Genomic DNA, 72,089 nt, shown 5'->3' on the forward strand with positions numbered 1-72,089 from the left:
ATGTGGCCACTGTCTGTGTATGAAATTCCATTATCTGTTGCAGAAAAATGGAAAGCTTAGTTAGCTTTTACATTAGGAAGTGGCTAGGTGTTCCTAGATACTTAAGTACTGTGATAGTGTATGGGAAAGGCATACTCCAGCTCCCAGTATCTAGTCTAGTAGAGGAGTTTAAATGTACTAAAGTTAGGACAGAGCTCCTGTTAGCTGGGAGTAAATATGTGGTAGTTAGTAAGGTCGTTCCAAACCCAACCAAGGGAAGGAAATGGAAACCAAGAATGGCAGCTCAGGATGCAGAAGCAACTCTTAGACATACAGAGATTGTGGGTAACGTTCAAATAGGTCTTGGAGGCTTGGGCCTTGACCCAGGCAAACCGGTGTGGAATAGAGCAGGTCCCAAGGAGAAGAAAGAGCTAGTTGTTGAGCAGGTTCATAGACGGGAGGAAATGTTAAGGGGTACAAAGGCAGTGGCTCAGGCTAAACAGGGACAGTGGTTGAATTGGGAAAGTGTTGAGAAGAAAAAGCTTAGTTGGAAAGAGCTGTGTAGTATGGATGAAAGGAGTATTAGATTTTTAATAGGGGTAACATATGATGTATTGCCAACTCCCCAGAACCTAAAACTTAATATGGAGACCAGCTATGTTAGTCTGTCACAAGGCCGGTATACGTGGTGGCATAAACAAGTATTAAGAAGCTTAGCTGCAGGTACTGAAGATAAACAAAGGCAAGTAAATTTAGGAGGATCTAAGGGGAAGAAGGGGAGAAAGTTAATAAGACAAGAAGGAGGCAAGGCAGCTTAGAGGATGCTTGTGATTGGAAGATGCAGGTAGATTTAGGAGGAAAGCTTGTTGTTCCTCAGGAAATAGCCTCTAGAATCTAAGGCCCGATATAGTCTTGTGGTCTAGGAGTAGAATGAGAGTCTATTTCATAGAGTTGACTGTTCCTTGAGAGGAATTAGTGGGGGAAGCATATGAAAGGAAAAAGCTTAGGTATGTGGAGTTAGGGGCAGAAGCAGCGCAGCAAGGATGGAAAGTTAAGATATGTCCAGTGGAAGGAGGATGTAGAGGATTTGGGTGTTGGGTGTAAGTGGACAAAGTGTAAGGAAAGTAGTGAAGGAAATGTCAGATGAGGCAGTAAGGTCTAGTCAGTGGATTTGGATCAGAAGAAGCAATAGTAGTTGGGGGCCCAGCAGGGGGAGCACTTAGAGTAAACAGACTCTTGGAAGAAGGAAAAAATCCAGGATATATTTAAGTGGAGGGTGTGGCCCATGTGAGCCTTTTGAAACCATGCGGCCATTTTAGGTGAGATGGCCTGTATGGTCTTGTTTTTGCTGGCATTTTTAGTGATTGTAGGACTGTTTAGGTGAGTTTGTCTGCAATTGTGTCTCGTCCTGCCTCCACCTCTGGCACACTCTATACTTTTATTACCCCCTACCTAAACCAGGATTTGAATCCCATTCCTACTTATCTTTACCTCTTCTATTTCTACCCTGTACCGGAACCAGGGTTTGTATCCCCACCCCGCTATGATTAGTGTGCAGTTGGGGAGAGGCTGGGGTAGCTTGGGGTTGTGGAACATTATGGTTGTTGTGGTTTGAGGAGCAGTGATGGCTCGCATTAGGGGAGTGACTCTGGGACGCCAGTGATCACTGTCTAGCTTCCTGGAGGTGTCGTGGGCCCAACTAGACGAAACACTGATGAAAGGAGGTTCACACCTGATGACCCCAATGACATGTTGGACAGCACTCCTCACTGGTCTATACAGAGATTATAGGGAATTATTCACTGAGTTTGATCCTTTTTTCTTTAGCACAAGTTTCTTTTGTTTACATTAAAACTGCTACAGGCTCTAGACATGGTGGGGGTGTCTTGGCTGTCATGCCTCTTCAATGTCGCATGGAGGTCTGGGTCAATGTCTATGGAGTGGCAGACCAGGGTGATGGTTCCCATTTTTAAGAAAAGGGATCTGAGAGTGTGTTCCAACTACAAGGGGATCACACTACTCAGCCTCCCCAGGAAAGTTTACTTCAGGGTGTTGGAGAGGAGGCTCAATCCGTCTGTTGAAACTCTGGTTCAGGAGGAGCAGTGTGGCTTTCGCACAGTGGACCAGATCTTTATCCTTGCAGAGTTACTGAGGAGATCATGAGAGTTTGACCATCCAGTCTAAATGTGTTTTGGAGACTTGGAAAATGTGTTCCCTGAGGGATTCTGTGGGGGGTGCTGACAGAGTATGGGGGACCTGAGATGCTTTTACAAGCTATCTGGTCCCTGTATAACTAAAGCAAGAGCTGTGTCAGCATTCTTGGCACTAAGTTCAACTTGTTTAAAATGGTCTTGGACTCCATCAGGGCTGCTCCTTGTTACCGATCCTGTTTTTGATTTTCATGGACAGGATCTCAAGGTGTAGTCGTGGAGAGGTGGGTGTCTAGTTTTGGAAACTCAGGATCGCGTCTCTGCTTTTTGCGGATGATATGTTTCTGTTGGCTTCTTCAAGCCAGGACCATCAGTATGCACTGGAGTGATTCTTAGCTGAGTGTGAAGCGGCCGGGATGAAAGTCAGTTTTGAGTCAGCTCTCAAAACTGAGGCCATGGTTCTCAACTTGAAAAAGTGGAATGCTCTCTTCGGGCTGGGAACGTGTCCTTGGCTCAGGCAGAGGAGTTTAAGTACCTGGGTACCTCATTCACGAGTGATGGCAGGTTGGAGCAAGAGATGGATAGACAAATTTTTACAACCCTCACCTATTGTAACGAGATCTGGATCATGAACATAAGAACGAGAATGCGGATACAAGTGGCTGAAATGGTTTTCCTTCGGAGCGAGGCTGGGCTCAGCTTCAGAGATAGGACAAGGAGCTCAGCCAATCTCGTTTGTTACTTAAGATGTTTGTTTTTATGAAATTTTGCTGTTATCTACTTAGTTAGGTTTTCTTAGTAATGTGGGGAATTTGAGGCTTCAGCCAGCCACAAGAAGATAGGCAGATGTAGGACTAGCATGCACCATGGTGTAGGGCTGAGCAATTTTATCGATACTGCGATATATATCGATATTTTGTTTCCCGATAAAGTATAGCTTTTTTTTCCTTTTCTTTTTTTTAAGCAAACTTTATTAAAAAGTCAGACGTTACAATTAGTGAAAACACAAAACATTGATATAATACAATACAATGCCAGGGGGTCACATTATACAAAACAGTGATAAATTAGTTAATAAATAAGTTATATAAAGTGTATAGCTCAGTAGTTTTGATGGCTTTTCTGTTTATAGTGTTGGATTGTTGTAATGTATTGTTTGAGCTCCTTTTCAAAAATTAAAAAATATGGTTTGTGATTAGAGAATTTGGATTTGTGTATATGGTATTCAGTTTTATATTAATCTTTGTTTGCAGGATAGGAGAGGAACCCAAACAGTACGTTTACATATGTAAGAGAGAAACCAGATAAAATTTTCTGGGAAATGAATGTACAGGCACCTTGCCAGAAAACATATGAAAAAGAACTAGAACAAATTACAGACATACTCCTCAGATTGTGTGCAGAGTGAGCAGTCCATGTCAATATCCTTTTTGTATCTGCGTAGAAATAACTTACAGGGATAAAACCTATGAATCATTTTAAAAGACACTAATTAATCTTTTTTATAATCAGCTATTTAGAGGGATGGCAAAGTCCTTTGGGAAGGACATGGTTTACATGTTTTCAAAATATGGGCACTGCTAGTGACAACATATGTGCTGCTATTAAAGAATATTTTGATGCAGGACATGGATTTGACGTGATACTGGATATGCTGTCGACAATTCACAACATAAGCATAAGTCTGCGTACGCTGAAGACACGTTAGTGACATGTTTGTTTGTCTGGCAGTGTTGTCCTTCCGGTTCAAAGGACAGACCACCAGAACAATCAGCGACATTTCATGTCAAATCACACTCCCTTTAAAATCTTTCAGAAAATTATGTAAGTGCATTAAATCGTATCGAAGGCTGAATATCGTGTATCATATTGGATTGTGACATTAGAGTAACGCTACAGCCCTACCGTGGTGGGTGCATGTCTTTTTTCTTTAATAGCGCAAGAGAAGCAGAAGGATGCAGTTAAAGTTAAAGTTTCTTTGTTTGCTTGCAATGGATAAATAAACCAAAACCTACTACAATCGTTTGAACAATGGACTTCTTTGGCCTGCGTGCAGACTTTGTCCATGGTGCGAAGTAGCTCTTTTGGATTATAGTCATATCTTCGTTCAGCTCCACATCCAAAATTCCACCTTAAGCGTAAAAAACCATGTTACTTAGTTTTCCTATTTAGCACATATTTCAGAACTAATTTTATTATCTTCATAATGCCTATTTAAGTTAACTTATTTCAGTTGCTCTGGTTAATAGGGGAAAGAAAAAAGACAGAGCACTTTTTGTCAAAGGAACTCCAGAAACCTCTAAACCAACACCTACATCAAATGAGTATGACGTATAAACATGCAATGAGGAAAACTCATTGTAAATAACAAACAGGATCTTCAAACTCAAGTGGAAGCTCCAAGAAAATGTTGAAAATCTAGTGTTTCAAGTCCAATTGAGGGAGCTTAATTACGCTTACATCTACTGTTAAGGCGGTTGTATCTTATCAAAAATCGGCGCCGCTTGGTACAGGGCCAGCAGTGGCAGCGGTGCATGAATTTCCGAAGGAAAGAGGTACTCCTCAATCTTAAAGTAGAATTATTTGCTGAATTTTGGACCAATTTCCAAACACATTGATTTGTTAAAAACATCACGCATGTAGCTATGATACAGGGTGCTTGGACGCTTTAAATATGCTGGTTGTCTTCCAGTGGACTTGCCTCAGCATTTCCCTGAAGCTGAACCTCATTCTAATGTTGTGAGTATTTGCGTGTAATATTCTTCAAACACATGAGACCATCATGAGAGCTGGAGGGTGTAGGTTAAAAGGTGATAATGGACACTTCGGAAAAACATTCCGGTCAATTTCCCTGATGACAGATCTAAACTATCGCACTGGCTCAAACGCTACTTGGTGACCGTGGCAATGGAGACTCAACGTTATTTCACTGTTTATTTATCACAACGGCAAGACAGACAAAAACATGAGTGATATCATTTATTTTAACTTATTTGGTGAATTTGATAACTTTGTAAGTCTGGAAGTCTTCGTCGTGTCGGACGGTTTACGCCGGCCAGACTTCGTGATGGAGTGGAGAGTCTGGAGCACAAGAAGAGGAACTGCATGCTCCGGGAGCGAAGGGTGAGAAAAAATGTTCACACTCTTCTCGAGGATCTGACAAGAAAAACCTCATAAATGAAGAGCCGAAAGACAGGAATGCTACTCGGGTAAAATGGAAATACTAATTTGAATATCTTATTTGTTCTTTAAATAAAGATCTGAATACAGCTGATCTTTTCTGGGTTATTTTCATTTTTTCCATGTCTGTCTGTCTGTTTGACGTTTGACAAACAAACCTCGTGAAAGTAGCTTTACAACTGAGTGATTTATGATCATTTTTATTGTGTAAAAACACCATTCCTCCATAGATGTAATGTAGGAGCGAGTGGCACTGTACCAAGATGGCCGCCCTTGTAGGCACGCCCCTCTAGTGAGCGGCAGCAGTCAATGCGGCGTCTATGTATATATGTCCAGAGTGGTGTAAAAAGAGAGTGGCAACACTCCCATAGAGTTCTATAGTAAGAAAGGAATGGGGAATAATAATAATAATAATCAGCCTGCAAGGCACTAATTTCTGCTGTCAGCCTTGAAGGCAGCCGACTGAATAATGATATGCAATATGAAATCATCATTATCCCAATAATTAGCCTGCAATTTCTCCAGTCACTCTTGAAAGTAGCTAACACAATACTGAAAAAAATATGCATTTTGTATCAACAAACTAGCTAAGCTAACGATAGCAGTAACTTGCAAATAAAAATTTCAAGTAGCTCAACTAACCAGTTTATTTACAAAAATACTATATAGTCTTCGTGCTCGATGGGTGCCGGTGAGCTGACTGATTGTGCTATAGCTCGTGAGCTGATTGTTGGGCACTTGTGCAGCCTCCCAGGCTCAGCAGCCTTACCAAACTTCCGGGTCACATAAACCCGACCAATTAAATATTAAAATCAAATTCTGTCCTGGTGCCCGTTTTTCCATTTCATATTTTTCATCTGAGCCTAAAAGTGAAATATGAAAAAAACAGGCATTTTTTTTTTTAGCTTTTGGTGTTATAATGAAAAACAAAATAACCAGTCAATTTTTCATTATTTGATTTTTGGTTGGCAATTGAAAATGGAAAGAACGAATGATACCCTGATTCCTGGTAATAGGAGACAAATAAAGCATAGTTTATGCTTCTGTGATTTCGACGACATGGACCCCTACGCCATAGCCTGACGTGTACCTTCAAGAAATTCTAACTACACGTTGTGATTGAAGAAAATCTTCCAGTACATTTTTAAGTGTGTTTATTATCGAAATAAAATAACTAGAAAGAGATTAGTAGCAAGAATATGAAAGACATTACAAGTGTAAAATTGGAATAAACAAATAGTCATTTAAAAAGTCTCTTTGCATTCAGAAAGAATAAATATGTACAGAGATACAGCATCCCTTCTAAAACAAACACACATTGCAGACTTCATAAACATGTTCTTCATACAGAGAGGAAGAGGATGTCAACCAAATCTGAAAAATGTTTTAAAAACGTAATCATAAGGGTATGATAAGAAGGTGGGTTAATTGAAATAAATTATATAATCATATCACGTGAATTTAAGTCGACCCCACTACAGTGAAATATTAAATATCAGCTAATATACAGGTTCCTCACAAAGATAGTTAATTAAAAAGCTATAACAGTCAAGGGATAAAGCCTGTAACTTTAACAACTGCATAAAGCACAGAGTTCAACAGCATTAATTTGAGAAAGAGAAAAACCTTGTGAAGTCATATTGCCAAAGCACAATGAAATAAAACTAACTACAAGTAACATGGGAATAGGTTACATTCAAACTAACATGATGTGTACTCCGAAGTTAGTGTCCAGACTTCAGCAAGAGGAAAAAATGGCAACAAATGCTGAGAAGCTGAACAGGGAAGTGTAAACACAAAATTTAAGTGATGAAACAGAAACCAACGTTTGTCAAGATAAGCCATCAATCAACAAAATGTGAAATAAAGCAAAACAAAAAAAGAGGGTATCCTTTATTTAATATTTTTTAAGGTAAAGAAAACTTCACCACAGTCGGTGGCATTAGACACCTTCAGCCCCAAACATGGCACAGTACTGTCCCACTTATGATACATGCTTCATTCAATGAAAGTGCATATTTGAACAGATGCCAGAAGTTCTTCGTCAGAATAAACACACAGACATAGTTGTCTACAGCATGGACCATTTTAGCTCAATACACGAAGAGTATCTTAGCAAGATAATAGCTAGATATAGCAAGATTATAAACAATTGTTTTTTATACTACTCTGACAATGCTTTAGATAGGAAGCTGGACAATTCTGATACTGGAAAATATCAGTATGTCTGCCAACCATGCAGTTTTCCAGCTGCTGCAAAACACACTTTCCTTGACTCTGCAAAGTCTGTGCTGAGATCCGACACAGTCAAATAAAGGTTTGTTATACTTTACTACAAGCTTTATCTTTATTCACACAGATGCGTGTCATCTAATCTCTTGCGTGGGCAAACGAGGTGAAATCCCACACTGACGGTCTCTCATACTTTGGTATATCAGAAGAGGTGGGTGGTTGAACGACTGAATGTGTAGTATTTCCTCTCAAACATGGATGGCAAATTGGCCATGGAGGGAGAGTGATGCGACTGGAAACACAGAAAAAGAAAAGGAATACAATAAATGTGTGAGTAATAAAAAAAAAAACATGTATACATGTATGTATGTATGTATATGCGGCAGTTTTCCTTACGATCTCACACATACACACAACATATCGGGGGTAATGTAGGGTTAATTAATTATTAATAATCCCAATTTTAACTTACAACCAGGAAATGATCATCATTGGCTTGTGCAGTGTTAACATGCAAAAAGTCTGACAGGAAAACAAAATAGTCTGTGCAAGATAGCATAACTTTGAAGTCTAATCCCCCATACACAAAAGTTGGCTTCAACCTGGAAAGACAAAAGACTTCTGTTCAACCACACATTTCTGATTACAGCCCACTTTCAATACCAGCCACCTTGTGAATATTTGAAGCCATTACCACCAGCAGCAGTTAGTAGCCCAGGTAATTTCAACAAAACCCCTACTCCAAATCAACCCTTGAAATCTCAGCCGTGTTTACATATGCCAATATCTAGCAAGAACTTCATTTCTGGAGATCCCTTTTTTTTGATCTGTCATTGTGGCAGGGTCTGCGCTTCTAAGGAGCTGATTTGGGACGAGAAATGCACCAGTGAAAATTGGATATTAAAAGGCAAATGTGGTGTAGGCAGCACTTAGTGATGTTTAATTTCAAGTTAGAAATAGGATTGAAGTCAACAAAAGATGAGAAGATATAACAATCACGTTTGCTCACATGAGATTTCAGCAATGAGTTAATTGATGGTTTAGAGCAGAGTCTCTTTGAGAGGACTGGACAGGAGAACTTTGCATGGGTCCAAGGGTACTTGAGGATCCCTGCATGATTCCAAAAAGATCCTGGTTTTGACATTAACAGGCGCAGGATAAGGGTGTGTTAACTGATTTGAAATGTTGTGGACAGCTGGAATGGAGGTGGATGTGGGATGGGTTATAGAGGTGGTGTTTTGGGGAATAGGGAGGCTCAAATGAGGTTGTACTGGTTGTGAATGAGAGATGGACTTGGTTTCTTGGGTGTCAGAGTTGAGGTTGAGGCTTTGGCTGAGCTCAGTAGCAGTATAAGAGGAGGAGCTATTGGCAAGGCTTTGAGCTGAGGTAGAGGGGGTGCGAAAACAGACAGGGACCCTGATTCTGATAGGAGGATGGTCCAGGGAGTTTGAGCGCTGAACCGTGGCACCTGTTTTAGCAGAATCACTCAAACTCAATGTAGAGGCAGATCGAGACATCTAGAGTAAATAACAGAAGGAAGGCACATAGGGAGCAGGGGTTTAAATATTAGAAAATTAAGATAGAAACAGAAAACAAAAAGCATTAAGATTAAACACACAGAGAAAATTACGACATAGAATAAAGAGTTTGAATTTCAAATATTATTCTACAACATCTTTAAAATTATTTGTCAATTTATTGCAGCAATGGGCGAACCATGCTAGGAAGGCAGGTTAGGTGGTGGTATGTCATGCAGGCGCAGTGAGACTGAGTACAACATTTGGTGTGGCTTTTTTTTTCTGGGATTGATAATTCACCAAATATCTTGTTTGTTCAATCAGAACATACATGGAAAATAATTTAACCTCGGAAGTGGTGCAGTATCCTCTGCTAGTCAGTAAACTATGAAAGGCGGGATAAAGGAATTATCAGTTTATTGGGTTTTTTTGTTTTTTTCAGGCTTAAGCTAATCTGCAAGTTTGTCATATTTAATTTAGTCTGGACAGAAAATGGCCTAAAGTACACATCAGAACTTGTGGAACAAATAAAGCCAGATTGGAATTGCCTTTTCATAGTTCGGTATGTGAACCGTGCTTAGAAGTTGAGTCCATGCAAGGAAACCAACTTATTTAAATGAACTACCCATTTTGAATCATTATGAATTATCCATTAAGAAGTCTTCCAGATTTTTGTTCATAGCTACCAAATGTGTATTCTTGGGATGTAACGAACAAGAAACATTTAACTCAGCATTAGGTTCGCTGAATATCTATATCTAATAGTATGTATAATTTTACCACTGTGCTGGAATTCATTCAATGCATTCAACTACGTTTTTTATTTAGTATCATCAAACCAGAACTGTCCCGTTTTGGGTGCTTGACACAAGGAAGTACGTACTAATTAATGAGATACAATTGTTTGTTGGATCTCAGTTAAATAGAACAAAATGAACTACTTTGCTTTATGTCAAATTGTTATTCTCCCTGAAATTAGCTAATAATTTCCTCCAACAGGCAACTAAACAGACAGACTTACAGTTAATGTGGAGCTGCTGCAGACACGGTTTTCACAACTTAGCCTCTGGGTTTTCTCATCTGGAGTGTTGTTGGCCATGAACGCTCTCTGGATCACACGTTTTGGGGTCTTACTGAAGGAAAATGCTCTTGTTACCTAACACACACACATTGAAAAAATGTCAGTCCTCAATATATTACTGTTTTGTTGGCTTTGCAATGAACACATTTAATTTTCAAAATGAAAATGAGATTTTCTTTTAATTTATAAGCTGTTCCCAATAACCAAGAACAGGTTGCTGTGGTTTAAAAGAGTGGTGTGAAGCAAATGTTTCCCCTTCTTCAACAGTCACCATTTGTGTTACAGTTGTTTTGTACTGTGGTCATTCTGAGACAAGGCTGTGTCCTTTGGGTCTGCCATACAATATTCAGCTGTGCACAGTTATCGACTCATCATTCAAAGCAACATTCACAACTATTTGTACAACGTACTATATTTCTCATGCCAAACTGCTGTTACCTTTTTAGAAGTCTTTTTGATGGCTCTGGATGCTTTACTGAGTGTGCTGTCCATATCCTTTGTGCTGACCTGCAATGAGTCTGGGTCTGTGCATTGAATGAGATCCTCCTGGTAACAAGAAAAACAAAAATTCAAACTTAGTATAATAAATCTTTACTTGAACACATGTAGTCAGTACAGACAGAAACAGTATTCTTGTAAAAACAAAAAAAGCTGAGATGTGATGGGATGTGTACCTAAATTTGCATAGAGTTAACATCCCTCTGCCCTTCACCCTGCAGGGGGGGTTTAACAAGCAGAGTTACATCTTGTTATCAACATTGTAGTGCTGACCCAATGGGGAAAAAAGCGTGTGTGGTGCCAGGTAGACCAGCAGACAACATTACCCTCTACTGCTTTGAATACTACAGCCACCATGCCATTGCTCCCTGTATGTGTGACAGTGACATAAATTACAGATCACACTGTTGTTTCAACAAAGTGTTATGATGAGGATGATCAGAGTTTTTCTTTATGTTAACCAACTTGTGCAGCATTCTTCCTTTAACATTCAGCTCAAAGGGCTCCAGAGCAGTCACCAGCACAGAACTAGCCTTGACCGGTTTGTTCAGTTTCTTTAAATCACTGGATCTGATGCTACTGCCCCAACAGATGCTGCAAAGCAGATTGCACTCTCCACAACAGACTTCAACTACAACATCATGGTGCAGACTTGAAGGACCTTAGCTTCAAGAAGTACAGTCTATCATGTTCTTTTCTTGTAGACAGCCTCTTGTCAGTCACTGATACACCAAACAACTGCAAAGTCGAGTATTTCTGTTTGAGGTGTATTTCTGTTTTGAAGTTTGAGGTGTACAGAGAGAAAAGAAACTGTCAGAGTACAGTCCCATGTGGTGCTCCTGTGCTGCTGACCACCTTCTCAGATACACAACCATTCAGTCTAACAAACTGTGGTCTGTTTGTCAGGTAGTCAATAATCCAGGTGGTTGTGAGGATGTTTACCTGCATTTTGTGCAGGTTCTTACATAACAGTGCAGACTGAATTGTATTAAAAGCACTAGAGAAATCAAATAACTTAACCTTCACAGTGCTGCTTGCTTTGTCCAGATGAGAGCAGGCTTGCTGAAGGAGGTAGATGATGGCATCTTCAACACCAACCCCAGGACAATAAGCAAACTGTGGTAGGTCCTGAAAGGTTTTCATTTGCTTATTTAGGTGTGCCAATAACAGTCTCTCAAGGACTTCTATGATATGGGATGTTGGCGCAACTAGTCAGTGGCCATGGAGAGCAGATTTCTTTTAGGTAATGGAAAAAGGCAGGATATCTCTCATAGCACTGAAACTTTCTATTGACTCAGGCTAAGGTTGAAGAGGTATTGCAGAATCTCACATAGCTGTTCTGCACAGGTCTCCAGGACACTTGGGCTGACACCATCAGGACCTGCAGTCTCACCGCTAGAGACACATAGGCTGGAGGGGGAGGCAGAGGAGGTTTCAGCATGTCTTGATGTGCGTCTGCTTGTTCCAGGGCCTTGTCCCTTTATGTTTCCTCTTCATAATATGAAAGGCATGCTCAATTGGATTTAAATCGGGTACTGGTTGGCCATTTAAGAATTCCCCCTTTTTTTTCAACTTTGAGAAATTCTTGTGTTGCTTTACGATTATGTTTTGGGATTGTTATCTTGTTGCAGGATGAAGTGCTGTCCTATGAGTTTGGAGGCATTTACTGGAACTTAAGCAGATAAGAGGTTTCTATACACCTCAGAATTCACTACCATCAGCAGCTACATTATCACTGAAGATAAGTGTGCCAGTACCTGTGCCAGTGCATACATACAGCATACATTTCATTCCTGACCACACATCTCTCATATTATTTTGCTAGACCTTTTTTTCAATTTTTTCCTGCACACCTCCTTGCACTCTGTTGTTCCGTTTTCCCTCTCTTTATCAGCTTCTTCAGGTCAATGGGGATCCAGGGTTTGTTGTTGGGGAAGCACCTTACTGTCCTTGTAGGAACAATACTCTCCTCACAAAAGTTGATGTAATTTTCATACACTCAGTCATGGCAACAATATAGTCTCCATAAGAGCTCTCTTGATAGATGGTATGAACATAAACTTAAAGCTAGCAGTTCAATGTCCCAGGTAGAGATCCTCTCCTTCACTTTAGCATGTCCAAGATAACATCAATCTCAATATTAACTTGCTGCTAAAACAAGTGTGACAAGCTGGAGGTACTTGTGATGAACTAATGGCTATACAAGGAGAGCAGGAGAACTTGTTGATGTGTCTATCTGAGCACTGGCTGAACAACAACACACAGGACTCATATGTGGATACACCCTGCTACACAGCCGTGGAAGCAGATTGAAAACCAAGGACGAGCAGGAGGCAGGGTTTAATCCCATTTTTAAATCTGAGATAGGTTAACCCCCAGAATGGGACTGTTAAGAAAGAGGGTATGCCGTCCTGTCTGTCTGTGTCTTTACATAGTTTGGTATTGTTGTCTACATTCCACCAATGGTGGCACCTACAACAGCATGTGACTTCATCCGTGACAATGTTGCAAGGATACAGACCCAGCACCCTGAAGTATTCATTCCAATCACAGGGAATTTCAATCACGTCTCTCTATCCTCCTGCCTGACTGGCTTTGTACAGTATGTGGACTGTCCAACACGTGCATGTAGGACTAGATCTATTCTATGCTAACGTGAAGGAAGCTTACAGGGCTGTATCTTTTCCACCACTGGGCAGATCTGACCACAGCACTGCCTGTCTCCAGCCTACATACAGACCTTGTGCACAGAGGCTTCCTGGTACAGCCAGATCTTTCAAGAAGTGGTCACCAGAGTTAAGGGATACACTGAGAGACTGCTTTGATGACACAGACTGGGGTGCACTGCTGGAGGAGGAGGGAAATGACATAGATATGGTCAGGAGGGTCAACACCATCAGAGACTACATTAACTTCTGTAGGGACAATGTGATTCCAGAGAGGACTATACAGTGCTATCCTAATAATAAACCAGGGATCACCAGTGACACATCAAGGGCCTTTGACAAACCACATAATAAAGACCTTGGAGTGGCTCTTTGTCTGTTACATGAGACAGACTGCAGGTTGCTGAGGACGCAATTCTGTACATGCTGCACCGGGCATTTGACTATCTGGATGTGCCTGGTTTATATGCGAGGATCATGTTCTTTGACTTCTCCAGCACATTTAATACCATATGACCTCCCATACTGACAGAGGTTTTTAGGTATGGGGGTGGCTCACTCCCTGACGTTGTGGATTACAGACCATTTGACTGCTAGACTGTAGTATGTCAGAATGGGGAGTTGTGTTTGTGAGAAACTAGAATGAAGTACCGGGGCTCCATGGGAAACTGTCTTAGCTCATTTACTTTTCACGCTCTACACATAGGACATTATGTACAATCACATATAGAAATATTCTGATGATACAACTATTGTGGCATGTGTGCACAGCTGACAGAACGGGAAGTGCAGGGACCTTGTGGAAGCCTTCACTGACTGGAGTAAAAGGAACTGTCTTCTCCTGAACACCGCCAAGACCAAGAAGCTGATGGTGGACTTCAAGAGATCTTAATTACCATGCCAGCCAGTCTCCATTGATGGAGAGGAGATAAAGTACAAAGCTACAAATACCTGGGGGTAGTACTGGATGAAAAACTGAAGTGGTCTCCCAATACAGATGCAATGCATAGGAAGGGTTAGAGCCTTTGTTCTGAGACAGCACAGGCTCATGTCTGCAGTGAAATACTGTGCATGTTTTATCACACTGTCATATGCTGGGGGAGTGGCACGACAGACAAAAACTGTGGGCATTTGGACAAAGTGGTAGGGCAGGGGACTGGACCCTCTCAGAACTGGAACAGCAGATGAGGACGAAGCTGTATGTTATTATGGACAATAACAAACATCCCTCCACAACATCCAGACAGGATAGAGAAGTAGCTGCAGCGAGAGGCTCATCTCACTGTGCTACAGGACAGAGAGGTTCAGGAGATCGTTTGTCCTCAGAGCCATAAGGCTTTTTAACAGTGACTGCAGGGCAGTGTGCAATACAGTATGTCCTCCCGGGCACGCCAAGCTTGTCAATGTGTTTTCAAGCTATCTAATATTTTCCATCAAAATCGAAAGAAGATCCGTTCGCATGTCTTCTTCCACCTATTTTCCTGTCAAGCTCCTGCCCGATATTTCCACAGCATTTCCTCTTCAAAATGTTGGAGATTTGGTGTCTTATTTCGGGCTTTTTGGCATTTGGAAAGCTAAATTACCTGCGACCGTTAGTAAACAACTCTTGCGTTGGCAAGGCAACTCATCATAACAGATGTTGAAAAGTATCAAAAATAAGAGAAGAATCCACTCAAGCAACATATTTCAAGTATGGCTGCCAAGACACAGTACAAGTACTCGCTACTCAGAAGTACAAGCTGGTCCTTTTTCTTTCTCACTTTTCCACTACCATGTTTTTGAAATGTGTGGAATTTAGGATAATCTTTGTGATTAGGGATTACTTGGTTTCAAATTTCAATTAGTTCCTTTCAGTAAATTTTTTCCAAAGTGGAACCTGGCTCCCCTGCTTCAGATACTAACCAAGAGTATACATCTTGTGATAACTCTGTTATGAAGTTCTGAACATAAAATATTTTCTTGGATCACAAGGAAACATGCACACACATCTACATACTAGAGAGCATTTTTAACTTGTGCAGTGGAAAATCTTTTTCCCCCTTCACATACAAACTATTTTCTGTAAATCATCAAGATGTGCTTTCTTCAGACTAACAGACTGTAGAGTTAACTTGTTTGTGACAGCTTTAGAATGTAACCTGTTCAAAAAGATTTTTCATATCAGTGGGAAAGCTTGTTTATTTGGACCAACACAGAATGACACTAAAATTCCCATTTTCTAAATGTTTCCTCTTCTGGCACAATGAAGGATAAAGAGATCACGGCTGAATTAACAAGTTTTACTTTCTAGTCAAAAAAGTTTCTTGAACTATTAGTTATTTTTCCTGCTAGTTAAAAGGCTCATCTCATTTGTGTAATTAAAGCTCAATCAGCTTGTATTTTCTCAATCCTCCTTCCTATAACCTGGAAATTGTTCAAAGCTAAATATTTTAAGATATGATAGAGCAGTGTCACATATCATACTTAATTGGCGTTGGCTTAAAATCGTACCCCGTGGCAAAGAGGTGTCATTTTGTTACCTTAATTCCCCTGCGCACATATATGGTCAGAGGTATTAAGACATGCAGAATGGAGTCAAAGGGAGGAATCAAAAGTTAGTCCGTCTGGGAAATGGGATGATGGGTAAACGGCAGATTACTCATTTTCTTCCATTTGTGTGTGTAAGTGTATGACTTCTCACCGCATCAGCCCGGCAGATCGTGTTGGCAACATGACGGCAAAGTGTACGGAGCCAGGTGCCTTTAACCGTTTCTTCTCCAACCAGTTGGAAGCTGAACAACAAGTTCTCCTGTTCCGTTGGAGGGTGAACTACCAAGGCAAATGCATTCATACATTCTGAGGAACACAGACAAGAAAAAAAAAAGTGTGAGTGAAAGACAGACAATGATAGAGTGGAAGATGGATGAAAATTAAATAAATCATCTTTTTTCTAAAATCTAAAAAGGGTGTGATATCAGTTAGTAAAAAGGATAAGGATTAATTAGGATAATAATAAGGATTAAACAAGATAGGAAACTGAAGGGAAGTAAAGAATTTTAGGTAAAACCTTTGTTCCAGAGGACAAACCAAAACTTGCTCTGTGCCAGCGATTCTATCCAGAAGCATTAGGATAATCGCAATGCTATGCAAGGCTGTCGTGGCTCGCCTTGAGGTCATTGCAACTCCTCTGCTCACTCTGAAAAATATGCAGCAGTGCGCCCAGTGTACAGGAATAGTCTCAAAGCTTCATAAATATAATTCTAACATGACATTAAAAGTAGGGCTGCACGGTGGTGTGGCATCGTGGCATCGTTGCCTCGCAGCGAGAGGGTTCCAGGTTCAACTCCCGGCTGTGTGGAGCGTACATGTTCTCCCAGTGTATGCGTTACTCCGGCTTCCTCCCACCATCCAAAAAGGTTAATTGGTGTCTCTAAAATTGTCCTAAGGAGTGAGTGAATGTGTGTGTGTGTGTGTGTGTGTGTGTGTGTGTGTGTGTGTGTGTGTGTGTGTGTGTGTGTGTGTGTGTGTGTGTGTGTGTGTGTGTGTGTGTGTGTGTGTGTGTGTGTGTGTGTGTGGTTGTTTGTCTCTGTGATGAACTGGTGACCTGTCCAGGGTGTACCCCAGGGTGTAACCCAATGACCGCTGGGATAGGCTCCACCCCCCGCGACCCAACCGACAGATTAAGTGAGTATAGAAAATGGATGGATGGACAGTAAAAGTAACAAGGGAATAAGAGACAGGTGGGCAACTGGCTTGAATAATGACATAAAGCCTGGATTTGTTTCCAAGTAACTGGGGACGTACACCAAAAGCGTCGTGAGAAAAAAGGCCTTCAAAACATCCATTCCAATGAGTCTGCATTGTTTTCAGTGGCATTCAATACATGTGCATGCAAAACTGGGTTGAGGTTAAGGTTAGAGCTCAGACTCATTTAAATGGACCAGTGTTCTTATGTCGTGATCAAGCTCAGGAGGGGAAGGGGGTCATCATATTTTACTATTGTTGTGCCTTAATTCTGTGAATAGCATTCTTTGTTTCTACGGTTGCTTTAAACTAGCTTGATATATAAAACTGACTTGACTTGTTGAATGAAGAATGTCCAAAGCCATGCCACAACGCAAGGGGAAGAAATGACCCCTTAGAGTTCCTCAGTATTTTTTTCAGGTTGGCCAGTTACACTGTCACCAAAACTATCATGTCAAGCAGCAAACTGGACAGCTGTGAAGCTCTGTACATTTCAAAAGTGGTTTACGCTTTGCAGTTTTATTTTTATTCTGACTAACAGAATATTTTTCCCCTAGAGTCATGAAAACATGCTGACAAAGTTCATTCTGTTTTATGATGTGACAAAGGACAGAAGCAGCTGGGAGAATTCTGAAGTGTACAGTAATATACTGTCAGACGAGGCGAAATCAATCAATTTGCTTCGATTCAATAATATTTTATTTAAGGGAAATTATAATGCTGCAGTGTAAATTACTTTCAAAGATATACTATTGTTATAGATAGATGACAAAAGAAAAGAGAAAAATCAGCTTACAAAACATTTAGAACGTTAAAGTGTAGCAGAGAGGAAGGTGAGGCATAAATCTTCAGAGATCGCCATCTATGGATTGGGGTGCTGTTTTTGTATCTTGACATCAATTTAGCTGATGATGTCACTCAGAGCGTTGGCAGCTAACACGTGCTAACTCTCTCAATGGACAACATGGGTGGAAACTCATAGCCAACAGTTCAACATCTGGGGTCCAGAGATGCTCCTTCTCAGTGATATGTCCAGGATTACACCATGTGTTATGAAGCACTGTAATCTCTCCTCCTTCACTCTTACCTCTCAGTCTGCAGTCTCTGTCTGCCCATGCAGTCCTAAAACTGATTGACGTTCATGGTGTCAGTGATGTCCCTACAGTTTTAAATCTGAGTAAAGCAGTGTCAGTGATGTCCCTGCAGTCATGTTTCAGTGGAAAAAAAAAAAAAAGATGATATTGTCTTTCCGATACCAGCAGGCTGCATCCTCATCATTATTCCAAGCTCATCTATTTTATTTGCCTGTTATCTCACACCCACGATGATCAAGGGAAGAAATGGTTTAAACTTCCTCCACCTTTTTCTCTGTTTTTTTTCTGCACTGCATCCAGAACATCTCCTCAATAATTCTTCTGGAAAAACACAATATGTCCAGAGCTTTTGAAGCAAGCTGCCATTAATTCTGCACCATTCCAGAAAATCGGGATGATTAGATGGCAATTCACATTATGTTTTGGGTCATTTTCCATCTTTACTGTGAAAACAATCCAAGAATCTTTTAATACAAGTGAGTAGAAGAATCTGCAATAGCCAAGTGTATCACCTGATCTCAAACTGACAGAGCTTAACCTTTATTTAAAAAAAATAAATAAAAAAAACTAAGGCAGAAAGACTAATAAACAACTGAAGACTGCAGCAGTAAAGGAAGCATCACAAAGAAGGAAACGCATGGAAATATGTGGGTTTAAGACCTCAGAGTCCTTGCCTGCAAACAATTAACCAATCATTATGGTTCTCTTCGTGCATTTTCATTTTATTGAATATAAGCAACTTTGCATCTCTTCCTTCCTTCCAATTTGTGCTTTTCTGTCACTGCACAAATCTCTGACCACGGAGCTAAATCTTTCTGATCTGTGGTTATTAGCCCAAAAAAAAAAACAGACACTGCCCAGTGCTTGTTGTTGCAGTCTCTTTCTCTCTTGCTGTCACCACAATCTCTGTTTTAACATTTTTTATTGATTGATTTTTTTTTTACATTTCTTCAAAGCCTGAAAGTAAAGATGTTCGAAGCAATAAACTGGCAAAAAAAAAAAAAAAAAAAGAGTGGCTACGTCACCATAGTACTAGTATCCTCATCCTCATTTCGTGGTCTCTGTAAACTCTTGTAATATTCCAGGAAGGAATACGACAGGTTGCCATAACATTCTTACCAAAAGCAGGCAAAGATCCGCTCCAGTGTGCTTCCTATCATCCAATTTCTTTACTGAACATAGATTACAAAATTTTATCTAAGATTTTAGCAACAAGACGAAAGAAGGCTATCCCACAAATAATCTCACCAGACCAGACAGGTTTCATTTTAAACCGGCACTCCATTTCAAATCTCAGAAGGCTTCTCAATATCGTTGCTCGTCTCCATCTCATTCCCCTGAAATGGTTATATCACTAAACGCTGAAAAAGCGTTTGAACGAGTAATATTTATTTTTACCTTGAAAGCTTTTGTTTTTGAAGAGTCTTTTATCTCTTGAATAAAACTTCTCTACTCCCACCCTGTAGCCACAGTAATTATCAATGGGGAGCAATCTGAATATTTTACTCTCAGCAGAGGCACACGTCAGGGATGCAGCCTATCTCTCCTACTTTTCGCCATTGGACCCTTAGCTACCGCTCTTCGACAATCAAACGATTTCCTAGGAGCGAGGGGACATAATCCTATATGTGGCACACTTGCTAAGTCAGTTCCTGCCATTCTCAGCACCCTGACTCAATTTAGGAAACTCGCAGGACACAAAATGAATTAATCTCCCATTTAGAACTGTTAGGAAGGGCTTCAAATACATTGAAGTTGAGATCACACCTGGCTTCTCTTCCCGCTTCATGAAAAATGTTGGCATCTTGTTTGAAAAATGCAAAAAAAGACAAAGCTCCCTCTATCCATAGCTGGCCGAATTAATCTTATCAAAATGATCGTGCTAACAAAATTAATTTATCAATTCCAAAACATCCCAATTCTGAATTTTTAATTTAATACAGACTAGCACATCATCATTTATCTGGAAGGGTAAACCACACAGAATCAAAAGAGCTGCTCTTCAGGCCTGGCTTTACCTATTTTCATTGATTACTATTGGGCATGCAACATAAAAAAACATGTTCCACTGGATAGAAGGAGATCAGGCTGATAGAGGTGACGCTTGGGTGCATATGGAAAATGTCAGCAGCCCACTCAACCTGTGTTCTGTATTATGTGGCGCAAGGTCCCCATCTCAGAATCAATTTCATTTCATCCATGTGGTCTATCATTCAATCAGGATTTGGTCACAATCTAGAAGGCATTTCAAACTACAGACGACTTCCGCTCAGTCTCCCATCTAGAGCAATTATAACTTCCCTCCTTCTCTCTCAGATTCTTTCTATGGGGTTTGGAGCTTATTAAACTAAATTAAACTCAAATAGATCCCTAAAAAAATCTCAGGAGACTTGGACCCCCTTCCTGGAATATTACAAGAACTGTCACCTCAATCTCGACCAGCAAGTCAACCTGTAGTAGCCAGGGGTTTGTAACTGCCACCAGCTCAGCACAGCACTAATGTGCTCACAACACCTGGGTGCACCAGCAGTTTTTACTACAGATGCAGCAGCTGGAAAGATGAGAGGACAGAGCTCACTTTTTCTTTGCAGAAACACGTTTACTCGCCATAATGTGTCACAGGCTTAAAAAAACAACAACAACAACTAATGTACAAATAATTTTTTTAAAAATTATAAAACAAAAAAAAAAAGAGGCTGATGAATTCTACTATTTCTACGACAGCTCACAGCTTATTCTGGGGTGCTGTGGTTAATGTCTGTGGTCACATTGAAAATTATAAACTATTCTAGTTATGTCAGAAAATCATGATTATCAGAAGCTGTCGTCAAACACACTAAACTAGGTACAATGCAAGGCCATCCTTTCATTTAGTCGTAGTTATAGGCTTGTTCCCTGGAAGGTAAAGGTACATACCGGGCCGGTATGTTTGAATACAACATACGCTGTAACAGGGAAAGTATTTAATCAGCTTATTTAGCTGTTGTCCCTGTGTTTTAAAACACATTGAGACACAGTACTCTTGGCAGAAAACGGGCATTAGATGGATTTGTTGAGTTTCTTTATGTAGAGTGCCTTGAGGCAGTTTTTTGGAGTCTGTGAGTTAATATTATATAAATAAAATGAAAGCGAACTGAATTAAACATAAGATTTCATCAACGGTTATTTTAATTGTACGCAATTGATTTTGAAGAGCTGACATTTCTAAACCCTTTAAAATCCAGAGGACCCTTAAATCAAATCTTAGGGTCTGCACTTAAAGCCCACATTTGTAATGTATTGTAACTCAAACCCAAACTCAAACAATATATGTCCTTCCTTTGTGTGAAATTCAAGCTCTACAAAAAGATAGACATTAAAGGGGAACATTTTTAAACTAGCTTCCATTAAAGTATTTTTAATACTTTAATGGAATATAGAGTATTTTTGAGGTGCAGTGGTTGGGTAGGGAAAAACAAGGGACATTCTTCAAGAAGCACCTAAATGATCAATATGTTGCATTAAATAATTTCTCATCCCCATCTCTGTGTTCAGGGACACGACCATATGAAAGAAAGTAAATAAAAAACAGATTGTTCATGCAATCTTTTGTAAGCGGTGTTTTTAAAAAAAAAAAAAAAAAAGCTCACAAAAACTGTGCACCTGGTCAAGCTTTAACTGAGATGGAACTTCATTTTAGGAGCCTTAACTTTGAATGAACAAACTTGGAAATGGCTTTTGTTATGGTTTTTCATTGCTTCCATTCTGCTTCAGGGACACAGAAGGTGTTAAAGCAGTAGGGAGGACAATAAAGCAACCTAAAATCATATCAACTTTAAGTGTTAATGCTTTAACTTTTATGTGTGTGTGCGTGTTGTTGTTGTTACCCTCAGTGTCCTGCAGATCCAGTACTCTACGAATCTGAGACAGTGGCATTAATGATATGTGTTTCAGTGAGGATGGAGGTCTTGTCTGCCCCATTGGACTCTTAAATGTGCTGATCACCTTGTGTCGCTTCCTTGCAATCTGTAAAGAATCACACGCACATAATGAGACCGTTAATCTGGAGGGAATTGTGACAGCCTAGAATTGATGGAGAAGTTTTAATTATTTTGCATTTTACGCATCAAATTTGTGTTTTTAAAAAATTATTTCCAAATTAAATAAATAAAAAAGTGACATTTCTTAGAGATTTGTGGTCTTAGACATTTAAAATCCACTGGCGAGTACAACAGTTTGATTACGTAAAGTTATGACTTTATCATAAAAAAAATCAGTGGAAAAAATACTTTTAGTCAATTTAAAAACAATTCAACTTAAACTGTAGCATGAAAGACAAAGCTTAAATGGTGCTAAAAAGTAGGGCACCATGGATATTTTATTATTCATAGAAAAATTTGTGTTTAGGTTTGTCAAGTTATCTTTCTATTTATATTATCACACTATTAGCACTGCTTAAAATGTTCTGTTCCACTCTCAAACAAGAGAACTTGCCTATTTTACAAAAGCAGGAGTAGCTTTGAGATGTTAGTGAACTTCTGATCCTCAATTCATATGATGATCACCACCACTATTGCTTCAGAAAAAAGAATATTTACTGCAGTCGGGTTAATGTCCAATGGAACATTGAGGCAAAGCTTTCAGTTTTCTAACACATGTCCAGTGGGAGTCTTTAAACACAACTGGCCATTTGAAGCATTTCGTCACAACAAGGAAATACCATCTTTTATGGTCTAATTCATGAATTATTTGTCCAGCCATCCATCATCTGCCGCTTATCCGGGGGTCGGGTCGCGGGGGCAGCAGCTTGAGCAGAGAAACCCAGACGTCTCTGTCCCCGGCCACTTCCTCCAGCTCTTCCGGGGGGACCCCGAGGCGTTCCCAGGCCAGCCGAGAGACATAGTCTCTCCAACGTGTCCTGGGTCTCCCCCGGGGTCTCCTCCCAGTGGGACGTGCCCGGAACACCTCCCCAGAGAGGCGTCCAGGGGGCATCCTCACCAGATGCCTGAGTCACCTCATCTGACTCCTCTCGATGCGGAGGAGCAGCGCCTTTACTCCAAGCCCCTCCCAGATGACTGAGCTTCTCACCCTATCTCTAAGGGAGAGCCCAGACACCCTGCGGAGGAAACCCATTTCGGCCGCTTGCATCCGCCATCTACCCACAGCTTGTGACCATAGGTCAGGGTAGGAATGTAGATTCACTGGTAAATTGAGAGCTTCGCCTTCTGGCTCAGCTCCTTCTTCACAACGACAGACCGATGCAGAGCCAGCATTACTGCTGACGCCGCACCGATCCGCCAAACTCCCACTCCATTCATCCTTCACTCATTAACAAGACCCCGAGATACTTGAACTCCTCCACTTGGGGAAGGATCTCATTCCCAACCCGGAGAGGCCATTCCACCATTTTCCGGCTGAGGACCATGGTCTCGGATATGGAGGTGCTGATTCTCATCCCAGCCGCTTCACACTCAGCTGCGAACCGCTCCAGTGAGAGCTGAAGGTCACAGACCCACAGAACCACATCATCCGCAAAAAGCAGAGACCCGATTCTGAGGTCGCCAAACCGAACCCCCTCAACGCCCTGGCTGAACCTAGACATTCTGTCCATAAAAATTAGAAACAGAACCAATGACAAAGGGCAGCCCTGACGGAGTCCAACCCTCACCGGAAACACATCCGACTTATACTGGCAATGCGGACCAGACTCTGACACCGGTCATACAGAGACCGAACAGCCCCTATCCATACACCCGAAGCACCCACAACAGGACTCCCTGAGTTACACGGTCAAATGCCTTCTCCAAGTCCAGAAAACACATGTAGACTGTAGACTGAGCGAACTCCCATGCACCCTCTAGGACCCTGCTGACGGTGTAGAGCTGGTCCACTGCTGCACGGCAAGAGACGAAAACCACACTGCCCCTCCTGAATCCGAGATTCAACTATCCGACGGATCCTCCTCTCCAGTACCCCAAAATAGACCTAGTGTGAATTATTTGTTCATACCATTTTCAGTTTTACATGTCCAGTGTCTTTGTATTGTATTGTTCACACTAGTCGGCATGCTTCTCATGTGATTGAGTTTGGAAGACCTACTGAGTTCATGCTCCACAACTGATCTGCAGAAAGTGGTCACACACTACAAAATTTTCTTCAAAGCTCATCTTCATCAAGCAGTTATTTCACAGCTTTTCTCTTAAGAGTCAAATATGAAAAATAAGTGAAAATATTGCACGATGGGAACAACAAAGATATTGGTGCTTTATTGGTGTTTATGCAAATTCTTCTCACTTTCTTCTTCACCATACACTTCATCGTGTTTGCTGTGTGCCATTTTGTTTCCCTTTTTTTCCCCATGTGTCAGCTGGTAGAGCAGTCATTTTCCAACCAGAAAGTTGGCAGTTCTATCCCCAGTGTCTCCACGTCTCAAAGTGTTCTTGGAAAGACACTTAAACCTACATTAGTCCTGTGATGTTAATCGATGTGTGACAACAGAAGGCATTGCACACTGTGCATAGAGTGCATATATATCATAAGAAGTCCTGTACAAGTGAATGATAAACACATGTAACATGTTTTGTACAACCTAGACATGGTTAAAAACGAGCTAAATAAGTGTGGGCAATTTCTCAAATTCCAAGTTTAGCCCCCATCATCTCCACTGATCTCACTGCTTGCCCTCTCATTGGTGGTGTTCCTTATTCACCAACCCCTTCCCCATCAACTGCCCCTTACCAAATAAGCTAGAATTTCTGTGGGAGGCTTTTATGTTAGGCTCATCAATTGTGTCCTTGCTGACAACAACTGATTTGTCTCAGATCACGGCCATTTGTCTGCAACCTCTAACATAGTTTGCAAGGTGACAATCAACCTTAAAATTTTGTAGTGTGACTTTAACAGACGGATAGATGAGAGCTGCAAATGTGCCCTGAATTTCGGTAAACGTGGGTCTATGTTTATGCATTTTCACCTCAAGGCAGTCATTAAAGAGGAAGAGTGTGACGTGTTCTCCACGGTCACATGGCTGGTCACCAAGAGCAATTGTCTCCACACGGTATACCAGGCTACGATGGGAGGACAACAAGTTGGCCTAAAGAAGAAACAAAAGAAAATAATGCTTTGAACAGGCTCAGAAATATACAGAAGTTTAGCACATACCAGGATACGCTCACACAGAGACTGTGCAAATATAAAACTTACACATTACTTCCAAGCAGATAATAGGTAAAAGAAACATCATGATTGCATATGGATTCCAGTGCACAACACCATAGCAGCAGCCAGCTGCAGTAGCTCATATCAAAATATGTGTATTTTTATTTGATATAACATTGATTCCTGAGAGATTTCTGCACTGGTTTGGAAAGTGTGCTAATAACGTGAATTTCTACATGTACTTCCGACACTTTTCAACATTTGTTATCATGAGTTTCCATGAGCAGATAACTTAAGCCTGGAGGACACGCTGTAGATGTGGGCCGGAGCAAGATCGAGGAATAGGTGGAGGATGTTTAAATCAAGTCCTCCTTTGATACAGATGGGGGCAAATGGGGTGGATATTTTTTATTGTTTCAATGCAGTGTGAGAATTTTCATTATAATTCAACAACTCAGTTATCAATGCAATGCAATCATGAAGCTGTCTTTACAATAGAAATGCATTGATCTTTTTTTATTCAGGTGGGAAACTGTTACATATGTAAAATACACTTACATGCCTTACCGTTGATTTTTACTATCAGCAACTTTCAGATGGAAGATATAAAAACTTATTATTTTACAATATGTCGTCATGCAAGTTCATATGAACTAAAAAAATAACAGAACATTGACACAAACACAATAATAATAATAATAAAAGAAAAAGATAATCATCAAACCTACAGGACAGCCATCGACTTCATAAACAACATCAAAGATTTGCTTCTGGCCCTCAGTTTTCCGCTTGTCCTCGTTGATGTGACTAGTGGAGAAAGAGTTAAGAGAGAAAGAACAGAGGCAAACAATGTAAGAAATGCTGGGAAGTTGGCCAACAGAGAAATATTACCAATAAGTCTAATAGTCCAGCAACGTAACAAGTTACCATCCAACCATCAGCTGACCTACCAGCAATAAAAAGTCCACTCTCCCATACGAGGATTTTCTGCAGATGTATACTTTTACCACTGTTAACTAAATCACACAAGATTTTCAAATCATTTTCCTAACCAATCACTGAGAAACAATAAATGTATGTCCAGAGTTTCATTCATTTTGCACCAAGTTTGGTGATAGAGTGGAACAGCTCAAATATTCTCCAGCAAATCCCAACAATTCTCAGAGGGGTTCAAGTCATGACTCTTTGCTGTCCAAGCTATGCATTCCCATCTATATCCTTTGATTTGATATATTAATGTAATTTAGCTGATTTTATTATCTAGCCACGTAACATAACCTATACTATAGGTCACCTATACTGTGACATGACAAGTTTAATAATGACGACAAGATGAAGAGACAAAGATGTCCGTCCGTCCATCCGTCAGCACGCTTCCGTTGTGTTCCGCAGTCCATTTAGTGTTTTTCTTCTGTTTGTTTGACACAGTCCAATCATTTGACCTTCCTGAACAAGGCATAGGAAATGTCTTCCAACATTTTTGTTTACGTAATCAGAAGCTATAAATGTTAGCTAAAACATGAATCACTGCAGTACTTTTCCAATGAGAGGCAGTTACCACTTTGTCTTCTTAAAGCCAAGTAGTGCCTCCCTTTTTTCCAGGCAGGGTTAAAAACATCAACTGGGATTCAAATGTGATCTTATTTAGAACAGGTTATCACAGGAATTGGGCTACAAGGTATCCACTGGTGTTATAAACGTTCACCAAATGTAAACATTTCTAAATCCAGCTTAAAAACATTTCTTTTCTCATGCATCTATGCTTGAAATCTGCACGGTAACTTTTAACTTATCTGGACTGTTGCTTGTTTTTAAAATCAGTTTAATTCATTTAAATTTTTTCTTTACATTATTTGATATATTTTTAATGCTTCTTCCACTGCCCACTGTAATGCTTTTATTTTATGTAAAGCACTTTGAATTGTTTTGTACATGAAATGTGCTATGCAAATAAACTTGACACAGATTTAGTTTCACATTCTCACCAACCTCAGAGCAAGAATGACCAAATTCTTACCAAAGAGACTAAGCTTAACAGAAAAGCCAGGACAAAGGCAGCATGAGTTGTATGGTACTGAATGACCAATTATCGACCTTGGCTTCGCAGCAGTAGGCAGAAGAGTTAAGGAGATAAAAATGCTTAGTCGCTACCAATGCAGAATAACTAACAGCTGACGTGGTAAAAGTCATGTAAAATAGTGTTTTATAAGCCCCAATGAAAAAAAAACATTTTACTTAAAAGTCAGCACAGTTAACTGAAAATGAAAGTAAACTTATAGTATTAACCAGGTGTTGTCAATGACTGATGAGACAGACGGTTAATTGGTTATAACATATGATATTTAATGTTTGGGTTGCAACCCTAACATTATGCTTCAAACAAAATCTATCCTCATCTTATTGAAGCAAGACTTTTACAACAGGTCAGAATAAACTATACATACTGTATTTCAAAATATATAAGAATAAAGTATCACAAATCAATAAAGCAATGTTAAAGGTTAAGGTAATGCAAACTCACGTCATGACTTCCTTTAGAGACTCGATTGCTCTCTCCAGGTTCATCTTATCTGGGTTGTCATCCAATGTGTGTTTCTTTATGTCTGCAATGTGAAAAAAGGCAGACAAGAAAAGATGACATTCACATCGTCACTTCAGCAGGAGATAAACTAAATACTTGGTAAATGTAGAAGTAAAACTAAAAGACAGACAAACAAACAAAAACAAAAAGAGAAATGTCCAAGGAAGTTATTTCCTATCAGGGGTATCAGTTTGTGTGTGTGTGTGTGTGTGTGTTACCATTGAGAAGAAGGGCAACACTTGGCAGTCTTTGCACTGGTCTGATGAGCAGCTCCTCAAGTGTTTGCCTGCCACACTCTGGCTTGGCCTGGTTTATCTGCAGAGTCAAAGAGGTTTTATGATGTATGTATGTATGCTAAGCTACACACTGAATAAGCTCATTGACCATCACATAAATGATGGTCAATTTATTCAAATGTACTTAACACATTTTTGCATGTGTCACCATGTTCGAAAAGCACTTCCAAATTCATGGCCTCACCTCTACAACTTAGAGTTATTGTGAAAGTTTTCTTCTTGTAGAAAGAAAAAAAAAACTGAAAATCCGATTTATCCATTGATGGATTTAATCAACTGAGCTTTCATAAACACATCAATACTTGCCTGCTTTTCTATATGGACACCTGGGAGGCCAGATTGCCTAAGGAGGAGATATCTTTCCTACTGTGAAGTTGTAGTGGTAACAAATGGCCAGAACACAATAGGTTGAAGTATATTCTGCTGGAAAAGGCGTTTCTACTGAATTGAGTTCTGCTCGCTCATGTTGGATGCAGATTTTTTTTTAACCACACAACTGTCTGTAGGATGAGTGGTTCTCTCTCAGCTCTGAGGTTGGTGATGAATTTGACAAGCTGGTTCCTCACATGGAAGTTGTTTAACTTTATACATATGCCATACAAGGCTAAATAAATCAAACTCTCTCATGAGGAAGTGGTCCCATAACAATGCTGGATTACTAATTGAGGCCGTACTGGAGTGGCTAATATAGAAATAAAGTTACCAGCTGGGGAAAACACAGTAAAGACTAAGTTTTTAAAAAGTACTGATGACAAAACTAAAAAAACATACAAAAAGAAATGAAAGAACAAAACAGGTCAAGACGGAGACATTTATAAACTTAGAGAACGAATTTGGCGTGAGATTCTCTGTGTTTAACAGCCCAATGATATGTACTCCTTTCTGTTTAAAGAGAGAGGAGTGAAAGCTAGATTTCAAATGAAAGAAAATAAGTATTGTTGGTTGTTGCCACATTTTAGAAAATTTAAAGTATTAAACAAACTCAGTGCCATACACCAAATGTAATCATTGTACTAAGAAAGTTGTGTTTATTTGCATTTGGGGATTAGGAATGTGCTCCTTATATTATAAACTGTATTTTTTTTTATTGTCTCATCTTTTCACATGCACAATTTATAACAAGATACCATTTATTTAAATATCTTTGATATTTCCCCACTTGTATTGTGAAACAATGATCAATAAAGACGCATTGACAACAAGTACATATACAATGACATCGAGTTCACGTTCAAAAATCACGTCTTGAGTTCACCCAGGTCAAAAAAAAACAGAATATAGTTCAAATTAAACATTCATACCAATGTGCACTTAGAAAAGTTAGTTTTTAGCGAGATTAATCAAGAGGTTCAGACAGAATCCTGGATGATCCAGCAAATGTTCCAGTGTTGTGCTTACAACAACAGATGCTATCTAAAATAAAATAAATCCCAAGCAGTTGTGAAGCAAGTTAGGATTCTACAACATCTGTTTATTTATGACTATTTCTGAGGGGTTGTCGGTGTCTTTGAAATAGAGTTACAATCCTTTAAATGCAGATACAACCAAACTGTCTGCTGTGGGCAGAGATATGTTGATGTAGAAAGGCCAACTCTTTCAAACAGGAATGGCTCACACAGAACACGTGGCTAAGATACCATAAGTGAGGAATCCTACTGTATATATTGAGCATGGCTCTCATTGCAGTGCTTGTCTGACTTGACCTTAAAATACCAAACGAATCTGGATTCTCTTGGCAGAAACAATTAGATACCAATGCTCATTTCAGAAAATGTGAAAAATGATCATGTAATTATTTTGTCTGCAAAGAGAAACTTCCCAAAAGGTGCAGATGCAGAGTTTTTATAGTTGAGCTATAAAAAAGCTTAGCAAAAACTGAAAAAATAATCTGGTACAAACTGAATGGTCATACCTTAAGAAATGCATGGAAGCGTGGCTTTTGTTTCTCACATCGAACAATAGTCTCTTTGCTCATTTCAAAAAAGTTGACAAAAGGGGGGTAGGCTTTCACCAGCTCTTTAGACTGTGGAGGGAGAGAAGATTAAGATGATTCAGAGGACAAAAACACAACTTTACTTACAGCACTGACAGCAGAAGCTTTAGCTGTGGTCATTTCCAACAGCCTTTGCATCAAACTATTTAACTTTTTTGGTACAAGTATAATAAAGGCCAAGGAAATATATTTATCTAACCGACTGGTTAAAAAAAAAATATTTCATTGGCCACTGGTGACTATTTGAGGTGAATCAGAGTGAAAGAGAAGAAAATCAATGTGTTTTGTTTAATGTAATGTAAACGAATGTAAGTAAAAACTGACAGTAAGGTTTTACATTCATGTATCAACCTTGAACTCACATATTTGAGAATTATGTCTCCAACACTCCTACTTTCTGACCAGTCTGTGAGGAGCTCCTCAAGGTCATTCTGGTGAACAAACCAACATGTCAAACAAAACATTATAGAAGTTACATTATCACAATTATGTTGTCAATCCTGGATTGCACTGTTGAGTACACGCTACCTTTATTCTGGTGTGAACCTCGTAGATGTCTGGGATACTGCCAAAAATAGTCTTAATTTCCTCTTGGGCCAGGATGGGTCCCCCAACTTGTCCTTCTTTTTCTAATGGATACTTGAAAAGCTGAAATAAAATAAATATTAGATAAGCCAACAGGTACATCCTATTAACTAACAAGCTTCCAAAACAGCCACAAATATGAAAAAACACAAAAGCAGAATGCGTTATCGCTGCCATCTTTAAAGACAAGGCATCTGTAATGAAATGCCTTTTATTAGGAGATAAATACAGAGTTTTAAAATGTAATGTAAAGAGATGTTTGCCAAATGCTCCACTGGTGAGGAAACAGTTGTAGAGAAATAAGTCACTGTGTTACTGTTGTGTCTTATTGACTATTTCCATTAAATTGGTCCATTGGTCTACATCTCAACAAGGGTGCTTGAGATCTTCTTTTCCAAGGTCGAATTCAACAAAAAAACAGAAAAAAAAAGAAAGAAAAAAAAGGAGGAGGTTGGACTGACTATGAAATGAGAACGAATCAATAGCACTTCAGTAACTACAAAATGTTTGGATCATTAACATTGTTCAATTGCCTTTCGTTTCATTTTCTTAAAAGAAATTACAGCAGCACCCTCAAAGAAACCATAACCAAATTGCAGGTAAAGAAAGACGAGACAAACAGAAATGGTCAGGTTGGTCATATTGTCCCTGACTCATCTGCTGGGGCCTTATGATAAGACAGGCCAAGTTGAAGTGTGTATGTGTATGTGCCTGCGTGTGCACACAGACACACACAGCCCATTAACAAACCTCTGAGGAAGTGTTAAACTGTGCTTATTGCTTGATCGTGGACATTGGCGATTCTGGGGGGTGGCCTGGGCCACCCCTGAAAGCTCATTGGCCACCCCTGTGGCCACCCCAAATCTGATAGGTAATTGGTCAAGTTTGTCAACACAAGAAACAAGAGAAAAGCTGTCAATCAATGATGACAACCAATGAGCTGGTTTAGAGACAGTTTTACATTTCTAATTAACGCAGTAATGGTCGTACTGAGGCTGTGAGAGCTGATTTCTGCTCAGTGGACGTTTGGCCAATGGCCATAAACGCTGCATCTGCATGCTGCTGCTGGTCCGGTGAATCAGGAGGACGGCTACAGACAGCGTCACCTGCTGCTGGATAAAAACAGATCAAATCTGTAGATTGAGAGGTATGGTAATTAAATCTTTGGTTATGTCGTAGTTCCCTCTGAATGTGTAGGAAAATTGTATGTATCACAAAGTAGCAGCTAAAAGACAAACTACACTGTACTAGCTAGCTTAGCAGCCCTGCCCTGGTCCCGATTTGTAATTTAAAGTGAAATGCATTTTATAAACTGTGTCGGGCCGAGGTGGAGTATTCCAACCGCTACCCCAGAAAATCTCCAGTGTGTGAAATATAGTGTGACAGTCTTGATTTAAGTAGCTCTAACACAAGAACAAGCTGTGGTTTATTTCTCCATGCTCTGTGATTTAAGAGCTGCTTAAAGGCTTTTTTGTCTTGGAGATAAAGGACTTTTTGTTTGTATCAATTAGCTCATCTTTACACTTCACATATTTTTAGACGATTAAATAGGCAGTGTAAATTGCATTCAAATGCCACAAATGTTTGAGATGCAATATGTGTTAAGTGTGTTATTAAAAGTGATTTGTAGATACTATAAATAGACATAATTTAGGCTATTACTTCAAAGTGAACTGACTGACTGGTTGATCGATCAATCGAGTGATTGAATTACATTTCCCCCCAGGGATATTAAGGGAATAAGAAGAGAAGCAGAAATATTGAGAACTTCTTCCTCAAAAAAAGACGCCAGTTAGAGCCAGACCCAGCTACTACCAGCAGCAGTGAAGCCCAGACAAGCCAGCAGTCTAGGTTCAACAATATTATATTATATTATATATTACTGATGAAGAGCAGTCAGCTCCCCCTGCACAGGATGGTAGGTCACACACCTGGTAAAAAAACTAACTAAAAAAATCTTCAACAAATTATATCTAAGATAAATAATAACATAAACCAAACATGTTAAGAACAACAAATATTTATGGGGTTTTTTTCTTACAAGCATAGTTTATCTTTTGCTTACAGATAAACTAAGACTAAGTATTAAGAAGGGATGGGCACATTAACGCGTTATTTTTGCATTAACTAATGAATTCATTATCGCTGACAATTATTTGTGTCCCATTTGTGTAGTTTTTATTATTTTTTATTTTTATTGTAAACGTCTGTTGCTCACTTTATTTTGAAAAGCCCACCGTGTGCGAGCCTAGTATGTTGCTTACTGCTGCAGCGCTCACAGGAAACAGTGAGAAAAGAAAAGAAAAGAAAAGAATGGTGGATGAAGTGGGCTAAACAAACATGGAGAAGGTTACAGAACGTCTACATGGCCATTTTCATTTCAAAGTTCTGCCAGTCGGCGCAGTCGACAGAGCCCAAGTTATTTGTAAGTACTGCAGCGTTGAATTGTCCTATCACTGGAGTACTTTGATCATATATGACTGTACAGTTTCCCATTTGAATTCATTATTTGATTTTTCCTACAACAATGCGATTAATCACAGAAAATCATGCGATTAACGCAATTAAAGAATTTAATATTTCCCCAGCCCTAGTATTAAGCTTTGATTTGATTTTTTTTGGTTTGCTCTGTTGCCTGGATAGCTGTTTTTATTTAACCACAAGATGGGGCCTCAAAAGGAAACACAGGTAACAATACAGGTGTTGAGCTGATGACTGATGAATGTTATTCTACACGATGAGTTAAGAGCAGTTGAAGTTTGATACACTGATCTAACTTGTGAAGAGATGAGGACTTTGATCCACTTAAAAGGCTCTTAGAAAATGTTTACCCCATCATGAACATAATTACTGATTGAAAATAGGCCTGTTAAAATAACCAGAGATTCCTGAGAACTGTAATAGGTGGAAATGGAATTTAAAAAAAAGTTTTTTGGTTTTTTTAAATCTATTTTTTTTTTACCAGCATAAACACCTTTATTTGAAGATTACGACACAGGAAATCATGGGAGGGAGAGGGGATGTGACATGCAGCAAAGGACCTCCAGCGAGGATTGGAACCGCGGTTGGCTGTGTATATGGCATTAAAACCATCTTGGTCACCCCAGTAAAAATGTCCTGGATACGCCACTGATCGTGGAGACGCACACCTACCTGCAGTATAGTGCTTAAAATGTCAACATAGTTCCTTTCGGTCTGGTAGAGTTCCTTGGACACCTGCCACCTGGCGGATTGCTTGGAAACCACCGGTGTTGAACTCTTGGATGCCTTCGAACTCTCTGGAGGGAGAAAGAATGCAGTAAGCACAGGAGGACATTGCCTTGTGTCCTTAAACTAATATCAAATTAAATAGAACATGTATTTGCAAAATTGTTGGAGATAAATATACTCTAAATGGTGAACTAATTCATCTTTTAAACCAATGTTTTATTCACAACAGTAAAATGTGAATAAAACTATTCAAATGTTGTTTATCTTGTACATATAATGGCAGCATGTGAACCACTTTGTAAACCACTCAAATCAGATTATTTTTTTCCCCTCCCTTGTTTGTATAAATTTTACGCAGCATTCTAATGTTTTTGAATAGTGGCTCTAACTTTAACGTTAATGGTTCCAACTAAAGGAAAAGTTGTGCTGAATTTTCCAAATATCTGTATTGTGCTCCAAGTAAACCTAAAGCACAGACCTGATGTACTGGTAATTGTATCCCGAGTTTCCAATTTCGGAAGAGGATAACATGAAAAATAACATTTTCACACACACTGGATGTTGCATGCCGTATGCAGATTTGTCGATTCTTGTAAAGTGACATAAAGACATAACTTGTGTGTCACAAGGTCTTCCTTAATGACTACTTACATTCAGACAGTAGTGTTGGAGTTTTATGGAATGCTACCAATTTGCCATTTGAAAGTAACATAACTATTATGTTGACATTCTTAAAAATCAACATTTTTACAGCAGGGGTGTCCATGCATCCATTTTCTATGCCCACTTAATCCCACCCAGGGAGGGGGGCTGGAGCCTATCCCAGCTGTCATTGGGCGAGAAGTAGGGTACACCCTGGACAGGTCGCCAGTCCATCAAAGGGCCACACAGAGACAAACGACCATCCACGCTTACACACACTCCTAGGAACAATTTAGAGTCACCAATTAATCTGACATGCACGTTTTTGGGTGGTGAGAGGAAGCCGGAGAAACCGAAGAGAACCCACGGATACTTGGGGAGAACATGCGAACTCCACACAGAAAGAACTCATCTGGGATTGGGACTTGCTATGAGGTGATGGTGCTAACCACCACACCACCGTGCAGCCCCCAGCAAGGGTGTATAAAAGGTAATAGAGCTTTGGCTAAGAGGAACCATTAGTTTGGAAAGACCACAAAATAACCAAAAGTATAATTTTTATAAAAACTTGGGCAATTCTTTTAAATGTCAAAGATTCAGTTAGCTGTGCAGAAAAGTCAAAGCATAGAAATATTTAGGTACACCGAATGCTTATTCAATTAGAACAAACTTAATTACAAACAAAAACGTTAACAAAGAAGAGTTGGTTTTTTGCTAATGTCATAAATGGATGGTCTGAATTAAGCAGCTGGTCTGCTGCAGTTTATTCACTCCAGATGTCCAACCTGAGTGGAAGGGGGAAAAAAACCAAAAACATTTCTGTAGATTGGGTCGTACAATACCGCAACCTACCACTGACATGTGGGTTAATTCTGTGTCAGCAGTCTGTGGCTGCTGCCCAAGACTACAGATGCCAAGCGGCAGAAACAAGTTTGCCACCATTGACTGTTCAGTTACCAGTGCTGGCTCATCACTGGCTTCTTCTTTGTTTGAGATGAATTGGTATCGATTTTCATCTTTAGGTCTGATTTCATGTGATTTTTATATATGGAACATTTTTCTTGCTGTTGTCAATGTAGTGTATAGAACTTTGATCTACATGCCTGTTGGAAATGCATAGAGCCTTTTCTAAATAAACACAAATTTAAACAAATAAATAAGGTTGAAGGAGCTGGCTTTGGGAGGGATAAAGCTTAGTGCTGATAGTATGTAGCCTTAGCAGGGACTTCTCTTCCTTTTTGGCTCTTTTAACCGTTTCACACAGGTCAGGGTTTAGTCCAGAGGATAAAATCCCAGAGAAAAGCTCCAGTGATTAAAGAAGCTTTAGTCAAGAAACATGCTTAATAAATTCACAAATATCTTGTAAACTTCATGCACAAGACTGCACCTGGACTCACACTTACTATTGTCAACTTCCTTTGTACTATCCTTGATCAGAGGAGTTCAGATTGTAACACACAAACACAGAGTGACAGTTCATGCAGGGGTAAGGATGTCGTTATGCTTCTATATTTCTACAGCAAACGGCTGTTTTAATGTTCAAAATCTAATGGACTAAACCTTTAACCAAAACCTAACCTCCAAAAGCTTCTTGCTGTCGCTCTTCATTTGGTAGTTGACAGGTACTTTTACTCAGGTGGGACCTTTTCCTCTTCTCTTTCCTGTCTGCTCTACTTGTCCCTTCTCTGGTTTTCCTTCTTCTTGTTCTATTCCTGGTCACAGTACTGTCTCCTAATATGTCTTCTGAAATGAAGAGGGGTGTGTATATTCTCTTATGAAAGAAAAACAATCAGCCATAACACAAGCACAAAGTGGTCAAGTAAAAAGGAGGGATTTCTTTTTTACCCATAATTCTCTTCTGACTTTCACCTGCCAAGGCTTTGCATGTCTCAGGAGTGTTAGAGATGTCAAGCAGTGAACCAATGGAGAGGGAGTACTCTGCTGATGGCCGTTTACATAGTGGAGGAAAGGGGGAAATCTCTGTCTCCTTGGTGAGCTGAGCCAGCGTATCCCTCAGACGCCGACGCTTACGGTTACTGTTGGGAGTGGTGAGGGACAATAAGGAGACTGCTTTCTTCATGACTGGGCTGTCGTTCTGAAGGGAAATTTGACAAAAACACAGATTAATAAGGATAGGGCATCCATCCATCCATATATATATATATATATAATATATATATATACACTTGTAGAAGCAGTCTGCATGCCTAGGTGCTTGAATTTATACACCTGTGGCCATGGAAGTGATTTGAACACCTGAATTTAATTATTTGGATGGGTGAGTGAATACTTTTGGCAACATAGCGTAGCTAAAGTGTCATGCTCAACACAGTCAATGCAGATGTGAGATCAGTGCATTAAAAACAACTGAAAACATATGTATTTAATTCACAGCAGAGTTTCTGTCTGGGGTTATTCAAAGTTTAAAAGTATGGTGTGCTTCAGTAGTACTGGTCACCAGATTCATCATCAGGTCATCATGACAATTACAGAACAAATGAAGAGGGAGAGAAACTTCTATCTGAATAAGAACTTTTGAGAAGGGTAATTAATCAAACCTATCTTATCTTTCTGTTTTCATTCTTGACAGAGAGATGCGCTCGATAAAGAGACAGAAAAATGTAATTACATAGATAAATATTATCAATCAATCATAACTCACCTTTTCATATAGATACATGGATTCTCCAGCCCGAGCATCCATCTGAATGCTTCCCCAGAACCACTTTTACAAGAGAAACAATTGTTTTTACTACATTTAGTAACAATGTGGTGGCTAATGTTTGCTGAACAACAAGGTGATGAATATGAAATCAAAGACGAGCCTACACAATGGTCAGTTAATAATATTGCAATATTGCAATAATGGCAAATTGATGGAAACAGGGTCAACTACAGGTGGTTTGTGTCTGGTTATTGACCATGGGTGTACAATTATCTAATGTTATGGTGCATCAGTGGCAGTTTACCTCTTGTTTGACCACAAAGAGTTTCTCACTGGGTGAAATTGGAAGCTCCTTTACTGAATTTTCCTCCACCACCATATGTGTACATCTCTCATCTCCAACTTCAAGGTACCTGCCACCTTTCGCAGAGGAAAAGATTGATGAAAGATTATATATACATACACATTCTGGGCTTCTAAAGGGAACTAAAAAGTCTAAATTCCTGAGCAAGGCTGTAATTTTCTACAGAGTAGCAAGAGCAACATCCTAAGTGTAGTCATCCAAACCTGTCATGGTATGTGCATTCTAAAGAGGTTCATTCAATCTGCTTGTCTACCACACCCCAGATATAATGGTGAAGTGTGGTGTCTCTGTAGAAGCCAAAGAGAAAACAGCCACCACAGCCAGACAATGTATATGGAAGCATCACAATTGTCATTCCCTTCCCAAACAATTTTTGGAGATACACCGAATTGGGAAGTCGGGTCACAAAGAAATAAAATGAAAATGGATGAAGGATCGCAACTCTGTGCGTATTTATCAAGCTTCACTATAAAAGTATTTATTCAACACTAGTTTTTAAGTCCTTCAGTACAATTAATAATAATTGTGTTGTCATTTATCATCCTGTTACAAAGTAAAACTGTTGTTACTGTAAAACTGTAGCTGGTCCATTGGGGCACACACCATGTTTAAGAGTCCTTTCCTCCATGTTGGCCTTTTCTTCTTCAGAGAAACCCAAAAAACTGAGTATACAGTCTTGGAAAGGAGGAACTTTGAACTTGGTTCGAAACTCCTCTTTGCTTGCATGAAAATTCCTTATGAAATTAGGGAGGAAGAAAAAAAAGATTACTATGAAACATCATTTCTGAACTTCTACATCATTGACATGCCTGTATGACTGATGTCACATATACACATACACAAACATTACATATTTCTCTCTTTCTCTATAGATCTATCCATCTAGATATCTAAATCTATGTATCACCAACTTCAAGCAGTCACTGCATGTAAGGGATATGCAAAAAGGTACTGAACATGGCTGCTTTAAAGTATCATTACTTTGTCCTGTACATCATGAAATGAAGGGGGTTATGCATAAAAAGTGTTGTAAATTCTACATGAATGAAAATGACTGAATGAAAGTCTGGAACGTGAATTTTAATCAAGTCTAAATTGTTTGAATCATAATTTTACACTGAGGAGCAGAGGGGTCATTCAAAAACAAAATGTGACTTTGTCCCAAAAACTGTAAGTGTATTAGTGCTGTCAACTTACAGATCATCTCTTCTCTCCCAAGCCTTCTGAATCCATAAAGGAGTGAGGATGGGAGTCCCCATGCACACTGCCAGCTGTGAGACAAGGTTAAGAGGGAGAGGGAGAAGATCAAAAAGATCTCATGAAGGCTGTTGTATCATAAGGGAATTATTTCTTAATTCTCCCCTCATTACCCTTCGTCACACTGTTACTCAGAATCACTATGCATCACCTAAGAGGTACATTCTCCACTTCAAGCACAATACAAAAACCTGTTTCTTTTTTTTTTCTTTTGTTCTTTAAGGTTAGCATGATGTAGCAAGCCTCTCCTGCATCCCTGTGACTAACTCACCACCAGATGGTGGATCAGTCTCTTTACCCAAGTGTCAAAGACATGTGGTCAGAGATCTGATAACGCGATTACTAAATCAATCATTGATGAGCAGCTTTGGGTGTCCTTGAGCCAGGTGCACATATGGGCATCCTTATGCTAAACAAGGTGTTTGCTATGGACAAACCATGATTAGCGTTCACATCAGGTAGATTGTTCCTCCTAATCACATGGTTTCAGTTCTGTTCTAAAAGGACTTGCAGTGTTTTCAGTCTTAAATTAAATGAGATACTGCTGACCGTGCCCCTTTTCAGAAGAGTATGGTGTTAAACAACAGACTCTAAATATAGGCATTTGACAACAAAGTAAGACCTCCTTGATAACTTTATGACCAAATGATCTTTTGACATGTAGATATAGCTAAAACCACCAAACATCTGTCGTCTCCATCACAATTGAATGCTGATTTTTCTTTTTTTTTTTTATTTAAAATTTTTTAATAATTTTAATTTTAAACGTTTAAGTCATCACTAAACCTATAGACGTGTTGATCTTCACCACTTCACCACAGCCAAAGACGTTTTTCATTGAAGTTACAACAGAACTAAAAACTTAAAACATTACTTTTTAGCTGTAACGTTACAAGCTTACATTTCCTGGGAATCAATTTAAAGAAAAAGCATTTTGACTTTAAAGGAAAGGAAAAATGTTTTTAATGCTTTATAGTACTCACTAAAAACATGATAATCCCAAATATTACAAAAGGATGACTTTACTCTTCTCATTCCACTGGCAGTTTAAGACTACTCTGCAGTTTAAAATCGTGACATACTATTTCAAACATTTCTGAAAACTGAACACAAAATATAAATATCTTGGATATAGATCACAATGCCAAATATCTAAAATTATCAACAACTCCTAGTTCATTGTGTCATTCACAGATGCACCGTGTGAAAATAAAATTGTAAGATCAGATGAAACAAAAAAGAATGTACAAACCCTGTACTTCTCTCCATGAGTGGAATATGCAATGAGATGAGTAACCTTGGTGCTGAAGTCTTTTCGGATTATCCCACCCATGTGATGAACCAGATTCACCAACTTCTTCTACATGGACACCAGATAAGCACAAGCTGAACACCAAGATCATAATCAAAGAGGACAATACATAACATTCTGATTTCAATATATCATTTTCAAGATATTTCAAAATAGATTTTTTTTCTTTGCATATATTATGACCCTTAATCAGATGATATTAACAAATACACTACATGATTTCCACATGTATGCATGCAAGGGATCAATACGTGGTACAATGCTGTTACCATGTTTGTTAGGGCAGCTGTTGCCTTGCAAACAAAAACTAGAATGAGGCTAATTTGGGGCTCGTTTGGATTTTAAGCGAAGTCAGAAAAATAAATTTTAAAAAAACCTCACCATTTCTTCTTTGTTCCTGAAGCCAGTGAAACACAGTGAAAGGTTCAGCATGGTTGTGCAGTAAAGAGGACGACATGAAAACTGTAAAGGCTGCAAGGAGAAGAAGGAACTAAATCAGTGCAAGAAAAAGGTTGAATTGATAGCAGAATTATTTACAAAGACAAAACTGAGTCTATTCAAAATTGTTTTAGTCACATCATACAGTGGTCAGAACTACAAAGTAGTTCAATTCTGAGTTAGCAGAATTAAAGATCAACATCATGAACTCATAGCTTGTAGGTCAAACAACTGGATAAACTAATTAAATAGAAAGACTGAAAACTAGACTGCCAGGCTGTATCTTACGACTCAGATCTTGCAAAAAAAAAAAACAAAACAACAACTCACTTCTTCCTTTGCAGCACAGTGCAGGACCACAGGAGGCCCAACTATACGATTATCACGTTTGTAGAGATAGTTGTAGTCAGGAGTATCAAAGGCTGTCAAGACAAACACTGTCTCAAATTCCGTACTCTCTCCATCTCCAAACTCCTGGACGTTATCGGTCGACATGAATGGGGTGTTAATATCCTGAGGAGGAAGAATCATGATATGGAAACAAAGATACGTGTAAAACTGATGTGTAATGTGTAAATAAAGGTAACATTAAAAAGTACACAGTTGATGACTGTGACTGATGAAACAAACAATTTACAATTTACAAACAAACAAATTACTTGTGGACTTTAGAGCTTGTAAAACTTTACTTAATTCTTTCTTTTTTTCTCTCTTCTCTAAAGCAGAAGAGCTGCCTCCCACAAAACATAACAACGTATAAATAAATAAGATTACACTTTCACACTGTTTGAATTCAAATCTAGTTCAGATTTCTGTGTAAGTAAAGTTGTGATCTTGATGGATTGCTGTGATCTTGCAGTATTACTGTTATTCTTAATACACCAGTCCACCACCAAATAGGAAATCCAGCTCTTTTAAAAAAGTGAATATAAATCTCACATGTCCCAAGAATATTTCTGTCACTTTTCTGAGAAAACACTGAACAGATTGAGACTGTGGAGACAAAGAAGACTGGAAAAGTGTTGTATAAACGCAGTCAGTGGAGTCTCACTGTAAAGCACAAACTAAGTGCTGGGACAGTGGAAGGAGGAAAATAAAGTATTGTTTATTAATTGAACTTGTTGCAAAATAAACTCCCTCAGGAAATAAAAAAAAATGTTACACATGTTAGAGTGTCAAATAGTTGTTACAATACATAGCTTATTCAACAGTTATTTATTTAAAAATACATCCACTTGCTTTTTGGACAGATCTGCATGCGAGCCATGTGTATATCCTGGCTTTAACTAGCCTTGCACAAACGTACATGTAGAGTTATTTATAGAAGCGATGGATCTTTTTTAAAGTCTTGGCAAAGGTAGGCGTTTTCCTCTGCTTTGTAATGATGTTAATTTGTAATCAATATTCTTATTTTGATATGAAAAAAAATAATTACATAAAGAGGAAATATATAACATTAACAAAGACTTTTTTTTTTTTAATTCTTTAAAAGATTCTAAAACGTCAAAGTTTCTCAGGGAAAAACCTCTAATTTAGTCTTACTTTTTTATGTACTGGATTTCCATTGGTTAATTTGCAAATATGGCTTCTAAATTAACAAGATAAGTCGGTCATTCCAAACATCAAAGAGAAAAAGAAAGCCTTCGAAATGACTTAATATGATACCTCAGACAAAAATTTGACATTTAAGTGCAAATGTCTCTTTAAGCACTAGACCCACAAATAGGCTATTAAATTACTTTTTTTTTTTAAATATTCACCCATTCATCAGTGAGTTAATCATGCACAGTGACTGAGTTAGTGCCCGCTGTGAATTAAGGGTCATGCAGTACTTCCAAGTTCCCATCAAAGTGTCAGTCATAAAGAGTGGAAGGCACTGTACTGTACCATATTGACGATAGATTTAATCATTTTCTCATTAGCACCAGCCTCGCCTTGCTTTATCTTTACCACAGGTACCTCCATTAGTCTGATGGCCTGTAAAAACCAATCACCAAGAAGTGGACGTCATTTAAAAGAATAGAGAAAAACATATGGTTAAGAAGAGAAAACAACAAGGACAATCAGCATCCAACCATTTCTTATACCCGCTTAATCCAATTCAGGGTCGCGGGGGGAGCTACAGCCTATCCCTACAGACACTGGGTACACCAGAGGCAGTAGTGACCCAGGACTATTTATAATATAAAATAGCTGTTAATTAGGGCTGTCAATCGATTAAAATATTTCATCATGATTAATCCATAGATTGTTTATAGTTAACTTGTGATTAATGACAAAATATGTATACATTTTAATGTTCTAAATGCACCTTAAATAGATATTTTTTTAATACTCTTATCAACATAGTAGCAGACAAATATGCCTTCTCTATGCAAATGTTTTTATATTTACATTAACAACCCAATCTATCTCTCTCTCTATATATATGAATAAATAAATGTATATATATATATATATATATATCCAACCAAGACCAGACTTTTAAAATGCAACAAAGCATGCGTGTTCAATCAAATTCATTTGAAATCAAGCTAATGCGGTTGAGGTTCAGATCATACCTGCAAGCGCACATTCAACTCGACTCGAATAGACCAAGACATATCTCGGTTAAAAAGCTGTGATAGAAGATTAAGATTATGAGTCACTCTACTCTAATAGCAGCATCACCTGACAGAAATTACCATTCATAGAACAGAGAGACAATGTCTGTGCATTGAATTCATCTGCACTCACATAGAATGATCTCCTACAGAGAAAGTTGGAGGTAGCAGAATGTCATGAAGGTTTTTTTTTCTTTTTCTACACAGTCCATAGCTTTGGTAATCATTGGTTTACAAACTTGATATCACTCTCATACATGTACACTTGGAAAAGAACTGTGTTTGAGGACAAATTAAACGGCCAAGTTAAATTCAATTCAACTGTTAATGCAACCATGCATATTACCTCACCAGATGATCTTGCAGATTTTAAAAATGGAGGTAGTTTAAAAATCTCCATGAGAAATCAAGAGTAAATGCGGCTGACAAGTGCACGTCAACCTTCACTCAAAGTAGAACTGAATATAAAAAATAATGGCGGTTCAGAGTTTAATTAGACTGACTGTAACTGCATGCATAGAGATGTGCATGTGAAAACACTACATAAAATCTCAAAGGAATTATTTGACTATTTTTTGACTTTCGAAAGTTGACACTTTTTCTATATGCATGTGCTAAATGTCACTGTGAAAATAAACAATGGTATTCAGGTCAATGCTAGATACCAAGTGGTAAAGCATGCTTGCTGGATCCTGTATAAAAACCACCAAGCAAATCTCTTCATCACAGGTGTCTGTGAACCTCAGCCTTAACCCGGTTGTCTTTTACATGACTCTTGGGAACTCAACACTCCCATTTCCTCTTTCCTACTGTTGAAGCACAGAGGGCTCCAATTCAAATAACCTCAATGTTCTATTTATAGGTTGATAAAAAAAATTCGACTGAAATGGCGTGAATAGTTTTAATTTCGTTGTCCATTATAGACAATTGTGAAGATAACTTTACATAGACCATGAAACAAAGAAGGTTAAACCTAATATTACATAAAATCATTCCTAAATGATCGTTTCTCTGCTCTAAATAAACAAAGTGCAACAATAATGTTGACAAGTTCAGGTGATATTAGGCCTGCTACATTACAGGATGCCAGTTAATAACAGGATTAATATAAGAATGATATACCTGCAGTGCTTTCACGAGTGATGCATTTCGGCCTGCCTCTCCCACCAGAACAACCCGGGTCTCCACTTTTGGCAAAATATCTGAGAAAGAGGAAAAGGATGGAGCCTGAATAAACAAGAGGGAAATGGAAAGGGGATTGATTCCAAAATCCACACAAAAAGAAAATGGGATGGAGAACATTAAATGCAGCAAAAAAAAGAAAAAAAAATTAACGAGGATGAACTGAGGAGAGAAGGAAAAGTTGTGACCCATGAAACCTTACCTTCCCCATCTTCATATGCCATACCCAGAAATGTATGATCCTTAGTGACTTCAACAATCCTGGAATCATAAACGGAAGAATCCACCAGCAGACTCTGGGCTGTCCCTAAAGTCACCATGCTGCTGTCAGCCATGGCAGAATCTCAAGGATGCACCAAATTCTCCACCTATTAAGATTGTTGGGAGTGAACGGAGGCACACAGAGGGAGAGCACAATGTGGCAAAAACGAAATCAAGTTTACGTTTAGCTCAAGCAAAAGTAACATTCACACTATAGCTTCTTCCGGCATTGCTGTGAAATGCTGGTCAGTGTAGTTGGTTTGTACGTGACCAACGAACAGTGGTGGAACAAGCAATGGAAGCATACACCTAGTGGTGATAATACAACGGGAGATCACCTAAAAATAACACTATTTCTTTTGTCATTATATAACTCGGAGTAAATATTGATGAAATACTTTAAATGGCTGTAGAATTTACATCAAAGGTAGCCCAAACAATGTTATCTATTTTCACCACTAAAAGCCTTGCATAGACCTCAGCATAAGTTAGCGTTTAATGTTTTGCTTCTTACGAGGACATAACGTGCACGTATGAGCGCGCGCACACACACACCCATATTAGCAACAATATTAAACTTACCGAGTGTTACAATACTTGGGTGCCGTAAATAATATATATACAAGACAATTTTAAAAAGTAAGCCGGCGGTCGTTGAACCAGTTAACCTCGATAAGCTATCGAGCTAACTTAGCTAGCAACAGAGCTAGTAAGTCAACAACACAACTGAGAATTCCTGAAAATTCCTCTTCGATCCCAACATCTTAATTAATAAGACAAAATTATCCGATAACGCATCAATGCATGTTGTTTCTATAGCGTGAGGATAATCCAAAGTATCTCCTTTAGTTTGTTGACAGATAACTAAGTTGAAATAACGAAGGGAGTGTCAATCTTCTGTTCGAGCTCAATTCAAAAATGCCAGGAAACAACGTGGCTTCGCATTGATTGGCTAGAGGTAACGGAACCTCTCCAGCTTCCGCCCAGTCAAACTGCTGATTGGTCAGTTCAATCAACTCAAGATGCATTTCACAGACAGCCCAATCTTCTTACATTTAGGTACTCTCGAATACATTGTAATACTTATACTACAATGTACCTTTAGGCTCAATTCTAACAACATTATTCAACAGTACAGCAACTAAAACAAAAATATGAAACATAATAAAAAAAACGCGTTTACTGAAACAATTAAATGATAGGACAATTATATGGAAGTATTACTGGTGAGAAGCACCTGAGCATCTGTGTGGAATTTGAACTTGCAAAGCATATTTTCAAATATATGTAAGTATAGTTGACCTCACACAGCTCGAGGAGTCACAAACTTGCATTATTTCTCTCTCCCTAAAACACAATAACATCACTCAACAAATGTACTTAAAATTTTAAACAGCAAGCTAGAGAGATAAATGTAATCTCTGTTCGCTCCAATTGACTTTTTGATAGATCTTATGGATCCTCTCAATAATTCCACATTTGCGTCAATCAATGTAATAGTGGTTCACTTTCGAAGGGCAACACATTTTCAGAATAAGACAGTATATCCTCTGCTGTTCTGAATGTATTCACCATGTAAAGTTAAATATGTTAATTGTACAAATATATATATTTGTTATTTGTAATAAATCAATAAGCGGTCTTGGTCTAAGCTTCTTTATTTTATTTACGTAAGGCACAGAATGACACATAAGTCAGTTCTACGACATTAAGCCTCCAAGAATGAGTAGATCGCGCATCTTATGACAGGGGTGACCAAACTACGGCCCGTGGGCCAACTGCGGCCCACCATTCATTGTTAATTGGCCCGTATCAAAGTCTAAAGATCGAATGGACAATGGCCCACACATAATATTTGTGGTTACCTATGTTGTACTTATTAGTTTAAACAGTAGATGGAGCTACGTCCTTAAACAAGGCGGCATCTCCACAAAGCAAGCAATCAAAGAAAAAAATTGCTCAGGGTCACCAGAAATGGCGCAACCAAAGAGATGAAAAATTGCAAGCGAGTGCAGAAAATTTCAGACGCAGTGGAAAAATTTATATTTTTTCATAGAAACCAAGGGGAATTGTGTTTGTTTGATTTGCAATGAGAGTATTGCTTTGATGAAAGTGTACAATGTACGAAGGCATTATTAAACAAAACATCAGACCTTCACGTCCTACACTTGCGCCGAGCGGGAGGAGAAAGTCGAGCGAATGACAGCTAGCTTGCTAACGCAGCAACAGTTTTTGTTTCGTGCTAACAAAGCTCAAGAAAATGAAGCAAGAGCCATTTACGAAGTAGCTCAACTCATTGCCCTACACGGGAAATCTTGCTCAGACAGTGACTTCATCAAACAGTGCCTCACTAAAGTCGTGGGAATAATTTGCCTGGAGAAAATGCAGGACTTCAACAATGGTAGCATGTCCTGAAATACGGTTATACGGCAAATTGAACACTTAGATAAGATCAGATATATGCTTTATTCATCCCTCAACGGGGAAATTTACTTATTACAGCAGCAGAAAAGAAAAGTGTAGTATACACTACAAAATTAAAGTAAAAAAAAAATAGACATAAAAAAACTAAATGTCTACACAATAAACAAGAAAACAATCACCCTGCAAACAGACAATGTGCAAAAACAAGTACTAAGGATAAAAAAAGTGGCGTGATATAAAAAGTATTGTAATGTAATCATAATCATAATATAAGTAATATTGCAAAAGTAAGTGATCATAATATAAATAATATTGCAAGGCATAAATTAAATAAGAAATATTGCAATGTAAAGTGACCGTGATATAAATACTGTGGTAAGTGAAAATATAAGTATTAAAATATTAGAAATACAAATACAGAATAAATAAATATAAAAATAAAGCCATGGTGAGTAGTAGTGAGTAGAGACATGAACAGGAAACTACAACATTATCAGGTGGTGCAGGTGTTGCAGAGCCTGACAGCAGCCGGGATGAAGGACCTGCGGAACCTCTCCTTCTTACAGCGTGGGTGTAACAGTCTGCAGTTGAAGGAGCTGCTCAGGGACCCCACAGATTGAAAAACAGATTCAGTTCATCTGCCCAGTCCTTGTCCTCGGTGGCTTGTTTTCTGCCCGTTCCTTCTCCGTGGCCTGTGACGGTCTGAAGCCCTCTCCAGACATCCCTGGTGTTGTTCTGCTCCAGACGCTTCTCCAGTTTCCTCCTGTAGCTGTCCTTCCCCTTCCTGATGTGTTATGCATCCTTGATGTCTACATACAGCAGGTCCAAAGTTTTGTTGTATGGCATTCCATAGACTGGGTGAAGGTGGGGAGAGCAGAGAACATTCAGTCGGGTTACATGGCACTGTAAAAATCGGATTAATGGCGAAATTACAGTAAGATTGAGTTATTAAGTTCTTGTATACACCTTAGTCTGACAAAACATTGGACCGGATCGTGTTACTTGTAATCGGATTAAGACCCCGAGATAACTAGTCACACTAAACGTGCTTGTGGACGGTGAAGCACATGGTGAATTGGACTTTGCATTATGTGTCACCCGGAAGTCGCCGTTGTGCATCGAGTTTGTCCAATCAGCGTAAACAATAGTTACAAAAAGAACAATCCCAAACAACATATACATATTCACCAGTATTAGCTCAACATCGCATTACATATTCATATATAAATTTGAACATGAATAGAAACTACTAAAATAAACTAAATTTCCTATTGAATAAACTTGTAAATATACATACCTTCAGATATGACATTAATTAATGCAATTTGTGTGAAAAGGGGGTATGAATAAATAAGTTTTGCTTCTTCATATCCCTTCTCCCTCTAATTGCCTTTATAGTTGCCTTCCTGCTTGATTTCTATGCTTTTATCCAAAACTCACAAAGAAATTAATTAACACATATATACACAGACATACACACACATATATATATACACAGACATACACACACATATATATATACACAGACATACACACACATATATATATACACATACATACACACACATATATATATACACATACATACACACACATATATATATATACATACATACATATACACACATATGCATGCATACATGTACGTATACACATGTACCAAACTGTATTCAAACCTACATAACAACAACCCACAGCAGGCCCTTGTGAGACAATCACACCTAAACACACATTCACACCCTTATAGTGACACACTATATTAGCGTGATGTGATAAGAAATAAGGATTTATCCAAAAGTTCTCTCTATCTGAATAAGTCTTATTTAACTTTATTTTAATCGAAGGAAAAAGGCAGAATCTTAATAATCAGGAATGTTAAATTAATTATTAATGAATAATTAATTCCGGTCTCATATATTCACTACTCGTGAATTCTCGTTTGGTCGGATTTACAAATATGTAAAAAAAAAAAAAACGTGCACAAAACCGGTTGATTTTATATAGGTATATATATATGAACCATTTATTAAAATTATATGACCAAAGACATGAACCTTAAGACAACAGTAGAAATACTTTTAATAAGGATGATTATATAGGAAACACTTAGTGAATTGAAAATAACTAATGGGAGGGAATGGATGGATACTGGAATTATTCAAATAGTTGGGTTTGTTGCTATTTGAAATTAAAGGCTAACAGCTTGGATTAATCTATCATTAATTAAATCATTAATTAATCCATATCTATTTTAGCAGTGAATTCTTTCAAGACCCATCGCATACCGTCTGAAATGTAAAAACAGGGTGGATCTTACACCCTGGTGGTAAACGCCAGCGGGTCTCTCTCGACTTCGCGTCTCACGGCCTTCGTTGTGGATGACTTTCGTGGACTTTAAAGTTGCATGAACCCGGTCTCTCTTCTACGCCGGAGGGGGCTTTTGGCTCAGTCTGTCTGTCTGTCTTTCCATCTTCTTCGTTCTCTGTTCTGATCTCTGTTCCTGGTCATTTCAATCTCATTCCCCTCAACTTCTCCCCATTCAATCACTCTCTATTCCATTTTCAAAAACTCTCCGCCAAACTCTCTATCTCTGTCATCTTTTTGACTCTGCAAAAACTGTTTTTTTTTAGCGGGTTCCGTAACTGACGTGACGTTAAAAAAAGGGCAGCAACGTTAATCATCTGTTCAATTCAATTCAATTCAATTTTATTTATATAGAGCCAGATTACAACAATTGTCATTTCAAGGCACTTAAATAATATACTCCAATTCAAGCCAATTGGAATTCAATTAATTGTAATCATAATCCAATTCATTCATATAGAGTCAATTCAAAAAATAATATCCTAGCTAAGGAAACCAAAAGATTGCACCGAAACTTGTCTTCAGTCCAATCTCCCGTCCTGAGCCTGAGGGACTGTGGAAAGGAACGACTCCCTTTAACAGGAAGAAACCTCTGGCAGAACCAGACTCAGGAAGGGTGGCCATCCACCTCGACCAGCTGGGGTTTGAGAAGACAGAAAAGAGGGAAAAGAGGGGGGAAAAACACCATAACACTATTCAAAGGATATCTGTTGGAACAGGGAAACACCAGTTAATAACCACAATAATGTCACATAAAATCATTTGAGAAATTAAACAGGGGGAAAAAGAGAGCAAAGTGAGGAAAGGTGTGACAGATGAGGTCCCCAAGCAGTCTAAGCCTATAGCAGTTTAACTATGGGATGTTTCAGGATCACCTGAGCCATCCCTAACTATAAGCTTTATCAAAAAGGAATGTTTTAAGCTTAATCTTAAAAGTGGAAAGGGTGTCTGCTTCCCGGACATTTACTGGCAGCTTATTCCACAAGAGAGGGGCCTGATAACTGAAGGCTCTGCCTCCCATTCTACTTTTAGAGACTCTGGGAACAACAAGTAAACCTGCAGTTTGGGAGCGAAGTGCTCTGTTAGGAAAATATCTTACAATGAGATCTTTAAGATATGATGGAGCTCGGTCATTAAGAGCTTTATATGTGAGGAGAAGAATCTTAAATTCTATTCTGAATTTAACAGGGAGCCAATGAAGAGAAGCTAAAACTGGAGAAACATGATTTCTCGTTAGTTCTCATCAGAACTCTGGTTGCAGCTTTTTGGATCAGCTGAAGGCTTTTCAGAGAATATGTGGGACAGCCCAATAATAAGGAATTACAGTAGTCCACCCTCAGACTGGATGTTCCTGATTTTAGCAATGTTACGAAGGTGAAAGAAGGCAGTCCTAGAAACCAGTTTCATATGTGCGTCATATGACAAATTCTGGTAAAAAATAACTCCAAGGTTCCTCACTGTAGAACTAGAAGCCAAGGAAATACCATCTAGAGTAACTATATAACTAGACAATTTCTCCCTGAAGCTCTCAGGTCCAAAGTGAACAACTTCGGTTTGGTCTAAATTTAAAAGCAAACAGTTCTGAGTCATCCAGGTCTTTATGTCTTTAAGACAGGCTTGTAGTCTGACCAACCTGTTGGTTTCATCTGGTTTCATAGATAAGTACAGCTGAGTATCATCAGCATAACAATGGAAATGTATGCCATGCTGTCTAGTAATGTTACCTAATGAGAGCATGTACAAAGTAAAAAGAATTGGTCCAAGCACAGAACCCTGAGGAACTCCATGACTTACTCCAATGTGTGAGGATGATTCTTCATTTACAAGAACAAACTGGAATCTATCAGATAAATATGACTTAAACCAGCCTAATGCAGTTCTTTTAATCCCAATAACATGTTCAAGTCTCTGTAACAGAATGCTGTGATCGATCGTATCAAATGCAGCACTGACATCCAACAGGACAAGCACAGAAACAAGTCCGCCATCAGAGGCTAAGAGGAGATCATTGGTAACTTTCACCAGTGCTGTTTCTGTGCTATGATGCCCTCTGAATCCTGACTGAAACTCTTCAAACAGATTATTTCTATGTAAACGATCACAAAGTTGAACTGCAACTATTTTTTCAAGATCTTTAGACAAAAAAGGGAGATTGGATATAGGTCGATAATTAGCCAACACTTCTGAATCAAGAGTAGGTTTTTTAAGTAAAGGTTTAATTACAGCAACCTTAAAAGTCTGAGGTACATATCCTGTTAAGAAAGACCGATTGATCAAATCCAATATGGAAGTGTCAATTAAGGGGAAAACCTCCTTGAACAGTCTGGTTGGGATTGGGTCTAACATACAAGTTGATGGTTTAGAAGAGACTATTGCTGTTGTTAGCTCAGAAAGATCAACTGGGCAGAAGCCGTCTAAATACAAATCAGGTTCTAAAGATACTTCTAAAGCTGCTCTACTTGATGATACATCAGTGATAATAGTGGGAAGGATTCCATTAATCTTCTCTCTGATAGAAACAATTTTATTGATAAAGAATCTCATGAAATCATCACTGCTGAGAGTTAAAGGAATACATGGCTCAACAGAGCTCGGACTCTTTGTCAGCCTGGCAACAGTGCTGAAAAGAAACCTGGGATTATTCTTATTCTCTTCTATCAATGATGAATAATACGCAGTTCTAGCTTTACGAAGTGCTTTCTTATACGTTATTAAACTATCTTTCCAGACTAATTGAGACTCTTCTAAATTAGAGGAACGCCACTGTCTCTCCAGCTTTCTTGCAGTCTGCTTTAACGCACGCAGCTGTGAATTATACCAAGGAGCCAACCTCTTCTGACTGATTACCTTCCTTTTCAGAGGGGCAACATTGTCCAGTGTTGTACGCATTGAAGCTATAGTGCTGTCAACAAGAGAGTCAAGTTCTACTGGAGTAAAATTTAGGTAGCTGTCCTCTGTCATATCTGCACATGCAGTGAAGAAAAGGATGATGAAATCAACTCTTTAAATCTGGTTACAGCATTCTCTGATAGACACCTTCTATATGTAAAATTCTTCTCAGAAGCCGTATAGTCAAGTAATGTAAATTCAAAAGTTATTAAAAAATGGTCAGACAAGACAGGGTTATGAGGGAACACTGTTAACTGTTCACTCTCAATGCCATAAGTCAGCACAAGGTCAATGGTATGATTAAGGCAGTGAGTAGGTCTGTGAACACTGTGAGAAAATCCAATAGAGTCTAATATAGAATTAAAGTTAATATTTAGGCTGTCATTTTCAACATCTACATGAATATCAAAGTCACCCACTACAATGACTTTATCTGTACTCAGCACTAACTGGGATAAAAACTCTGAGAATTCAGACAGAAACTGAGAATAAGGGCCAGGTGGACGATACACCAGGTGGACGATACACCAGGTGGACGATACACAATGGTTCCGTTGTTGCCATCTACTGGCTGATGTTAAACATAGAAAAATACATTTGAGCGACAGGATAGAGGAATAGTCTCATTTCTAGTAGACTTAAAATATGTCATTAGAGACCCAGTGTAATTAAACCATATGGTTGCAGAGGTCAAACTTAACTTTTTTGTCCACTGCACTGTCCAAATAGCTAGCCTAGTGAATGTTGAAAATTTACCACCAACTCAGTAGATTACCATTGTTATTTTTGGTTGGTGAGTGCAGCATACAGTACCAGCCACTTGCATGATTTACCAGCATTTGGCTGGTAAATGGTGTTAATTCTGTGTGATTAGATGATTAGTTATTATTGCATGACTAATAATGTTAGCAATATTTTCCTGTTACTTGTAGTTAGTCTGTATTTTTTTAGCAACCCTCTCCATATTCAGAAATAAAAGATTGATTAGACTATAATTGACATTCATTTTCCATGTCGTTCATATACAGGTTTTCTGAATTCAACAAATTGAAAAACCACCCCAGTGGAAAGGGACAGAGCAGCCTTGATGCATTCTTGAGTCAGACAAAAGGTGTGCAGATATACAGCCAGAGCCATCCCAGAGAGAAGGCCATTACTGAATCCATAATACAGGATTTTGTCATTTCATGCAATCTGCCTATTGACATGTCAGTGGTAGAGGAGAGATACTGCCCAGGAAGTCGAAGCACCGTAACCAGACGTCTGAGTGAGCTTGCAGCAGACAAAGAGTCCAAGATCAAATCCAAATTAGAAAAGACAGACAATGTGTCTGTGACGGTTGATATCTGGACTGACCGAAGCATGCCTGGCTTTTTAGGGGTAACAGCCCACTTCATTGATATAGAGAAAAACAACCCAAGCATGCAACAGTTCTCTTAAGTTGTGAGCAATTCACAGGGTCACCCACTGGAGAAAGAATCAGTGAGAAATTGAGGAGATATGTGAGGTATATTGTTTCCCCTCTGCAACAACTGAAAGTGAAGATGGTGAAGACAACCTGGAAAACAGCAACTTATGGGAGGATATAAGTGAGAATTTCCAGGACGATGTGGAAACTATCCTGAGCAGCTGCCATCAACAGCGACTACAGTGCTTTGCACATTCATTACAGCTTGGTGTGCGAGATGGACTGAAGGAGACTCTGAACAGTGCACTGGCAAAAGTGACGAAATTCTGCAGTTTACTTCATTCCACTTGCGGGCTGAAAGAAGCATTTGAGGGACTGTATGGAGCCAATCAAAGCATCCCCTCTGCTGTATCAACACGATGGAATTCAACTCTCCGCCTTGTGGAGGCAATCACTGACCTGGATCCTCAAAGCCTAAATACTCTTCTGGAAGCCCAAGGACATAAAGGCCTGTACTTATCAGCAAGAGAATGGAGTCAGCTGAAAGAGCTTGTGGAAATCCTGGCCCCATTTCTTCAAGCAACAGACCTCACACAAGGGGAGAAAGTGGTGACTCTAAGTGCGGCTTTGCCTTGCGTTCTGTCACTCCATAGCCACCTCAACAGAACAGTATGCTGAGTACGACTCGGCATCTGGTCGGTTTCGCAAAGGCTCTCCAGAGGTCACTGCAACGCCGTTTCCAGGGGGATCTTTGCAAATGTCAGAATGGATGACTCAGCTCAACCTGCAGGAGATCTTCCATTTGTAGATAGTGTCTTCATGATGTCTGCACTACTAGGCCCATCATTCTGCTTCTTTAGGCTTGAGAAAGATGTCCTTGCACCAGATGAAGTCAAGAGTGAGGTGAAGGAGATGATAATAGGTAGGTGAATGCCCTCCATTTCCAAACACATTATCATCACATTATGCATCATTCAGGGCTTGAAGTTTTAAGGCACCAAGTTAATAGATAATTCAATACATTGTATACATTTCCTTCTCCTCCCAAATTTTCAAGCACTTAAATCTTTTCTCGCTTTCATAACATCAGTAAAATCTCATTTAGACTTACTTATAATTCATGAACTTAACCATCACCACTGTCAACGTTATAATGTAACTAACAATGATTTTGTGAAACTTTTTCAGACCTTGTTGTGGCTGAGGCTCAGAAAGTCACCATACTTGCTGAGAACAGTGTAGAGGATGATAAGGACGAGCCACCTGCTAAAACTCCACACCTTTTCACTGGCTACAGGAAGAAAAAAAACAAGAAGGATGACCATGTATCATCTGTCAAGGCTGAGCTCATTCATTACATCCAGGTGTGCTCTGATGAAGAAGAAGAAGCAGACTGCCTAGTTTTCTGGAAAAGGAATGCAAAGGTCTTCTCAAGGCTCTATCTTGTGGCTCTGATAGTGCTCTCTGTTCTTGCCACCGAACAGGGTGTTCAGTCATGCAGGTCTTATGCGCCCTAACAGAGCCAGACTGAGTGTGACGACACTGTCCAGCCTAATCTTCTTGCTTGTTGTAGTTGTTTGCATTTCACTATAGTGTGATGTTTTTCCTCATATTGCAATGCAATAGCTTGTTTAAAGAGATCATATAACAAACAACTAATCAGTACTGATACTGTATGCTAATAGATAAAGGAGTGATAATAATACAGTGAATGCTTTGAATTTCTTAGATATAGCTGTGCAGTATTCTTAACAGACTGAATAGCAGAAGAGACAAGAGACTTTTATTTTTTAGAGACTTGAGACTTGACTTGGATTCGTGACCAAAGACTTGAGACTTGCAAAAAAGACTTGTGAACATCTCTGGCATAATCCAACTATGCTCTAATCGAATTAATCTCATCACGTAGACCCACTGAGAGAGGCATGATTAAAGTCACCGGAGATGAGGAGGAGGGATTGGGGGTGCTGGTTTTGAAACTGAGAGAAGACAGGGTGGATTTGATCTGTAGTGATGTGTGATTCATGAGTCAATCGTTCAAAACTCATGATTCTTTTTACTGACTCACTGTCTTATATTGAATGTTAGAATATTGTTATTTTTGCACAATTGTTTAGGTTATTCAAATGTTCTATTTGTGCACAGTTTCATATATTTTTTTATAATTTTGCACTATTTCGCATGTGTACACAGTCACGGCAATAACATGTGAAAACCTGTGTCAGTGTGGCCGCCAACAGCTCCAAGTTTCTGGTGCAGAGTTGTTTCTTCTCACTGATGTTTCCCAGGTGGCATCATCTATAGTCATAGGCGTCGCCAGGGTAGAGCCCCACCAAGAATTGTATTAGCCCTACCATAAAAACAAGAGAAGTGCGGAATCCAACAGCGCCTCCACGTTGTGAGCGCGCTTTGAGTGCATGCTCGTCACAAAAACCGGCGAATTGTACTCATTTGAAAATCTCAACCTGTTGATTTTTTATTCCGTTTTTATTGTTTTTGGAAACTTTACTGACTCAGTTATTGCGTTTTGCCTGTTTCATGCTCTTCCTTGCTGCGGTCTTGTTGTCTAATTAGTAAGGATTTGCGGAAGCAACCATCCGACGCGAAGCGGAGGACGGTTCAGCCTCCGCTTTGTCCATTAATTTCTGATAATGGACACCTCGTCGGGCATTATCCCGCTGATACCACTGTCACTTACGAAAGAAATAAATATTCAATCAATCATTATTACTTTGTGTAAACGTGTTTTAGAGTTAAAATCGTGTTGTTGTTTTTTGTTTTACAAGTCACAGCTGAGCGGACTGTTTAATATCTCCCTATGCAGACGTTGCCAAGTAACGTGGCCAGAGCGACTTGACCGCAGCATGTAATTAGTGAAGGGAAGTGAGATGATGGCTTAACGTTACATTACGTGATACAAAGTATCATTTCAGGAGGCCAGTGCACTGCGTACCGATTGCGTGTGGCCAGAGGATGATGCAACATTTAGTTTCACATATTTAAAGTCCACAGATAGTTTCCTAAATAGTTTTTATAACAGGAAATATTATCAGCCATTCACTCTGATCATCAAATGGGTAAAAAGGAAAGCAAGCAAGTAGCCAAGTATGCAAGACAGAAAGACAGGTAATGGCAGTATGCAAGAAGTAACTTAACTATTAACGCACTATTTAAGATTAAATGCTACATTTCCATTAATTGTAAAATTTGAAAGCGATATTGGCATGTCCATCATCGTGGCATTTGATGAACGGAGATTTAAGTTTGGAGTTTGTGGCTCACTACGATCACTGCTTGGGACATTGGGAAATGACTAAATGTTGCTCCATTCTCGTCTTTCCTGTACTGACGGAGCCCAGTAAGCCTGCAAACTGCTCTCACAAGGATTCCCCGTCGCCTACATGATCTGGCGAGATTCCAGCTCGGCGTCAGAGAGACGACTAACAGCTGTGCTCCGGAGGCTGTGGTTGGTTTAAACCTGCGACAGACCCACCTGAAAGAAACAATAATAAACACACTTAGGCTATATTAATGAGTACAGAAGAGGGGTTCTACATTATTATTAGAATGTAGCTATTGTACAGACCTCTTCGCTGATTTTTTTCAGCATGTTCCCCAGGTACTGGATACCCATCGGCTCCCCGGAGTACCACACATCAGATGCCACGGTGATGGAACGCTTTGGGTGGAGATAAAACGATTTTGCATCTGGTGGACACTTGAAGATGTATTTTTTTAAACTTTTTACTGGATACGTAGGATCCCCGGGCCTGGTGAACATGAACCGTCTTAGGTTTTCCTTGTGTGGGCTGTTCGGATCTTTATGATTTTTTGTCTGAGGATTATGCGGCAGGCTGGCGTATTCGACTCCATCAAACAGTCGCAAAATTTCATTGAGAGCAGGGACAGTGTAGCTTTCAAAGTTGATGTCCATGTCTTTATCAGCCAGGAAGTCTCTTAGTGTTTTAGCTGCCCATGTCATGGTTTTATTTGTGTTTATCTCGTCCTTGTCATCTTCTTTATTTGTTCAATTCCTCCGGTGTCACCTCAGTGTCGCTTCTGCTTTTTCTTTTCATATTCTCTTCTCTCTTTTACTGCTGCTGCATCCCAGTCTTCAAGGTTATCATAGTCACCAAATAAGTTAAAAGAAATGATAAAATCACTCGTTTTTGTCTGTCTTGCCGTTGTGATAAATAAACTGTGAAATAACGTTGAGTCTCCGTTGCCATGGATACCAACTAGCGTTTGGGCCAGCGCAATAATTTAGAACTGTCATCAGGCAATTTTGCTTGCTTTAGCGGTATTGGAAGACATTGTAAATGGTGCAATTGGAAGAGAGCGTGTATTAAGAAACTGAGAGGATTTGATGGCACATGATGACCAACTGGCTCATCAGCCTTTGAGGGCAATCCTCCTGGAACTGTGCGCAGAGCTGCTGTCGGCGCTGGAGCGCAACACAGCGGGGAGCCATGCGCTGCTTGTGCCACAAGTGATGTGCACACTGAGGTTTAAGCAACCGGGGCAATCCAGAGGGAGCTGGCCAACCGATTGGGACTGTGCCAATCGACCCTGAGCCGAGCCATGCCAGCCGAGTGGGACGGAATTATTTGCAACAAGCCAACATTGAAGCGAGAGCCGGTTTTTCCTAATGTAATCGGAGCTATCGACTGCACACACAGTGCTATAAAACCCATCACATGATGAATTTGTATATCAACAGGAAACATTTTCATTTCATCAATGTACAGATCGTATGTGGTGCGCAAATGCTTTGTGGGGGTGGCCTGGTTCAACACACGATTCATACATTCAGTTACAGCATTGTTGGGAACAGGCTACAAGCTGGCACTGTGCACATTGGTTGGCTTCCTGGTGAGTAACTTTATTTCTGTAATTGTAGTAATATTATTCCCTGTGACATGCATTGAGCATGTGCGGCCCCAATTTCTATCCCGTCTTCACAGCATCATAGTTGGTGGTTAAACTTAGTAACTTGCTGTTTTTTGCTGGTTAAACAACAGCTTAAGATTGTTCTAACAAGCCCCTGATCGTCTCTGTGTGCAAATTTTTAGAACCTCATGCTTAAAGTGTGAAATGGCTTAATTAGCCTCACCTTTTCCCCACCGCACTTCTGCACGAGGTTACTGTATGAACACGTTTGTTGTGAGTTGCACAAATACATAGGTATTAATAAAGGTTACAGTACAATCTGGCCAAAGAATGGACCCAACACACAGCTCTGATCCGCTGGCTCGCCTACACTGGGTGGAGACCTCAGCACATCAAGAACAGTAATATAGGTCACCATCCAACATAAAAACTCAAAACATAAACATTTGCTCGTTTCACACATAAAAAATGCAAGACATCCGAAGGCGTGGGATGGGGGTAAGCCCAGAGAGTTGCTATGTCTGGCTCTCAACCAATGTTACAGTTCACAAGATGTCATTGTGATACCACAGCAGGTTGCCATGGAGAAGTCCTTGATTGGGTCCCAGTCGGAGTCAACAATCTCCAGGTGTCCAAGAAGAAGGGAGGGGGAGAAGTAGTTCAGAGCGTCTCACAGCAGTGATTTCAGGAGAGTTGTTTCAGCAGCGGCCTTGGCCGAGGCCGTTGCCAGCAGAGCAGGAATGCAGATTAGATTGTGATTGTTGGTTAGGGCGAGTAGTCGTATTTCAATGGACACAACTCACTCTGTTTGTCCATTTGGTCACAAAAACGATCCATACGCTTTTGCAAAGCCACCAGCTTCTCCAAGATGTTTTTCATATTGCGGTTAATGACCACAGTCTGAGAGCTAATAGCTCTGCCCACCGATTCAAACATGCCAGACAGCTTGGGGCCTGTGACTGCTGTCTCCGACTTCCGAATTTTGCGACACACCAGGGCAATGCCTAATCCAATCAGCAGAAAGCCCGTTATCATGGTTCCGAATATGTATAGATCCTCCACGTCTTCAACGGAAAGAATCGACAGGCACAATGCAGAGAGAGGCACTGAGACAGGACAGGACAAGATAAGAGAAGCAGGAGAGATATGGGAGAGGGAAGAATCAGGAGAGAGGAGAAATGCGACCACCTTCGTTGAGAGCCGGGAGAGTACCTGGTGATGCCTTTTGGCCTCACCAATGCTCCTGCCGTCTTCCAGGCCTTTGTTAATGATGTACTCAGGGACATGCTTAACAAGTTTGTTTTCGTCTACGTCAATGACATCCTGATCTTCTCCCGATCCAAGGATGAACACATTGACACATTGTTCCACGTTCCGTCCGTCTCCTTCCTGGGGTACGTCATAGGGAGGGGGACTGTCCAGATGGACTCTGCTAAGGTCTCCGCTGTCACCTCCTGGTCCACGCCGGACTCTCGTAAGCAGCTTCAACGTTTTCTGGGCTTTGCCAACTTTTACCGGAGGTTCATCAGAGAGTACAGCACGGTGGCAGCCCCCTCACTGCCCTCCCCTCATCCAAGGTGTCCTTCCGGTGGTCTTCGGCTGCCAATGAGGCTTTCCAGTCCCTGAAGACACGTTTTACGACGGCCCCCATCCTCATAATGCCTGACACAGAACGACAGTTCGTAATCGAAGTGGATGCCTCCGATGTGGGAATTGGGGCCGTTCTGTCTCAAAGGGCCGCCATCGACCAGAAACTACACACCTGCGCCTTCTTCTCCAGACGGTTGACCCCGGCCAAAAGAAACTATGATATTGGTAACAGAGAGTTACTAGCAGTGAAGTTGGCTGTAGAGGAGTGGCGACACTGGTTGGAGGGGACCAAACTGCCGTTCCTGGTGTGGACAGATCACAAAAATCTGGAGTACATCCAGTCAGCCAAGAGACTGAACTCCAACCAGGCCCAGTGGTCTCTCTTCCTGACCAGATTCAACTTCTCCCTCTCATATCGGCCGGGGTCCCGCAACATCAAGCCTGATGCCTTGTCTTGACAGTTCCAGGAGGAGGAGAAGGACGTTGGCAAACCCGATACCATTCTTCCAGCCTCACGTCTCATCGCCACACTTACCTGGGAGGTGGAGGAGAGAGTCAGAACCGCCCTCCAGGATCAGCCCGGACCCAGTTCCTGTCCACCAGAACGCCTGTACGTTCCACCTGACCTCTGGTCCGGGGTCCTCCAGTGGGCTCACAGCTCCAAACTCACCTGCCAGCGGACTAAGGAGGTCGTGCAGCGTCGCTTCTGGTGGTCCACTCTGGCTGAGGATACTCGGAGATTCGTGAACACCTGCCCCACCTTCAACCAACATAAACCTACGCTCCAAGCTCCTGCTGGTCTGCTGCACCCGCTACCTGTACCTCATCGTCCATGGTCACACATCTCCCTGGACTTTGTTACCGGTCTACCACCGTCCAGCGGCAACACCACCATTCTGACGGTTGTGGACCGGTTTAGCAAGATGGCCCACTTCGTGCCCCTGCCCAAACTCCCTTCAGCCAAGGGGACTGCTAAATTGTTGCTGAAACATGTGGTCCGTCTCCATAGTATCCCAGTGGATGTGGTTTCTGATCGGGGTCCCCAGTTCACATCTGTTTTCTGGAGAGAATTCTGCTCGCTCCTGGGGGCCACCGTCAGCCTCTCGTCAGGATACCATCCCCAGTGTAACGGTCAGACGGAGCGCAAGAATCAGGAGATGGAGACAGCACTCCACTGCATCTGGCATCAAAATCCCCATCGTCTTGGTCCGAACAGCTCCTGTGGATAGAATACTCCCACAACACCCTGACCAGTTCCGCCACAGGCCTCTCTCCCTTCCAATGTGTCTACGGCTATCAGCCACCTCTGTTCCCAACCCTAGAGAGAGAGACTTCCTGTCCATCCGTCCAGGCCTTCATCCGCCGCTGCCGCAGGACCTGGATCCGAGCTCGAGAGGCCCTCCTAAAAGCCGCTGGTCACTATGCCTCTGCCTCCAACCGCCACCGCTCCCAGGCTCCAGAATATCAGCTAGGTCAAAAGGTTTGGCTCTCCACACGTGACCTTCCCCTGAGGGTGGAGTCAAAGAAGCTGGCCCCTCACTTCATTGGTCCCTTCAAGGTGGTCAAGATCATCAACCCGGCAGCGGTGAGACTCAAACTCCCCAGATCTATGCACGTCCATCCCACATTCCACTTCTCCAGAATCAAGCCGCTCCAAGAGAGTTCCCTGGCCCCCACCATCCCACCTCCTCCACCACCTCGTTTCCTTGAAGGAGGCCTCACCTACACGGTCCGCCGTCTCCTGCACTCCCGCCAACGTGGGAGGGGCCTCCAATACCTGGTGGACTGGGAAGGATATGGCCCAGAGGAGAGATCCTGGGTCCCTGCCAGACACATACTGGATCACCACCTCATTAGGGATTTTCATCAGCGTCACCCCGATCAGTCCACCAGAACCACTTATATTCCCAGACCACGGACTCCACCCTCCCGACCATCCCATCAATCAGAACTATCGCATGACGAGTCCAACACTGATGGGTGCAGCGATAACCCCCTCTCTGACACAGACAATGCATTCCCTACTGTCGGGGATGAGGGGATGGAGGTGGACGTCTTGGACGAATATTGCACAGGGGCGCCGCAAGGGACAGTGCTGTCCCCTGTCCTGTTCACACTCTATACATCCGACTTCCAGCATGAGTCAGAGCTCTGCAACATGCATAAATACTCTGACGACAATGCAATTGTTGGATGTATTGCAGATGGACAAGAGATGGAGTAAGACTATGTCCACCCTGGACAACACCCACTCCACCAAACTCTTATAAGACAGAGGAGCATGTTCAGCTGCTCCACGAACAGGTTCAAAAACTCTTTTGTCCCCCTGGCCATAAGATTGTATAACTCTTCACTGGGAGGATCATGTTTAAAGCAGTATTCAGATGCATATCTGTTTGCACATTTTTATATTTATTTATTTTATACACTTACACACCTACTGTATGTTGTTACCAACTGAATTTTTGTTTGCTGTTGATACTAACCTGCCTTTGGGAATACTTTGAATCTCCCTTGGGATTAATAAATCCATCCATCAATCCATCTGCCAGCAGGTGATCTATCAATAACTCAGCATGTGATGACATAGAGAAACTGAAACCCGAGCACATGACATGCCACACCTGCAGCCCTGCAATCATGTGTGGATCAAAGACATGCTTCAGAGAGGCACAGTAGTGTCTACAACGGACACTCCAAGATCATAGGCCATCGAGAGGCACTTTGCAGAGAAAATGATTCCACCTCTCTCCAACCTCAGTGGCACCAGAGACACACAATAACACACCTGACACATCACTGGTCAACACTGCTTCAGATGCTGTGTCTTCACCTGTCACACCGGAAGTTCAAAATGACTCTAATCAACAGACTCCAGTGTTTGAGAGTCGTTATCCTGTTCAAGAGAGACGATCTCTAGGATACCTGAAAGACTTGACATGAAGAAGTGACACGGCTTTTTTGAGTAACATTCGTACCCCCACACTCGTTAAAAAAGAAAATAACAGATCAACCACAGTATTGGGACATTTGAAAAGATAGTTGAGATGTTGTTTAATATATTGTTGACCATCTTGTGTTTTCAAGGTGAGTTAAAAGACTGAGCGAGAGATATCAGAGTTTACATTGAGAGTACTATCAGAGGTTCTGAGTTTAATGTCTCTGTGCTGTTTGCACAGTGTTAAATAATACAGGAGCTGTTCAATTACTACGGATGTAGTGTTAGGTCCCAGCCAGTCAGGTGGGAACTGATGTCAAGTTGTATTGTGTTGCAGGGGGTTCATTAAAGTGTTGCTCAAGACATGAGAGTTATGTAGTTCATGAGCGGTTTGGGTATTATGATGTCATGGGATTTTATTGTTGTAAGTTTTTGGAATGTCCTTTGGCCGTCAAGCAATGCACACCTGAAAGTCAAGTTTGGAATATTCCTATGAATTCTCATGTGCCTTACATATGCCAGTACAGTGGCAAATTCACTGACACATACCTGGCATGGGAACATTTTAACATGTCGATGATATACACTCACCTGCCACTTTATTAGGTACACCTGTTCAATTGCTTATTAACACAAACAGCCAATCAGCCAATCGCATAGCCGCAGCTCAATGGATTTAGGTATGTAGAGGTGGTCAAGACAACTTGCTGAAGTTCAAACCGAGCATCAGAATGGGGAAGAAAGGAGATTTAAGTGACTTTGAACGTAGCATGGTTGTTGGTGGCAGACAGGCTGGTTTAAGTATTTCAGAAACTGCTGATTTACTGGGATTTTCATGCATAACCATCTCTAGGGTTTACAGAGAATGGTCCGAAAAAGAGAAAATATCCAGTGAGCAGCAGTTGTATGGACGAAAATGCCTTGTTGATGTGAGAGGTAACAGTAACTCAAATAACAACTTGTAACAAACAAGGAATGCAGAATACCATCTCTGAACGCACAACACGTTGAACCTTGAAGAAGATGGGCTACAGCAGCAGAAGACCACACCGGGTGCCACTCTTGTCAGCTAACAACAGGAAACTGAGACTACAGTTCGCACTCCACATTGTCCAGCTACTGATGGCCCACTTCAAAGAAAGCACAGACAGGCTCATTCTTCCTGCAGATGTTGGACAACAAAAGATTGGGAAAACATTGCCTGGTCTGACGAGTCTCGATTTCAGCTGCGACATTCAGATGGTTGGGTCAGAATTTGGCATAAACAATATGAAAGCATGGATCCATCCTGTCTTGTATCAACGGTTCAGGCTGGTGGTGGTGGTGTAATGGTGTGGGGGATATTTTCTTGCCACACTTTGGGTCCCTTAGTAGCAACTGAGCATTGTTTTGGCGGCTGTAGCTCAGGAGGAAGAGCAGTCGCCCACCAATCGGAAGGTCGGTGGTTCGACTCTGGCTTCCCCAGGATACATGTCGAAGCGTCCTTGGGCAAGACACTGAACCCCACGTTGCTCACCCAGTGTATCATTGGGGGTATGAATGTGTGTGAATGCTTAGAAAGCACGTAGTTATATCTGAAGATGTGCTGTATGAATGTGTGTGAGTGGGGTGAATGCGGCATGTAGTGAAGCACTTTGAGTGGTCAGCTAGACTAGAAAAGCGCTATACAAGTACAAGTCCATTTACCATTTAAATGCCACAGCCTACCTGAGTATTGTTGCTGACCATTTCCATCCCTTTATGACCACAGTGTACCTATCTTCTGAATGCTACTTCCGGCAGGATAATGCACCATTTCACAAAACTCATATCATCTAAAACTGGTTTCTTGAACATGACAATGAGTTCCCACTACAATGGCCTCAATCCAACAGAGTATCTTTGGGATGTGGTGGAACGGGAGATTCGCATCATAGATGTACAGCCCACAAATCTGCAGCAACTGCATGATGCTATCATGTCAATATGGACCAAAATCTCTGAGGAATGTTTCCAACACCTTGTTGAAAGTATGCCACGAAGGCAGTTCTGAAGACAAAAGGGGGTCCAACCTTTTACTAGAAAGGTGTACTGAATAAAGTGGCCAGTCTGAGTATATATAGATATACAGTGGGAGAAGTTAATACAGAAACACATAGAATGAATATAAATGTGTTCAAATGCGTTATAATCTAAAGCGACAAAATGCAGACCTACCACTGCATGCTAAGAATTAATCTAATGGAAAAAATTTTAAAATGTTTGCTACAAGATTTGCTGCTGGCTCAGCTGACTAAACTTACAGAATGAGACACAATAATTGCATGACAGTCATTGACAATGATATACCTCACGAGGGAGAGTAAATGTGCGAGTTTGATTAACTGTCTTTCAACTTTACCCAGTTGGTATCAGAGTCTGACCAAGCTGTCTTGATGGGAGTTTTTTTTCCCTTCAAATATAATGCTGGTGTCTCTTTAATTTGCCTAAAATTTTTGATTCCAAAGTTTATTTAACCTCAAACCGCTAAAATTACAAAGTCAACTAAAGTTGTCAATTTAGGCAAAAATAAATAAATAAATCCCAAGCACAGTATTTGCATCTGGTGGACACTTGAAGATGTATTTTTTTAAACTTTTTACTGGATACGTAGGATCCCCGGGCCTGGTGAACATGAACCGTCTTAGGTTTTCCTTGTGTGGGCTGTTCGGATCTTTATGATTTTTTGTCTGAGGATTATGCGGCAGGCTGGCGTATTCGACTCCATCAAACAGTCGCAAAATTTAATTGAGAGCAGGGACAGTGTAGCTTTCAAAGTTGATGTCCATGTCTTTATCAGCCAGGAAGTCTCTTAGTGTTTTAGCTGCCATGTCATGGTTTTATTTGTGTTTATCTCGTCCTTGTCATCTTCTTTATTTGTTCAATTCCTCCGGTGTCACCTCAGTGTCGCTTCTGCTTTTTCTTTTCATATTCTCTTCTCTCTTTTACTGCTGCTGCATCCCAGTCTTCAAGGTTATCATAGTCACCAAATAAGTTAAAAGAAATGATAAAATCACTCGTTTTTGTCTGTCTTGCCGTTGTGATAAATAAACTGTGAAATAACGTTGAGTCTCCGTTGCCATGGATACCAACTAGCGTTTGGGCCAGCGCAATAATTTAGAACTGTCATCAGGCAATTTTGCTTGCTTTAGCGGTATTGGAAGACATTGTAAATGGTGCAATTGGAAGAGAGCGTGTATTAAGAAACTGAGAGGATTTGATGGCACATGATGACCAACTGGCTCATCAGCCTTTGAGGGCAATCCTCCTGGAACTGTGCGCAGAGCTGCTGTCGGCGCTGGAGCGCAACACAGCGGGGAGCCATGCGCTGCTTGTGCCACAAGTGATGTGCACACTGAGGTTTAAGCAACCGGGGCAATCCAGAGGGAGCTGGCCAACCGATTGGGACTGTGCCAATCGACCCTGAGCCGAGCCATGCCAGCCGAGTGGGACGGAATTATTTGCAACAAGCCAACATTGAAGCGAGAGCCGGTTTTTCCTAATGTAATCGGAGCTATCGACTGCACACACAGTGCTATAAAACCCATCACATGATGAATTTGTATATCAACAGGAAACATTTTCATTTCATCAATGTACAGATCGTATGTGGTGCGCAAATGCTTTGTGGGGGTGGCCTGGTTCAACACACGATTCATACATTCAGTTACAGCATTGTTGGGAACAGGCTACAAGCTGGCACTGTGCACATTGGTTGGCTTCCTGGTGAGTAACTTTATTTCTGTAATTGTAGTAATATTATTCCCTGTGACATGCATTGAGCATGTGCGGCCCCAATTTCTATCCCGTCTTCACAGCATCATAGTTGGTGGTTAAACTTAGTAACTTGCTGTTTTTTGCTGGTTAAACAACAGCTTAAGATTGTTCTAACAAGCCCCTGATCGTCTCTGTGTGCAAATTTTTAGAACCTCATGCTTAAAGTGTGAAATGGCTTAATTAGCCTCACCTTTTCCCCACCGCACTTCTGCACGAGGTTACTGTATGAACACGTTTGTTGTGAGTTGCACAAATACATAGGTATTAATAAAGGTTACAGTACAATCTGGCCAAAGAATGGACCCAACACACAGCTCTGATCCGCTGGCTCGCCTACACTGGGTGGAGACCTCAGCACATCAAGAACAGTAATATAGGTCACCATCCAACATAAAAACTCAAAACATAAACATTTGCTCGTTTCACACATAAAAAATGCAAGACATCCGAAGGCGTGGGATGGGGGTAAGCCCAGAGAGTTGCTATGTCTGGCTCTCAACCAATGTTACAGTTCACAAGATGTCATTGTGATACCACAGCAGGTTGCCATGGAGAAGTCCTTGATTGGGTCCCAGTCGGAGTCAACAATCTCCAGGTGTCCAAGAAGAAGGGAGGGGGAGAAGTAGTTCAGAGCGTCTCACAGCAGTGATTTCAGGAGAGTTGTTTCAGCAGCGGCCTTGGCCGAGGCCGTTGCCAGCAGAGCAGGAATGCAGATTAGATTGTGATTGTTGGTTAGGGCGAGTAGTCGTATTTCAATGGACACAACTCACTCTGTTTGTCCATTTGGTCACAAAAACGATCCATACGCTTTTGCAAAGCCACCAGCTTCTCCAAGATGTTTTTCATATTGCGGTTAATGACCACAGTCTGAGAGCTAATAGCTCTGCCCACCGATTCAAACATGCCAGACAGCTTGGGGCCTGTGACTGCTGTCTCCGACTTCCGAATTTTGCGACACACCAGGGCAATGCCTAATCCAATCAGCAGAAAGCCCGTTATCATGGTTCCGAATATGTATAGATCCTCCACGTCTTCAACGGAAAGAATCGACAGGCACAATGCAGAGAGAGGCACTGAGACAGGACAGGACAAGATAAGAGAAGCAGGAGAGATATGGGAGAGGGAAGAATCAGGAGAGAGGAGAAATGCGACCACCTTCGTTGAGAGCCGGGAGAGTACCTGGTGATGCCTTTTGGCCTCACCAATGCTCCTGCCGTCTTCCAGGCCTTTGTTAATGATGTACTCAGGGACATGCTTAACAAGTTTGTTTTCGTCTACGTCAATGACATCCTGATCTTCTCCCGATCCAAGGATGAACACATTGACACATTGTTCCACGTTCCGTCCGTCTCCTTCCTGGGGTACGTCATAGGGAGGGGGACTGTCCAGATGGACTCTGCTAAGGTCTCCGCTGTCACCTCCTGGTCCACGCCGGACTCTCGTAAGCAGCTTCAACGTTTTCTGGGCTTTGCCAACTTTTACCGGAGGTTCATCAGAGAGTACAGCACGGTGGCAGCCCCCTCACTGCCCTCCCCTCATCCAAGGTGTCCTTCCGGTGGTCTTCGGCTGCCAATGAGGCTTTCCAGTCCCTGAAGACACGTTTTACGACGGCCCCCATCCTCATAATGCCTGACACAGAACGACAGTTCGTAATCGAAGTGGATGCCTCCGATGTGGGAATTGGGGCCGTTCTGTCTCAAAGGGCCGCCATCGACCAGAAACTACACACCTGCGCCTTCTTCTCCAGACGGTTGACCCCGGCCAAAAGAAACTATGATATTGGTAACAGAGAGTTACTAGCAGTGAAGTTGGCTGTAGAGGAGTGGCGACACTGGTTGGAGGGGACCAAACTGCCGTTCCTGGTGTGGACAGATCACAAAAATCTGGAGTACATCCAGTCAGCCAAGAGACTGAACTCCAACCAGGCCCAGTGGTCTCTCTTCCTGACCAGATTCAACTTCTCCCTCTCATATCGGCCGGGGTCCCGCAACATCAAGCCTGATGCCTTGTCTTGACAGTTCCAGGAGGAGGAGAAGGACGTTGGCAAACCCGATACCATTCTTCCAGCCTCACGTCTCATCGCCACACTTACCTGGGAGGTGGAGGAGAGAGTCAGAACCGCCCTCCAGGATCAGCCCGGACCCAGTTCCTGTCCACCAGAACGCCTGTACGTTCCACCTGACCTCTGGTCCGGGGTCCTCCAGTGGGCTCACAGCTCCAAACTCACCTGCCAGCGGACTAAGGAGGTCGTGCAGCGTCGCTTCTGGTGGTCCACTCTGGCTGAGGATACTCGGAGATTCGTGAACACCTGCCCCACCTTCAACCAACATAAACCTACGCTCCAAGCTCCTGCTGGTCTGCTGCACCCGCTACCTGTACCTCATCGTCCATGGTCACACATCTCCCTGGACTTTGTTACCGGTCTACCACCGTCCAGCGGCAACACCACCATTCTGACGGTTGTGGACCGGTTTAGCAAGATGGCCCACTTCGTGCCCCTGCCCAAACTCCCTTCAGCCAAGGGGACTGCTAAATTGTTGCTGAAACATGTGGTCCGTCTCCATAGTATCCCAGTGGATGTGGTTTCTGATCGGGGTCCCCAGTTCACATCTGTTTTCTGGAGAGAATTCTGCTCGCTCCTGGGGGCCACCGTCAGCCTCTCGTCAGGATACCATCCCCAGTGTAACGGTCAGACGGAGCGCAAGAATCAGGAGATGGAGACAGCACTCCACTGCATCTGGCATCAAAATCCCCATCGTCTTGGTCCGAACAGCTCCTGTGGATAGAATACTCCCACAACACCCTGACCAGTTCCGCCACAGGCCTCTCTCCCTTCCAATGTGTCTACGGCTATCAGCCACCTCTGTTCCCAACCCTAGAGAGAGAGACTTCCTGTCCATCCGTCCAGGCCTTCATCCGCCGCTGCCGCAGGACCTGGATCCGAGCTCGAGAGGCCCTCCTAAAAGCCGCTGGTCACTATGCCTCTGCCTCCAACCGCCACCGCTCCCAGGCTCCAGAATATCAGCTAGGTCAAAAGGTTTGGCTCTCCACACGTGACCTTCCCCTGAGGGTGGAGTCAAAGAAGCTGGCCCCTCACTTCATTGGTCCCTTCAAGGTGGTCAAGATCATCAACCCGGCAGCGGTGAGACTCAAACTCCCCAGATCTATGCACGTCCATCCCACATTCCACTTCTCCAGAATCAAGCCGCTCCAAGAGAGTTCCCTGGCCCCCACCATCCCACCTCCTCCACCACCTCGTTTCCTTGAAGGAGGCCTCACCTACACGGTCCGCCGTCTCCTGCACTCCCGCCAACGTGGGAGGGGCCTCCAATACCTGGTGGACTGGGAAGGATATGGCCCAGAGGAGAGATCCTGGGTCCCTGCCAGACACATACTGGATCACCACCTCATTAGGGATTTTCATCAGCGTCACCCCGATCAGTCCACCAGAACCACTTATATTCCCAGACCACGGACTCCACCCTCCCGACCATCCCATCAATCAGAACTATCGCATGACGAGTCCAACACTGATGGGTGCAGCGATAACCCCCTCTCTGACACAGACAATGCATTCCCTACTGTCGGGGATGAGGGGATGGAGGTGGACGTCTTGGACGAATATTGCACAGGGGCGCCGCAAGGGACAGTGCTGTCCCCTGTCCTGTTCACACTCTATACATCCGACTTCCAGCATGAGTCAGAGCTCTGCAACATGCATAAATACTCTGACGACAATGCAATTGTTGGATGTATTGCAGATGGACAAGAGATGGAGTAAGACTATGTCCACCCTGGACAACACCCACTCCACCAAACTCTTATAAGACAGAGGAGCATGTTCAGCTGCTCCACGAACAGGTTCAAAAACTCTTTTGTCCCCCTGGCCATAAGATTGTATAACTCTTCACTGGGAGGATCATGTTTAAAGCAGTATTCAGATGCATATCTGTTTGCACATTTTTATATTTATTTATTTTATACACTTACACACCTACTGTATGTTGTTACCAACTGAATTTTTGTTTGCTGTTGATACTAACCTGCCTTTGGGAATACTTTGAATCTCCCTTGGGATTAATAAATCCATCCATCAATCCATCTGCCAGCAGGTGATCTATCAATAACTCAGCATGTGATGACATAGAGAAACTGAAACCCGAGCACATGACATGCCACACCTGCAGCCCTGCAATCATGTGTGGATCAAAGACATGCTTCAGAGAGGCACAGTAGTGTCTACAACGGACACTCCAAGATCATAGGCCATCGAGAGGCACTTTGCAGAGAAAATGATTCCACCTCTCTCCAACCTCAGTGGCACCAGAGACACACAATAACACACCTGACACATCACTGGTCAACACTGCTTCAGATGCTGTGTCTTCACCTGTCACACCGGAAGTTCAAAATGACTCTAATCAACAGACTCCAGTGTTTGAGAGTCGTTATCCTGTTCAAGAGAGACGATCTCTAGGATACCTGAAAGACTTGACATGAAGAAGTGACACGGCTTTTTTGAGTAACATTCGTACCCCCACACTCGTTAAAAAAGAAAATAACAGATCAACCACAGTATTGGGACATTTGAAAAGATAGTTGAGATGTTGTTTAATATATTGTTGACCATCTTGTGTTTTCAAGGTGAGTTAAAAGACTGAGCGAGAGATATCAGAGTTTACATTGAGAGTACTATCAGAGGTTCTGAGTTTAATGTCTCTGTGCTGTTTGCACAGTGTTAAATAATACAGGAGCTGTTCAATTACTACGGATGTAGTGTTAGGTCCCAGCCAGTCAGGTGGGAACTGATGTCAAGTTGTATTGTGTTGCAGGGGGTTCATTAAAGTGTTGCTCAAGACATGAGAGTTATGTAGTTCATGAGCGGTTTGGGTATTATGATGTCATGGGATTTTATTGTTGTAAGTTTTTGGAATGTCCTTTGGCCGTCAAGCAATGCACACCTGAAAGTCAAGTTTGGAATATTCCTATGAATTCTCATGTGCCTTACATATGCCAGTACAGTGGCAAATTCACTGACACATACCTGGCATGGGAACATTTTAACATGTCGATGATATACACTCACCTGCCACTTTATTAGGTACACCTGTTCAATTGCTTATTAACACAAACAGCCAATCAGCC

The 72,089-nt window shown here is 40.9% G+C and overlaps 1 protein-coding gene across 3 annotated transcripts; it reads right to left on the reverse strand.

Moving 5' to 3' along the window:
• Positions 1 to 6,463: 6,463 nt before the first annotated feature.
• Positions 6,464 to 45,547, reverse strand: ect2 (epithelial cell transforming 2). Of its 3 annotated transcripts, XM_072390212.1 has the most exons (27): positions 45,229 to 45,547; positions 44,588 to 44,753; positions 44,326 to 44,405; positions 42,488 to 42,577; positions 40,931 to 41,113; positions 40,544 to 40,633; positions 40,103 to 40,210; positions 38,791 to 38,864; positions 38,197 to 38,327; positions 37,534 to 37,649; positions 37,227 to 37,289; positions 36,410 to 36,659; positions 36,143 to 36,307; positions 33,866 to 33,990; positions 30,656 to 30,775; positions 30,490 to 30,558; positions 30,047 to 30,157; positions 28,057 to 28,153; positions 27,779 to 27,860; positions 25,986 to 26,064; positions 25,073 to 25,192; positions 21,987 to 22,125; positions 15,984 to 16,138; positions 10,578 to 10,685; positions 10,080 to 10,214; positions 8,551 to 9,058; positions 7,773 to 7,833 (listed from the first exon to the last, which is right to left on the reverse strand). In XM_072390212.1, the coding sequence occupies exons 2-26, from the start codon at positions 44,718 to 44,720 to the stop codon at positions 8,582 to 8,584; spliced, it is 3,300 nt and encodes a 1,099-aa protein (XP_072246313.1). In that variant the 5' UTR covers positions 44,721 to 44,753; positions 45,229 to 45,547; the 3' UTR covers positions 7,773 to 7,833; positions 8,551 to 8,581. The 3 variants fall into 3 exon arrangements, with proteins under 3 accessions (XP_072246315.1, XP_072246313.1, XP_072246314.1); XM_072390213.1 differs by lacking the exon at positions 42,488 to 42,577; XM_072390214.1 differs by lacking the exons at positions 8,551 to 9,058; positions 36,143 to 36,307; positions 42,488 to 42,577 and having other exon boundaries at positions 6,464 to 7,833; positions 36,434 to 36,659.
• Positions 45,548 to 72,089: the final 26,542 nt, after the last annotated feature.

Source organism: Leuresthes tenuis, unplaced genomic scaffold, assembly GCF_036924035.1.
Source record: "Leuresthes tenuis unplaced genomic scaffold, fLeuTen1.0.hap1 SCAF_7, whole genome shotgun sequence".
Lineage (NCBI taxonomy): Eukaryota > Metazoa > Chordata > Actinopteri > Atheriniformes > Atherinopsidae > Leuresthes > Leuresthes tenuis.

Bases quoted from the DNA above. Each gene is read 5' to 3' on its own strand.
- ect2 (XM_072390212.1), bottom strand. From the start codon at position 44,720: ATGGCTGACAGCAGCATGGTGACTTTAGGGACAGCCCAGAGTCTGCTG. The intron at 42,578-44,325 runs GTATATCATTCT...TGGTTTTTACAG, and splicing joins CACTCGTGAAAGCACTGCAG to GCCATCAGACTAATGGAGGT. The intron at 30,559-30,655 runs GTAGCGTGTACT...TTTGTTCACCAG, and splicing joins AGGTTCACACCAGAATAAAG to AATGACCTTGAGGAGCTCCT.